At 42.9% G+C, this 71,509-nt stretch overlaps 4 protein-coding genes across 6 annotated transcripts; 2 read left to right on the top strand and 2 right to left on the bottom strand.

The window, feature by feature from the left end:
* Positions 1-5,182: 5,182 nt before the first annotated feature.
* Positions 5,183-18,694, bottom strand: LOC109899676 (synaptopodin 2-like protein). Its single transcript, XM_020495110.2, has 4 exons — positions 18,331-18,694; positions 15,431-15,582; positions 13,442-14,184; positions 5,183-11,485 (listed from the first exon to the last, which is right to left on the bottom strand). The coding sequence occupies exons 1-4, from the start codon at positions 18,430-18,432 to the stop codon at positions 8,796-8,798; spliced, it is 3,687 nt and encodes a 1,228-aa protein (XP_020350699.1). The 5' UTR covers positions 18,433-18,694; the 3' UTR covers positions 5,183-8,795.
* Positions 18,695-32,003: 13,309 nt separating this feature from the next.
* Positions 32,004-35,865, top strand: zgc:153169 (N(4)-(beta-N-acetylglucosaminyl)-L-asparaginase). Of its 3 annotated transcripts, none has more exons than XM_020494138.2 (11): positions 32,004-32,170; positions 33,006-33,144; positions 33,237-33,375; positions 33,493-33,649; positions 33,751-33,796; positions 34,264-34,302; positions 34,490-34,578; positions 35,024-35,039; positions 35,122-35,189; positions 35,401-35,505; positions 35,646-35,865. In XM_020494138.2, exons 2-11 carry the CDS (start codon positions 33,036-33,038, stop codon positions 35,787-35,789), a joined length of 912 nt encoding a protein of 303 aa, XP_020349727.1. In that variant the 5' UTR covers positions 32,004-32,170; positions 33,006-33,035; the 3' UTR covers positions 35,790-35,865. The 3 variants fall into 3 exon arrangements, with proteins under 3 accessions (XP_020349727.1, XP_020349730.1, XP_031691659.1); XM_020494141.2 differs by having other exon boundaries at positions 35,627-35,807; XM_031835799.1 differs by lacking the exon at positions 32,004-32,170 and having other exon boundaries at positions 32,181-33,144.
* Positions 35,866-36,187: 322 nt separating this feature from the next.
* Positions 36,188-54,285, top strand: LOC109899677 (ras-related protein ORAB-1-like). Its single transcript, XM_020495111.2, has 6 exons — positions 36,188-36,620; positions 44,566-44,638; positions 45,026-45,121; positions 45,514-45,609; positions 46,210-46,341; positions 53,075-54,285. Exons 1-6 carry the CDS (start codon positions 36,607-36,609, stop codon positions 53,270-53,272), a joined length of 609 nt encoding a protein of 202 aa, XP_020350700.1. The 5' UTR covers positions 36,188-36,606; the 3' UTR covers positions 53,273-54,285.
* A 2,870-nt stretch (positions 54,286-57,155) lies between these two features.
* Positions 57,156-63,026, bottom strand: LOC109898842 (centrosomal protein of 68 kDa-like). Its single transcript, XM_031835154.1, has 6 exons — positions 62,654-63,026; positions 61,094-62,438; positions 60,782-60,978; positions 59,298-59,420; positions 58,898-58,994; positions 57,156-58,082 (listed from the first exon to the last, which is right to left on the bottom strand). The coding sequence occupies exons 1-6, from the start codon at positions 62,966-62,968 to the stop codon at positions 57,898-57,900; spliced, it is 2,262 nt and encodes a 753-aa protein (XP_031691014.1). The 5' UTR covers positions 62,969-63,026; the 3' UTR covers positions 57,156-57,897.
* Between the last annotated feature and the right edge of the window lie 8,483 nt (positions 63,027-71,509).

Here is a 71,509-nt window from a genome sequence, read left to right as displayed (position 1 = left end):
CGGAACGATATCAGTTTGTCTCTTTGGATGGTTTGTCTTCTGACAAATCAACTGTAAATGTCGGTGTTCCTCAAGGTTCCGTTTTAGAACCACCATTGTTTTCACTATACATTTACCTCTTGGTGATGTCATTCAGAAAGATAATGTTAACTTTCACTGCTATGCGGGCGATACACAGCTGTACATTTCAATGAAACATGGTGAAGCCCCAAAATTGCCTTCCCTGCAAGCCTGTGTTTCAGACATAAGGAAGTGGATGGCATCAAATGTTTACTTTTAAACTCGGACAAAACACAGATGCCAGTTCTAGGTCCCAAGAAACAAAGAGATCTTCTGTTGGATCTGACAATTAATCTTACAGTCATCTCAAATACAACTGTGAAGGACCTCCGCGTTACTCTGGACCCTGATCTCTCTTTTGACGAACATATCAAGAATATTTAAAGGACAGCTTTTTTCCTTATTCGTAACATTGCAAAAATCAGTAACCTGCTGTCCAAAAATGATGCAGAAATATTAATCCAAGCTTTTTTCAACTTCTAGATTAGACTACTGCAATGCTCTACTTTCCGGCTACCTGGATAAAGCACTAAATAAACTTCAGTTAGTGCTAAACACGGCTGCTAAAATCTTGACTAGAACCAACATTTTTTATCTTATTACTCCATTGCTAGCCTCTCTACACTGGCTTCCTGTTAAGGCTAGAGCTGATTTCAAGGTTTTACTCCTAACATACAAAGCATTACATGGCCTTGCTCCTACCTATCTTTGTAATTTGGTCCGTACATACCTGGCGTACATACCTGCACATACGCTACAGTCACAACACGCAGGCCTCCTTACTGTCCCTAGAATTTCTAAGCAAACAGCTGGAGGCAGGGCTAAATGTTTATGTAATGGTCTGCCTATCCATGTGAGAGATGCAGACTCGGTCTCAATCTTTAAGTCTTTATTGAAGACTCATCTCTTCAGTAGGTCCTATGATTGAGTGTAGTCTGGCCCAGGGGTGTGAAGGTGAACGGAAAGGCACTGGAGCAACGAACCGCCCTTGCAGTCTCTGCCTGGCCAGTTCCCCTCTCTCCACTGGGATTCTCTGCCTCTAACCCTATTACAGGGGCTGAGTCACTGGCTTACTGGTGCTCTTCCATGCCGTTCCTAGGAGGGGTGCGTCACTTGAGTGGGTTAACCTTTTGTAACTAGGGGGCAGTATTTTCATTTTTGGATAAAAAACGTTCCCGTTTTAAACAAGATATTTTGTCACAAAAAGATGCTCGACTATGCATATAATTGACAGCTTTGGATAGAAAACACTCTGACGTTTCCAAAACTGCAAAGACATTGTCTGTGAGTGCAACAGAACTGATGTTACAGGCGAAACCCAGATAAAAATCCAATCAGGAAGTGCCGCATTTTTTGAAACCACCTCATGCCAATGACTCCTTATATGGCTGTGAATGAGGTACGAATGAGCTTACGTTTTCTACGTATTCCCCAAGGTGTCTACAGCATTGTGACTTCGTTTTACGCATTTATGTTGAAGAATAGCCGTAAAGGGACCACATTTAGCAAGTGGTCACATGATGGCTCCCGCAGAAAATCTTGCGTAAAGTACACAAGTAGCCATTTTTCCAATCGCTTCTTATGAGAAACCAATTGTCCCGACGGATATATTTTCGAATTGTTATGTGAAAAACACCTTGAGGATTGATTCTAAACAACGTTTGTCATGTTTCTGTCGATATTATGGAGCTAATTTGGAAAAAAGTTCGCCGTTGTAGTGACAGCATTTTCCCGTCGATTTCTCAGCCAAACGTGACGAACAAACGGGAGCTATTTCGCCTACAGAAATAATATTTTTGGAAAAAATGAACATTTGCTATCTAACTGGGAGTCTCCTGAGTGAAAACATCCGAAGTTCTTCAAAGGTAAATGATTTAATTTCATTGCTTTTCTTATTTTCGTGAAAATGTTGCCTGCTGCCAGCAGAGCCTAGCATAGCATTATGCCATGATAAACTAATACAAATGCATGTCTAGCGTTGGCTGTAAAGCATATTTTGAAAATCTGAGATGACAGTGTGATTAACAAAAGGCTAAGCTGTGTCTCAATATATTTCATTTGTGATTTTCATGAATAGGAACATTTTCTAGGGATATTTATGTCCGCTGCGTTACGCTAATTAGTTTCAAGCGATGATTACGCTCCGGGATGGGTAGTATCAAGAGGTTTTAAGTCACTGACGTGATCTTCCTGTCCGGGTTGGCGCCCCTCCCCCCGGGTTCGTGCCGTGGGGGAGATCTTTGTGGGCTATACTCGGCCTTGTCTCAGGGTAGTAGGTTGGTGGTTGAAGATATCCCTCTAGTGGTGTGGGGGCTATGCTTTGGCAAAGTGGGTGGGGTTAGATCCTGTCTGTTTGGCCCTGTCCGGGGGTATCGTCGAACAGGGCCACAGTGTCCCCCGACCCCTCCTGTCTCAGCCTCCAGTATTTATGCTGCAATAATTTGTGTCGGGGGCTAGGTTCAGTCTGTTATGTCTGGAGTATTTCTCCTGTCTTATCCGGTGTCCTGTGTGAATTTAAGTATGCTCCCTCTAATTCTCTCTCATTTTCTCTCTTTCTCCTTCTCTCTCTCTTTCTCTCTCTCTTCTCTTGGAGGACCTGAGCCCCAGGACCATGCCTCAGGACTACCTGGCCTGATGACTCCTTGCTGTCCCCAGTCCACCTGGTCATGCTGCTGCTCCAGTTTCAACTGTTCTGCCTGCGGCTACAGAACCCTGACCTGTTCACTGGACGTGCCACCTGTCCTGGACCTGCTGTTTTGGACTCTCTCTCTCTCTACCGCACCTGCTGTGTCTAACTCTGAATGATCGGCTATGAAAAGCCAACTGACATTTACTCCTGAGGTGCTGACCTGTTGCACCCTCTACAACCACTGTGATTATTAATATCGGACTCTGCTGGTCATCTATGAACGTTTGAATATCTTGTCCATGTTCTGTTATAATCTCCACCCGGTACAGTCAGAAGAGGACTGGCCACCCCTCAGAGCCTGGTTCCTCTCTAGGTTTCTTCCTAGGTTCCGGCCTTACTAGGGAGTTTTTCCTAGCTACCGTGCTTCTACATCTGCATTGCTTGCTGTTTGCGGTTTTAGACTTTGTGACATCGGCTGATGTAAAAAGGGCTTTATAAATACATTTGATAGATTGATTCAACCTATTCCGCTCCAGCCAGTAGCACGAGCCCATCCTTCCCAATTAAGGTGCCACAATTCTCCTGTGGAGGGAACATACTGTTCCCCCCCCATGCCTGCTCACCTCCCCCGATTGAAGAACTGCTACTATTGTTTCACCAATATGGTATAAGAATAACACAATTATTCAAATGTAATGAATAATTTGGCCTTCTACTCATCAAGAAACAGTACATACAAACAACAGTACCTTTTCTCTTCCATATTGAAATCAAGAAGAAAAATGCAATCAAGTAGAAATAAACCAGTTCACTACTGTGCAATTTCACATGCACCCATATCACTGAAGACTATTGTAGATTTTCTCAAGTTGGATCGGCAAGTATTCAAAGGGTGATTATAAGGTTGCATAAACATGAGTAGTGCTATCCCCCCACCATTTTCAAATTTGTTTTCTGAATATATAAATAAGGAAGATTAGCTGCTGCTACAGGACAAAGATCGAATCGTACTACACCGGCTCCGACGCTCGTCGGATGTGGCAGGGCTTGCAAACTATTACAGACTACAAAGGGAAACACAGAGGCGACTCTGGGATGCTGGCCTTTTAGGCAGAGTTGCAAATAAAAAGCCATATCTCAGATTGGCCAATTAAAAGAAAATATTAAGATGGGCAAAATAACACAGACAGTGGAAAGAGGAACTCTGCCTAGAAGGCCAGCATCCCGGAGTCGCCTCTGTACTGTTGACGTTGAGACTGGTGTTTTAAGGGTACTATTTAATGAAGCTGCTAATTGAGGACTTGTGAGGCGTGTGTTTCTCAAACTAGACACTCTAATGTACTTGTCCTCTTGTTCAGTTGTGCATTGGGGCCTCCCACTCCTCAATCAATCACATTTATCATGGTATATTATTATTATATGTCTGGTATATTATTATTATATGTCTGGTATATTATTATTATATGTCTGGTATATTATTATTATATGTCTGGTATATTATTATTATATGTCTGGTATATTATTATTATATGTCTGGTATATTATTATTATATGTCTGGTATATTATTATTATATGTCTGGTATATTATTATTATATGTCTGGTATATTATTATTATATGTCTGGTATATTATTATTATATGTCTGGTATATTATTATTATATGTCTGGTATATTATTATTATATGTCTGGTATATTATTATTATATGTCTGGTATATTATTATTATATGTCTGGTATATTATTATATGTCTGGTATATTATTATTATATGTCTGGTATATTATTATTATATGTCTCTAATATGTCTCTAATATTGGGGGGGGGGGGGGGGGGGGTCATGACCTATTCAAATGTAAGTTACATGCTTACCTATATTTTGTATTTTCTAATAGATTCAATATAATAGCGAAGTCGGGGGTAGCCCCAACCAGGATTTGAACCCAGGTCCAGCGAATTCTCAACCCAACACCTTAAACGTTATGCAAAGAGGTCCAACCCTCTTGTTGAGGTTGCTAGGTGTTGGAGTAAGGTCGCTATTTTAACCCCTTCCTTTGGGAGACCGTGTCCCCACACTTCTCTATACCAAGTCCCTGTTTTTCAAGGAAAAGTCTGATTTTGTACTGGCTTCTTGGAACTGATATTCATTTGAACTCTTATCTTAATTCTATTCAGTTGGTAGGTAGCATGTACCTTTTACAATTTAAAGACACATTTCTGGCTGTAGAATCTGTGTTATAATTGGGTTTACTGTAAATGTTTTGAATAGCACATGGGCATTCTCTAAAACAGACAGACAGACGATAGATACTCCGATGGTGTAATTGAATTGGATAAAAATGTGTTGTTTTGGGGAAACAAGGCATTGTGTTTGCATGTCGATTTCTACCCTGTTCTAGACTGGTTTTCTGTCGTACCTTAATATTGTGTATCTGGTAATTGCAGTGTCACACAGTGAACGACAGGGAGCAGTGTGGAATCAAATGATTCAGACAATTGGAGACATGTCTATGTTTTATTCCTCTAAAAATGGCTCATCTCTCAGGCAGTGAAAAGCTCTTACTGCAGCTTCATTATTAACAGACATTTTCACACTCAAATTATAAGTCTATTATTGTATTTTTACACATATGCACAACATATTGCATACTTTAAAACCCATAATGACATAAACACAACACAACCCTGTTGGGTTCAATTAGATTTATAAATTTGAAAAACAACTAAAAATAACAACCATTTACCACCATAAGAAAGGTAGTCATGAACCCTGTCAGTGAATGGGGGTCGTATCCATATCCAAAAGCCTGTATGTATTTGCAGTTAATTGCCATCAGCTGTTTTCAGGGTTAGAATAATATGAACGGTTATGGTCCCATTCATGATTGGGTTCATTCTCTGTCAACTCTCCCATTTTATACACTACCTGATCACCTCCATGTTTCAGAGGCACCAATGTGGTTGTCCCTCTTCTCTCTCTATCCTCCTCCCTCACTAGGCCTCAGAACCCAGGCTTTCCTAGTCACTTTCTTGTCATTTCTAACGGCTGTGGGAAATCCTTGACAAATCCAAACTAAAGATTCTCTCATTTCACACTTTGACATATCTCCCCTCCTCTAAATGCCAGTGAGGACCTTGACTCTGGGTTTATAACCAAACCCCTTTAAAACATTTGGCAGGGACCATATGTCCCTGCTGCTTCCATATCCACAGCCCCTCTCATGTTTTTAACACTTCAGTCACAATAAATAAAAAAAATACACATCCATCATTAGTGTCATTTGTTTTAATGCAACTTGAGCGGTGGCATGGACACCAGACATCCAGAAAGGGCACACTAGTCTGGGAAGTGCTAGGTTAATGTGTTCATCCAGTTCGGTTCGCTGTCTGATCAGCTCTGCAAATAGGCAGTGACAGGATAGCAAGACACCTGTTGACTACGAGCCCAGCCAAAACAGATAGCGTTTCTCGCTGACCACTGGGAGCCAGGGATCTGACCACCAACACAAACACTCAGAATGCAAAGAGGTCTAACAGAACTTCTCCCTCCTCTCATCTTCCAAGGAGGGCTTAAGCGGACTGGAAGGGAGCCCCAGCCCTAGATCCATTAAATATTAGACCTAGCCATTGCCCAATGAAAAATTAGCAATGACCTCTTTTGGAGAGGTCCAAATGTCAGTGGTTTCCTCTGAGTGAAGCATCATGGTGCTTGGCACTCGTCTGATGGTGCTCACATTGAATCAGCGCTGCTCTGACCCCCCCTGTTTTCACCACTCTCTGTGTTAGCCTCACCTCTTCCTCCTCTGTCCTCTCATCAGAGAGGGAAGACACAGGAACTCAGCAATCCTCCTGTGATATTTCTTAAAATAAATCCTACATGTCAACATTTCAAGTTTCAAAGAATAATTCAGTACAGACTTTCTCACTACCATGGCCCTTTAAACAGTATTTAGCTGACTGTGTAGAAAGATAAGCCTTACACAACCTCCTCCAGGACAGGCATACAGTGGGTAGACGACTGTGTATGTGTGACGTGACTGAACCAAATTCCTCTATTCAAATGTCCTGATAGACAATGATTCAACAGACAAACCAGATAAACACACGTCAGCAACAGCCTGTGCGACAAGCAAGCTCATTTGTGACTGCAATCACATGGATGGCTATGATTTAAAGTCTATCATAGTGCTTAGTTTACCTCATGCAAACCATCCTGGTGATTCGTAGGATTCGTAGGATGGTTCGTATGAGGCTAGTTTTAGTGACGTTTTGATAGCCAATTACCTGCACAAACCAAAGGGTTGAAAATAATCAAATGAATGGAAACACATTTCTGAGTTTCAGCAATCAACCATTCATTTAGTGTGGGTTTCAAATGATTACAATCCAACACACTTAATACAGTGGCTTGCGAAAGTATTCACCCCACTTGGCATTTTTCCTTTTGTTGCCTTACAACCTGGAATTAAAATAGATTTTTGGGAGGTTTGTATCATTTGATTTACACAACATGCCTACCACTTTGAAGATGCAAAATCTTTTTTAATTGTGAAACAAACAAGAAATAAGACAAAAAAACTGAAAACTTGAGTGTGCATAACTATTCACCCCCCAAAGTTGATACTTTGTAGAGCCACCTTTTGCAGAAATTACAGCTGCAAGTTTCTTGGGATATGTCTCTATAAGATGTTTGCCCATTCTTCAAGTCAAAACTGGTCCAGCTTCTTCAAGTTGGATGGGTTCTGCTGGTGTACAGCAATCTTTAAATCATACCACAGATTCTCAATTTGATTGAGGTCTGTTCTCAATTTGATTGAGTTTTGGGCTTTGACTAGGCCATTCCAAGACATTTAAATGTTTCCCCTTAAACCACTCAAGTGTTGCTTTAGCAGTATGCTTAGGGTCATTGTCCTGCTGGAAGGTGAACCTCCATCCCAGTCTCAAATCTCTGGAAGCCTAAAACAGGTTTCCCTCAAGAATTTCCCTGTATTTAGCACCATCCACCATTCCTTCAATTCTGACCAGTTTCCCAGTCCCTGCCGATGGAAAACATGCCCACAGCATGATGCTGCCACCACCATGCTTAATTGTGGGGATGGTATTCTCAGGGTGATGAGAGGTGTTGGGTTTGTGCCAGACATAGCGTTTTCCAAAAAGCTAAATTTTAGTCTCATCTGACCAGAGTACCTTCTCCCATGTGTTTTGGGAGTCTCCCACATGCCTTTTGGCGACCACCAAACGTGTTTGCTTATTTTTCCTTTAAGCAATGGCTTTTCTTCTGGCCACTCTTCTGTAAAACCCACCTCTGTGGAGTGTATGGCTTAAAGTGATCCTATGGACAGATACTCCAATCTCCGCTGTGGAGCTTTACAGCTCCTTCAGGGTTATCTTTGGTCTCTTTGTTGCCTCTCTGATTAATGCCCTCCTTGCCTGGTCTGTGAGTTTTGGTGGGCGGTCCTCTCTTAGTAGGTTTGTTGTGGTACCATATTCTTTCAATTTTTTAATAATGGATTTAATGGTCCTCCGTGGGATGATCAAAGTTTCCATTTATTTTATAACCCAACCCTGATCTGTACTTCTCCACAACTTTGTCCCTAACCTGTTTGGAGAGCTCCTTGGTCTTCATGGTGCCACTTGCTTGGTGGTGCCCCTTGCTTAGTGGTGTTGCAGACTATGGGGCCTTTCAGAACAGGTGTATATATACTGAGATCATGTGACAGATCTGTGACAATTAGATTTCACACAGGTGGACTTTATTTAACTAATTATGTGACTTCTGAAGGTAATTGGTTGCACCAGATCTTATTTAGGGGCTTCATAGCAAAGGGAGGGAATACATATGCATGCAACACTTTTCCGTTTGTAGTTATTTTTTTTTCATTTCACTTCACAATCAATTCAAATTACAGGTTGTAATGCAACAAAATAGGAAAAATGGGGGGATGAATACTTTTGCAAGGCACTCGTAAAAACATTTTTGTTAGGTACTGAACAAGCTCATTGATCAGTATTTGACCACCTTATTACTTTATTGTTTTGCAGATATTTGTTTTATGGCTGAGATGTGTCCAGTTCTTAGTGACAGACAAGGTCTCCCACTCCCACCTGATCACATGGCACCTGGTCTCCACACACACGGCTGGACACCCACCTTGGTGGCGATGAAGCGGGGTTTTGGCGCCTGCATGGCATTCGCCCTTAGGGGAGTGGGAAGGTTAGCAAGGAAACTAAGCTCAGGGGCACTCTGAAACTGCTTGGCTCCTTGGAGCCCACTGTAGGACACTCCAGGATAGGGTGCTGGGATGGGGATGGGGTTGCGGACAGGGGTAACATTGATTCTGGGCAGTCTAGGCAGGCCCCCTGAATAGGTAGGAGCAAGGACGGAAGGTGAGGCAGAGACAGGAGCTGGGGCAAAGAAAGGGGCAGGGGGTGGGGAGAGAGGAGCAGGGGTTGGGGAGAACATATCGGAGCGGGTCAGGCGCTCTCCCAGCGTTGTGGCTGAGCGAGGAGCGATCACGGTGGGGGCCAGGCTCGGGGCTGACATGGGCGTGGGTGTGGAGAAGCGTTTGATCTCATACACACGGGCCGCTTTGACTGGGATCTGTCTGGGAGGGGTCATGGTGCTGCCCACCATAGTAGTGTACCCTCCCTGCTGCTGCCTCTGGTCCTGGTAGGAGGGAATCGCCGACAGCTTGGCAACACTACCCCCGAACATAGCTGAGTTGAGCTGGTAAGGCTGCCTTCTCATGAAATCCAGAGCTTTGATTCCCTCCCTCTGAAAGGCGATCCCTCCTTTGCCTCCTTTTCCCCCCCTGTCAGACCTGCTGGTGTCTCTCTGTGGCCCCACAGGACAGGAAGGGGCCAGCAGAGGGTTGTAGCCAATAGGCGGGGGGGCGCGGATGTTGGGGGATAACTTCCACTGTGAGTTGATATTGGGGTTGGGAGCATCCTGGGGCCCGACCCCTGGGTGGGAGACCTCATGCCGGTAGGCGGTCTCCTGTGGAGTGTCTACCACATACCGGTCCATGCGGCTCTGCCTGCGGGCAAACAGCTGAGCCCCCTTGCCCTCTTCCTGGGGGATCTGAGGGGCCTCGTGGATGACCCTAGGTTTGGGGGCCACCAGTGGAGGCATCCTTCCCTGGCAGACTTCAGAACCCTGGTCTTCTTCTGCACCAGACTCAAAGCCCATCACACTCTCTGAGTAGCTTCTGTAGTGGGGCCTGTCATCCAGGTTCTGCACCATGTTCAGCAGGTCAGGGTTGGGAGAGTTCTTCTTCTCAGCAGGTACTCGAAACATGGGCCTCCTGCCGCTGCGCCGACGAGCCTCCAGGAGGATGCCGGTACGACCACCAGGGGCAGGTGGGACCTTGGACATGGGGGATCTGTGTATAGGTGTTGGAGTTGTGGGGTTTGGGAGTGGGACAACTGATACAGAAGCTTGTGGCATCTGGGCAACAGAAACTTGAGGTTGGTGTATGGGGTTAAAAGACACTGGAGCTGGGGCTGATTGAGCCACTGAGACTGGGGCTTGGGGTATGGGTGCACCTGAGAATGGTGATGAGGGTGGAATTGAGGGTACATTGGCAAATGATCCTGGAGGTGAGGGTATGGGGCCACCTGAGAATTGTGCTGGGGGTGGAGGTATGGCTGTGAAGGAAGCCTGTGGAACAGAGGGCATGGGTGGTTCTGCCAGGTTCTCCACAGAGAAGGCAGGACGAGGATGAGTCGCCAGTGCTGAGGCTGAGGTGGAGAAGGGTCCTCTGGACACAGAGGACGGGGGAGAGAAGAAGGCGGGATTACCACTTGGAGGCGGCTCTGATGAGGTGGAGAAGGGAGGTCCTACAATAGACACCGAGGTCGCCGGGCGCTGGGCGCTTTTGGTGATGACGGGGCGGAACACAACAGGAGCGGTGGCAGCTCGGTTGGTCACGAACCCTGGGTTGAAGGGGCGGGCTGTTCTGTTGAGAACAGAGCTGGAGGAGAGTTCTGGCAGCGGTGTTTGGGGTGGAGGTATGTGAGTGGTTAAGATCGACACTTGGGTGGTGATTGGGTTGGGTGCCACAGTCAAGGGTGACATCATCACGCCAGCCGTGCTCACTGGAGAGTAGGCGACGTCTCCATTAGCCATGCTGTAGGCAGTAGGAGCAGCTGGGGCCGGTGCCATAGGCCCCTCTGCCACAGACCGAGCCTCCTCCTGGAAGGCTACAGGGGACGGTGGTGCCATAGGCTGCTGAGGCTGGTACATCTGTGGTTGTGTTTTTGGCTGGGGCTGGCTCTGTGCATATGGCTGAGGCTGCTCCTGGATCTGTAATTGGTTTGGTGATTGGGTCCTTATCTGAGGTTGGGCGGCAGCCACCTTCTTGGCGTGCTCGGCCGCCCTCTTCCTCTGCTGCTCAAACAGCTGGGCGCCCTTCCCAGAGATGTCACTCAGGCCGGGACTTGGGGCATCTTCTGCCCCGTCCCCTCGCTCTCCACCTGCGGTCGCCCTCTTCTCCAGCGCATCCAGGTAGTCACTGTCCCAGGTGGTGTCGGGGGCGGCCGAGAAGCCATCCTCATCAAACTCCGACTCGCTTCCTGGGAAGAGACCATCTTCCTCTGGGGAATTGTGCTGCATGTCCTCGTCCACGCTGCCGAAGCTGGTCAACGTGTACTTCTTGGAGCGCTGCCTGCGCTTCTTGAACATCAACACGCCCTTGGAGTTGGGGTTGGGGGCGTCTGTCAGAAGGGAGGCGATAGAGCGGCACTTGGTTCTGGCCTCCTTCACCTTTTTGTCTTGAACCGTGTCACCCCGGTTCAGTTCTGTAGGGGTCAGAGAGCATGTTTTAGGGTGGGCATTTCTGTAGAAATGCCATTACTGTTTCTATGTCATCTTGGTTAGGGTCATTTCTGGTTTCAGTCCAGTCGCTACATTTTTTAAAAAGCTCTGGATGAAATGTATTTTCAATTCTTTAATAGGAGTTATAATTCATCTGAACTGATTAATAACTTAAATTGGAACTGAATCTAACATAATATACACAAAAAGACCACAGGATAGTCTTTTATAGGGTGGACTTTGATGCATTGACGACAGTAAAGGGGGATTTTTTTTTACTAGTGATGAATGACCAGATGTAACCTTTAAATGGAGAACTCAGCATGACACCAGGTTCTAAAAACAACAGGGAGAGTCTTTAACAAGCATCCATCTTCTAAGATGCTACCAGAGCACATTTGGTCAAATGACTAGCAAGCCACAGGCTTTTCACATTAATCAAGGTAATGGAAAAATCCCTAGTTCCCAGCTACTAACTTCATCAAATATCAAAAAGTGTTAACAGAAAGTCCCATCATCTAGGCAGAGGTTGTACATTTCAATTAATTTGTTATGGTTTTAATTAGCGTAGGTAGGCTAAATCTATGATCCCAATGTGCCCAACCATGTAAGGATTTGTTATTTAATTTGTCACCGGCAGTGTCCCTGAACAGGACATGTGAATGTGAACCTGTAATTAGGGACACCTAGGGATTAATGGCATTTTATTTCAATAACTTCTTAAAAAAGCAACTTCTTCGAATAGTCTCAGCCCTCCCTGTCCTGAAGTTGACGACTGACAGGTGGACATGTTGTAATGATTTTCCATTTATGTACTTTGTCAGGAGTTTATTTATTGGCATAAAGTATGAAATGATCACATACTCTACAGTAGATAACAGAGATTCTCTGTTATTGTAACAAAGCATTTTTATATATGGAATTTCCCTTTAATTTATGGAATTTCCCTTTAATTTATGGAATTTCCCTTTAATCTGCCATTTAGTCCATCTGTCCAGGGATCGTCTTTGCTTGACAAACTCAAATGACTCCAGCTACTTATGTGATCCTGCTTTAGGTGGCTTTTCAAAATGAGTTTTAGTGGCTGATGTGTTTTCTCACGCCGACATAATTGATTCATTTTACTGATCCGTTCTTGGCCTTATCTGAAAACCATACATTTCTGTGTTCCTTTGGACTAAGTGTAGCGTTTGAAACATCTGTGACGAAACGTCATCCCATAGCAAACCTCTTAAACTCTGATACACAAACATGAATTCTTCAGCTGTTAGCCCAGGTCACTGGTCCATACATCAGCTGCCTGACAGACTGATCAGAGCAGAGGGCAACCCCGCCTCACTATTATTAGCTATTGGTGTATCGGTGCCTAACCATCCGGCCAAAGACACCACGTGTGTGTATTTTGTATATTCATATGTGTATGAATGGAATGTGATCATATTTTGTTTACTCACTTTTACACGTGTCTTACTTATACATGTAAATATGTATGTTTTTCTTAAACCTACCCTTGTTTTTTATTTCAGTCTTAGCGAGATGTAGCCAGACATGAACAATGGAGGGGAATATAGTGGAGGAGAAGGACAGAAGTGATATATAAAAGTGGTCAAAGAGGGAAAGTGAGACAGGGGAGAAGGACTCTGCTATTTGATACCAGATAGCAGCTGCATGGAAATGCTTTTCCCAGTTCATACATGCAGTGCTCAGGTTACCGGGCAACTGAACCAGGGGACAAATATAGCCCCTGTTCTACATAGAAGGGACCGCCTCAAAATGGCCCCTTGCAGACTAATGCTGCCTCATGGGGAACACTCTGCCTTTACCTGAGAGGACAATGTCATTTGTTATGCAGTGACAACCTCAACTAGCCATTACATTACAAATGATTTGTACAGTAACAAATCCCGTATCACCCCATGGGTCATGATTTGTTTACTCACTGGCTTGCTTGGCCTTGTCCATGTAGGTGACACTGAGCTCCTCGTCCAGAGGGGTGTCTATAGGCCCCACCATGGGCACCATCTGCCTACGGGAGCTCAGCTGCATGACCTCCTTTGCCCTCTCGGGTGACACTAGTGGGACAACGTTGGATGGCTCCTGGAAGGTTCTGTCCTCCTCCATCACTCTGTCCTGCCCTGAGACCTGGTCCTCAACCGAGGAGATGATGGAGGATGTCTCTGTGGAGGTCTGGGAGGACCACATCCCTGGAGGGGGCTGGAAGATCACCTCCCTGCGGGCCACCCCTGGCAGGCCCTCCCCCTCTCCTCTGCCATCCAGTAACCCGTGGCCCAGGAGCCCTGGGTAAACCCGGGCATCTGGGGCACTGTCATAGCCGCTAAACTCTGAGGTCTCCCCTCCCTCCGGGGAGGCTCTACCGAAGGCTTTTCCGGGTAAGTTGCTGGGATTTCTGTGCTTCTGCCTCCTCTGCCTCTCGTTGGCCGCCACTTCTGCGTCACTGTCTGTCTCCCCGTAGTAGGCCTCGCTGCCTGGGGGCGAGGTGAGGCATCTGCGCACCATGGGGGATAGGAGGGAGGACCTGCCATGGGGGACCTCCATGACAGTGGCTGTGTGGTGCAGTCTGGAGGAGGGGGACATGGCGCGCAGGGTGGCTCGGTACTCTTTGTCGATACGGGGTGATGGGGCACGGGTCAATAGCAACACGGACTGGAAGCCTGCCGGCGCCCTGTAGGAGCAAATTCACGGTTACTTAACTATTGTTGGTCATACTGTTCTGGCTTATCCAGGTTACTAGTCCAACGCTCTAACCACTAGGCTACCCGGGGCGGCAGGGTAGCCTAGTGGTTAGAGCGTTGGACTAGTAACCGAAAGGTTGTAAGTTCATATCCCGAGCTGACAAGGTACTGTCGTTCTGCCCCTGAACAGGCAGTTAACCCACTGTTCCTAGGCCGTCATTGAAAATAAGAATTTGTTCTTAACTGACTTGCCTAGTTAAATAATTAATGATGGTTTAGCACTTAATGATGGAGTAAAACTTAATGATGGAGTAAAACTTAATGTTTGATTAAAACTTAATGATTGAGTAAAACTTAATGTTTGATTAAAACTTAATGTTTGATTAAAACTTAATGATTGAGTAAAACGTAATGATGGAGTAAAAGTTAATGATTGATTAAAATGTAATGAGTTAAGTAAAACTTAAAACCGCTTAAGGATCAGACCCTTTTTTTTTCAATTTTCGCATACCCATACCCAAATCTAACTGCCTGTAGCTCAGGCCCTGAAGTAAGGATATGCATATTCTTGGTACCATTTGAAAGGAAACTCTTTTAAGTGTGTGTAAATGTGAAAGGAATGTAGGATAATATAACACAATAGATATGGTAAAAGATAATACAACCTTTCTTTCGTCATCTTTCAAATGCAAGAGAAAGTCCATAATGTATTATTCCAGCCCAGTTGCAATTTCGATTTTGGCCACGAGATGGCAGCAGTGTATCTGCAAAGTTTTAGACTGATCCAATGAACCATTGAATTTCTGTTAAAAAATGTGTATCAAGACTGCCCAAATGTGCCTAATTTGTTTATTAATACGTTTTCATGTTCAAAGCTGTGCACTCCTCAAACAATAGCATGATATTATTTCACTGTAATAGCTACTGTAAATTGGACAGTGCAGTTAGATTAACAAGAATTTAAGCTTTCTGCCAATATCAGATATGTCTATGTCCTGGGAAATGTTCTTGTTACTTACAACCTCATGCTAATCGCATTAGCCTACGTTAGCGCAACCATTCCGTAGGGGACCCACTAATCCTGAAGTTAATGATGAAGTAGCCCTTCACGATGGAGTAAAACTTTATGATGGAGTAGCACTTTATGCTAATATAGTATGTAAAACAATGTGTTAGCAGCAGGGTTATCTGACAGACAGGTGTACCCATCAATGGTGATTGTAACTGCTCTCTGACCTCTTGACTTGGATGTGTAGTATTCCTGGGGAGCTGTCGATTATGGTCATGGCCTGGGCGTGGGACAGACCTCTACATGGCTGGTCGTTGATGGACACCAGCTCATCACCCTCCCGCAGTCCTGCTCTGCACGCCTTACTGCGCTTACGCACCTACACCAGCAGAGATGCAAAATATCACACACAGTATTCAATATGAGACTGCCAACAGCACCCATTACGATACTCTCTCTTCATTACGATCTCTTTATCTAACGATCACTCTCCCTCTCTAACTATTTATCTCTGTCATCTCTCCTATTATATGAAAAGTGATACTGCATGGAGAGCATGACAAAGCCCCTCTTGATGTCTAGTCTTGATGACTTGCTCTGACAGCTTGGACGTGCTACAGACATTGCCCACAACCTGTGGCAGAAGTGAAACCCTCTTACCCACTTTATCAGGGAAATGCTAGCCAGCACCTCTACTCCCCCATGTACTCTCCCTCTATTTGTGTACAGGGTCAACCGATAGGCAGCAGCTTACCAGTCCTATGCTATTATACTGTGTACATGTAAGTTGAGTAGTACCTAGTATATTGCAGAGGAATTTATTTATCCTAGACCCCTAGAGGGTACTCTAGGATATGATACTGAAAACATCTGCATATTGAATAGGTTAGGGCTACAAATACTGTGCATGTGTTCATTGTTTGGATCTGAGGCCGGGTATACAGGGTTCAACCCAATTCATCACTATAAGAATATTCAGGGCTGACATTGTTGACCCGTAATTATATCACAGGTCCCAGTTAGCTAAACTATCAAAGTGGCCCTGACTTTGTGTTGCTACTTGAGCAAGGGGACATTGATAAGTCAATCAGTCACCTTGTGGTCTTAGCTCCTGGCTGCTGCCCCTGTATCAAAACACACGCACGTGCAGATTCACATGTGCACACACACACACACACACACATAACATGATTATTCCACCTCCATTTCTGAGGTCAGGGGTCATACGCTTTTAGATTGGCCACCACAGACACAGCTGTCTGTTCAGATAAGGTGAGCTGACATCCTAAGCTCCTGTGCAACTCACCTCCATGTTGGATTATGATCTACAATTTTTGAGGAACCATTATTCTAAGGGCTCTAATAATAATATTGTTCTCTATTATGCAATTCAGGAAGTAGGGTACGGCCGTCATGTTGATGCAACCAATGAGATCTCAAGAGCATGTGCATGTTGAAGCTACATGACCTAGAACCCTCAAACACAACTCTGGACCTCTGAGCCAGTTCCACTGCATTTTTACATTGTTCCCCTCTAGCCAGGGACTGCTTTAGACCTGGGACACCAGGTGTGTGCAATTATCAGGTAGAAGAGAAAACCAGCAGGCTCCGGGCCTCGTAGGGTAAGATTTGAATACCCCTGACCTATAAGAACCTTTTACTCTGGTAGAAACTGGATACATCAGTGATTACATTGATGTGTGTGAAGATAGAGTATTTTGTCTTTATTTTGGAGCACTGGCAAAGAATACAGCCTTCACTAGGCTGAAACACACACCTTAGTGAGTCACCCCTCAACCCAGAATATCCAGGTTGAAAAGCAAACTATTCTCAGTTAACACTCAGTAAATGTGGTTTCTGTGTGTGTGTGTGTGTGTGTGTGTGTGTGTGTGTGTGTGTGTGTGTGTGTGTGTGTGTGTGTGTGTGTGTGTGTGTGTGTGTGTGTGTGTGTGTGTGTGTGTACACTATGCACTAAAATAACCTATCTAGAAAAAGGACTTCTATTCAGATGGGCAGAGAATAGATCCAACAGAAATACTTTGATGTAAATCCTTCCTGAACTGTGAACTGATATGCTGTATGTATAGTATCTATGACAACTTTGATGAGCTGAATAACCTCTTGTGAATGTGTGTAGTGACTGACTGAGAACCAGCCACTCAGAAACAAGTGCCAATGATGACCTTCTGCAAATGATGACCCTGATCTGTCCCACATCGGCGTAATCATGCACCAAAAGCTTTATGGAAAACAGTACTTCATGTGTATTTTACAGCTAGATATTTTTTTCCCCATGTCATTAGGGCTTCATGATCAAAATCCACATAGCACTAAATGATATGTCTGCATAGAAACACACTATTTCTTACACACACAAGATCTATGACTACTGATATGAAAGGTGATTAAAGAAAAAAACATACCACATGGGAGGTTGAGAGGGGTTTTGCTACATACCCACATGAAAAAAATACTACAGTTGACTATAGAATACTACAGTACTTACTATAGAATTCTGTAGTAAACTGTAGAATACCATACTACACACTGTAGTATCCCTCGATCATGTGTATTACTTACTATAGAATGTTGTCGTATACTGGAGAAGACTATAGTAAATACTACAGTATAATCTGCTAAAAACTCTGCAAAAACACCACTTTTTTAAACTATAGTAAATATTACAGTATTTAATTTGCATATACCCTGCCTATTCCCTCCCCCATATCCCAACACTACATTCAAAACTACAGTATATAAATATAGTAATACTAAAGTATTTAGACCAGAGTAATATAGATTTTTTTTTTAATGGGTACATTCCAAGCAGTAGAACTTTAAAGTTCAACAGCTCTATCAATCACTCCAATGTCTACACATGAGACCCATTCCAGAACAGACACATGAGTCATCCTCAGGCCTTTCGGTCCCTGCCCATGGTGGCAGCCAATATTCCATCCAAACCACATTCACAACCCTTCATATCCCACTAATTCCAGACTCCATAGAGTATATCATAGAATGTACTGTCATCGTAAAAAACCAACCCCCACCATTTATTTCTGCAATTATTCAGAATGTATCCTTTGTAACAGTTTTACCATCCTATCTTTCACTGAAGCCATACCTTGGCCACCTGAAGTGGTTTCTGATGCTCCACGCCCCCCTGGAGACGAAAGCCCCATGGTGCTCCACCGGACAAGGTGATTACAACCTCTTCTGACACCATTATTGTGTGATACCTTCCCCTTTTTTGTGTTTCTGTCCGTTTGTCTGTTTTTTGTCTTTCTGGGGCGGGGGGGCCCTCAATGCGTTTGCTCCATAGTTGTCAGGGCCCCCTCAGAGGGCTCTGTCCACTCTCCTTCAGCTATAATATCCTGGAGCTGATTTCTCTCAGCCCGTACTCTGGCACCTGGGCACACATACACACACTCTCCCCATTGACACCCACACATGCCCACCCACACTCTGAGTATGAGCAATGCTGATAGGGTTGCAGGCTGGAGGAGCTGAAATAAAGAGAGAGGGGGGAGAGAGAGCGGGGGAGAGGGAGAGGGAGGGAGAGAGAAAGAAAGAGAGAGAGGGGGGAGAGGGGGAGAGAGAGAGAGAGAGGGGGGGTTGGGAGGGAGGGAGGGAGGGAGGGAGGGAGAGAGAGAGAGAGAGAGAGAAAAAGAGAGGGGAGAGAGCGAGAGAGGGGGTTGGGAGGGAGGGAGAGAGAGAGAGAGAGAAGGTGGGAAAGGAGAAGATAGGATGGGGTGAGAGACCTGTGTCTGCTGACACAGAGGAATGCTGGCCTGAGTGAGTGAGGAGGGGTTCTAACTGCACACTTGTCCTGTCACTAAGACAGCAGAGATACATTTTCTTTCTATTTAACCTACATTTTATCAAGGAGTCATACTGAGACCAAGGTCGCTTTCACAGATTAGCCCTGAATTACAAAAATGACAGAAATACACACTTCAAAATATAAATACAAATAGCACAAAGAACACATGGTCATAAAAACCAACACATTCATCAGTAATAAGGTCCTCAATCAGCTTTCTGAATTGCCCTAGAGCCCTTAAACTCAACTCTGGACCTCAAAGCCAGTTCCACTGCATTTTTACATTGTTCCCCTCTAATCAGGGACTGATTTGGGTGAATAAAAAATAAAAAGGGGAACAATGTATATATAAACTTTATTTAACCAGGGAGGCCAGTTGAGAACAAGTTCTCATTTACAACTGCGACCTGGCCAAGATAAAGCAAAGCAGTGCGACAAACACAGAGTTACACATGGAATAAACAAACGTACAGTCAATAACACAATAGAAAAAAAGTCTATATATAGTGTGCACAAATGGTGTGAGGAGGTAAGGCAATACATAGGCCATAGTAGCAAAGTAATGACAATTTAGCAAATGAACACAAATTAACATGCAGAGGATGATGTGCAAGTAGAAATACTGGTGTGCAAAAGAGCAAAAAAGTAAATAAGGTAGAACAGAAGACCAGTAGGCTCCGGACCTGGTAGGGTAAGAGTTGAATAACCCTGCCCTAGAGGCTCCAAAACATCAAATTTAAGAACATATTGAAGATTGTTCCACAAACAAGGTGCAAGGTGCTAAAAGCTGATTTACGTAACTCAGTAGAGACCAAAGGATTTCCCAGAGTTATCCATCCTTGAAACTGGGTGTGGTAACTGATACAGTATGTCTAAAGGTTGGTAATGATGTCAGGTACAGTGGGAGTTTTTGTAAAAGGGCCTCGTAAATTAAAACATAGCAATATATCAACATACGAGTTTCTGGTAGAGAACGCAGTAATGATTACTAAAACTGTAACTCGTATTTAATGAAGTGGCAGCTGCATTTATATCAATGATATCGGTATAGTCTAGGACTGGTGTAAACGTCAACTGAATCATCTGCTTTCTACTATTTACTATTAGTTCTCATCGATATGATTTTTAAAAGACCGCTTTTTTGTCTTTTCAGATCCCCCAGATATTTGTAAGCAGAAGACCCAATCAATATGGGCACACAAAGTCCTTAAACTGTCTGAGTCATTTTTATGTGCTCCAGAGACAACATATACTTAGTTTTATCTGCATTTAATACACATTTCAGGTCAATAAATGTTTTCTGTAAAACAATCAAGGCAGACTGTAGTTCAGATAGAGCCTTGTCAACTGTGGTGGCAATAACATTCACAATAGTTTTTTTTTTTTTTACAGACAAGTCAATATTGTTAATGTAAACAGTAAAATATACAGGACCCAGAATCAACCCCTGCAGAACACCTTTCGTTATGTCCCAAAAACCTGATTTAAAGGATCACTCAGCGATATGACGTAGATGCAGAAAGTAAACAGCATAGTGGGTCAATTTCCTCAACAACTAAGAGCATTGAAGTGCAAGGCTCAACTTCTCCGCTAATTTGGTGCCCTGGCTACAACACTGTGAACAACAGGAAGCAAACCTGTAAAAATGCGCAGATACTGATTGTGTGAGACCAAAGTCCTGCATCTCGCTCATCTCAATATCTATGGTGCTACTCGTGACAACGTTATTCCGCTGAGTCTACCTTTAACACCATCAGTGGATACACATTGAGTTCCATCTGTCAAGTAACTATTACACCAGTTAGATGCAGCCTGAAATAGGCCAATTGAGGAAAACCTCTGAATTAGCAGTGAGTAATGAACAGTATCGAAGGTCTTTGACAGGTCAATGAAAGGGCAGCACAATGTTGCCTTTTATACATACAGTTAACCACATCATGTATAACTAGAGATGTAACAGAGATAGTGCTACGACCTGGTCTAAAACCTGACGGATGTGCATTTAGATTTACATTTCATAGATAAATGAAGAGGTTGTCAAGGGGTTGTTGATGGATTGTGTATGTGTGCCATTCAGAGGGTGATTGGGCAAAACAAATCATTCAAGTACCTTTGAATGGGGTATGGTAGTAGGTGCCAGGTGCACCAGTTTGTGTCAAGAACTGAAAAGCTGCTGTTTTTTTTTTTTTTTACACTCAACAGTTTCCTGTGTGTATTAAGAATGGTCCACCACCCAAAGGATATCCAGCCAATTTAACACAACAGTGGGAAGCATAGGAGGTAACATAAGCCAGCATCCCCATGGAACGAGGGGGATAAAAGTGTCTGCTAAGTATGCCATGTAGAAGACGCTTTTATCCGAAGCGACTTATAGTTATGTGTGCATACATTTTATGCACGGATGGTCCCGGGAATCAAACACACTATCCGCGGGCGGGAGCCCGAAGTGCAACACAATGGCGAGGCAGCCCTGCTCAACAATGTTCTGACTTATGTATTATGGTCAAGGATGTGAAAGTGAGTGTGTGTTGATACTGTGCATGTCCATATAGCACAAAGCAGCAGAGGCCTTTATCAAATAGGAGAGAGTGAGGTAAATTGAGCCAAAGGGGTAAGTTGAGCAGCGCTTGTTTCCAGTGGTGACCCGTCATTCAGGGCAGGTGAGGCTCTGCACAGCATCAACACACACTCACATTCACATCCTTTTTGCAATTCATGTTTTTAAAATAAATAAATATGTATATATGTACTGTATATATTTATTGATTTGGGGGGGGGGGGGGGCTTGCCTGTTCTGCATGCTATTTTGGCATTAATACGTGTCACATATCAGTTTGCAAACAATGTAAAAAATATACATATATATCATTGAGTTAATAAATCCGCATACAAACAGGCAGCTCCAAAATGCAGGTGTTTCAGCCTAGCTCAGTGCTTCTGTGGTGGTGGGGCAGGCCAGCAGAAAATAGGAACATTGCACCGTGATTGGCTCAGCACTACACCATGATTGGCTCAGTGTTCTGTCATTCATGGGGACACTACATCACTGCCTATAGTAAGGGTAGACATCAAGAATGTGAGCCCTTTGGGTCCTGTCATAGACTTAGATTAGAAGTGCCCTTCCAAGAAGGCTCAAGGTCATTGGCCACAGATAAAATGATGTCAAATCACATTATATGTACAGTAGCTTTGATCGGACTGATCATGTCAACATCTTACTTTCAAAGTCTTAGCTAGCAGTCATCATCATTTGTCATCAAGTCGACAATCTACTAGCAAATCCTTTTTAATCCCTGTCAAAAATGAAGAGAAATTATAGCTAAAACGTATCGGTTCTCATCGGCCATTGGACATAAAGATTACACAACAATTTGGAAATCGCAAATTCAACAAGGAGTCATTTGGAAGGAATCAGTGGCTAACTGCAAGCATTGCAAAGAAACCACTAACCGCCTGCTATTCAATGGAGTGGCTGTGTTTTTTCCCCCCGAATTCCCACCATAAATCCAGAGAATGCCAGACTTTGGTAACAAAGTTTGATGTCAAAATATGCCTGCAAAAGACCGCTGCGCCACCTTCACAAGGTGAGTCCAAAAACGTTTTGTATGCTGCTGCATATATTATGTAATATGCAAGGGAGAAATGTATACTGTAGATAAGAAAGTAATATTAAATGTATGTTGTGTAGTAAGCTGTTAGTAGCCCCTGTGCTTCATCCTAATAATTTTCACCAATGTGGTATTGTAAATACATCTAGTAGTTAGAGCGTTGGGCCAGTAACCGAAAGGTTGCTGGATCGAATCCCCGAGCTGACAACGTACAAATCTGTCATTCTGCCCCTGAGCAAAGCAGTTAACCCACTGTTCCCTGGTTGTCGAAGACGTGGATGTCGATTAAGACAGCCCCCCCCCCCCGCACCTCTCTGATTCAGAGGGGTTGGGTTAAATGCAGAAGACACATTTCAGTTGAAGGCATTCAGTTGTACAACTGAGTGGCCCGGTGTGTGCTTGTTTGGCTAGTGTTTAAATAAGCTTTTAATTTGTCACGTCAAATAACACAATTCTATTATAGAATTGTGTTATTTGACGTGACAAATTAAAAGCTTATTTAATGCATCAAATACTGTTATATGACATGTATCTTTTTTGACACGCAAAGACCCAAACAGCATTCAATAATTTGGTATATTTTCACCTCTTAATTTCGCCTACTTGTTCTAACTTGGTGGTGCACATATAGCCTATTACCTGTTTTAGAGAAATGTAATCATCAAATATTGCAAGAGCTTTCATTGTCTGTTTATATGCCCCCTTTATTTATCCTACGGTTCTGACTTGTACAGAGAATGCACAGTAAGAACGGCCCATGTTCTGAATTCTGTCACTGTACATTTAAAAAGTGCTGAACAAATAGTTATATTGACTACGTCCGTCGTAGCTTGCTCATTAATGTCTTAATCGAAATTACGGATAGCCTCTTATCCGCTTGTCGTCCCCATAGTTTGTACATCTCAATTGTCAGCAGAAAGCACATTTGATTAAGCAAGTCTGCCATATCAGCTATGTTTTTTTTAAGGCAGTAAAGGAGGCTAAATGAACTGTTTCGCCGCCAGACAAAACTCTGCTTAAAGCCAGGTGTAGCCATGGTAAGGTGTTGGGACTCTGCTGTTGGGACTGCTTTATCTAGGCCCTAACAGATTGTGGGATTTGACCAAATATTTAGGAAGAGGTCATCATTTCATGGAGTCTGTGAAGGAAGAAACCACATGGAAAACGTGGTAAGCAAGCTGGGTAAAAAACAAACAGATTTTCACCAAGTCAAAGATTTCATGACGCTTTTTTCAGTTAGGGTCATCAGTTAGGGTCTATACAAGCTTCAATGTGAGGTCCTAAACCTAGCATGAAAGTGCATTCTTGTAGCTGTGCAGGCTAATAGAGTAAAAATGTTTACCTTGGGTTAAATTGAGTCAATGGTCAATGGGTTAGTTGAAGCAATGGTTGAGCCAATGGCCAGTTGAGCAAATGTAAGTGTTTTCTTCCCAGGAGTAATGCAAAGCATTATCGCTGAGATATGAAGTAACAACGGGGCCTATGTTAAAGGAGTTTTAAAAAGTACTGTGTTTTTTTGGTCTTTAGCCTGTGTAAAAATATGTTTTAAAATTATTCAAAGACAAAAAACATGATTGTGATTGTTGATTTGTGTTTGGGAAATAAAGATAGACATGGTTCTAAAAAGATAGTGGTAATATTTCATTCAGTACAGAAATGTGTAGGCGGCTTAATTTACCCTGTCCCGTGGTTCGACTTACCCCCTAGTTTGTTTGTGCCAAGAGACCATTTTTGGGGGAATAGCTATATTTTCAAAACTGTAATGTTTATATGAATACTGATTATTTCCAGGGATACACAACATCCTAAAATATATGTCTATACAATATCTTTGTTTAAAAAATACTATATTTCCTTTGACATAGTGATGCTGAATGTAAAAAATGGCTCAACTTACCCCACTCTCCACTACCTGGTCTAGTGTAAAGTAAAGCTTTTAAGTCCTATTGATGTGGATTGAATTATCTTTATCCCCCACAGTAGCTCCTATCTATTCAAAGCTGAAATTCATCAACAGTGCTGTGTTTGTGATGATAGCTTATTCTTTGGCTGTTGTTTTCAGCAGCTGTCTCCATTGCTCAGATCACTAACTGGAGCCTGGCAGAGAGCAGGCCTTATCTAATGTTGAATGCATATCACACCCTCTGCTGATTGGGGTTGGGATTACAGTCTCATGTGTTCAGTTGTGACTCCCTGTTCCCTAATGTCCTCCTGTTCCATATGCTTTCTATTGGAAGAACTATGGTTGTTATGATTTTTGTCTCCTGTTATTTTATTTTATATTTTGTACAGATTGGTCTATGAGCATTTAGTGTGTCATATGGAAGTGTCAGATAGAGTGGGAGTAGGAGAAAAGGGGACAGCATTTTTTTGTCATCAAGGGATCTGTAAGGGGTGTGAGGGGGTATGTGGGGTAGCAGAGGAAAGATGAGGTCATTTTGACCAGGATGAGATTGGGGCACTGTGGGTTTACATTTTATATTTGAGTCATTTAGCAGATGCTCCAGAGCGACATACATTTAGTGCATTCATCTTAAGTAGGCCTAGGTCTAAGCCCTTAGATCTCAATATCTACTGAGCAAAATTGTGGAATTGTTTAAAGACGGTCATAAAATTGATCATTAAGCCATTTGATTTAGAATTTTAGGAACCCTGAAGGTATATAAAATTATTTTATGAAAGGAAAAGACAAGTGCAAGCATTATTTATTAATTTCATTTTGGGGGGGATAATAAGACTGACATGTCTTATTTAAGATACTCTTTGAAGAGGTAGGGTTTCAGACAGTTTCAGAAGATGGGCAGTGGCTCTGCTGTCCTAGCTTCAGGGGGAAGCTCGTTTCTACCATGGGGTGACAGGACAGAGAAGAGCTTTGACTGTGCTGGGCGGGAGCTGTAGGGATGGGAGGCCACGAGACCAGGGCCCGGTTTCCCAATAGCGATGGAATTTAGGCTTACAAGTGTTTTAAAGATACATATTCGGTCGTGGTAGTAAAGATGTCCAAAACACCATGCAAAGAGAACAGTCGCTAAGTGTGTCATTGGAGCATGTGTGTCACGCCCTGGCCATAGAGAGGCTTTTATTCTCTATTTTGGTTAGGCCAGGGTGTGACTAGGGTGGGCATTCTAGTTTCTTTATTTCTATGTTTTCTATTTATGTGTGTTTGGCCGGGTGTGGTTCTCAATCAGAGGCAGCTGTCTATAGTTGTCTCTGATTGAGAATCATACTTAGGCAGCTTTGTGTTTTGTGGGTAGTTAGGCACCTGTGTTTTGTGGGTAGTTGTTTTCTGTTTGCACCAGATAGAACTGTTTCATTTTGTTCCACTTCGTTTCAGTTTGAATAAATAATCATGAACACGTACCACGCTGCACTTTGGTCCCCTTCTTCAGACGAGCGTTACAATATGTTGATAGTGTCAAAAAAAAGGGAGCACTGCTCTCAGATTAGCTTTCTCCATTCAAATCTTAATTTAACATAATTATTTCACAATAGTGACTACGGATCAGCTCCTATTACAACCTAGTGCAGCAAATATTGAGGTGGCTTTTTCTAATGTAATGCTTATCCAATAAAAATGCACTAAATCACCGATTTGGCACATCATTGTGCACGTTATGCTACAATGAAAGAAAAGAGAAACCTGCACACTGTTCTTGCTAGTATCACTGTTCTTTATTAAGCTTACGTATTGGCCTCAAGGCGTTCGTCAAAGCTTTGTAAGTGTTTTTAATCTGCAACCTTATGTAGACATTGCTCCACCCACATCCGTTCAGTGCATCAAATGTTGCTGTCAAGATAAAAATAAACATGTGTTATCAAATATAACAATTTCATAAATATTCATACAAAGTACATACTTTATCATGTACCTGCAACAAAGATACTATAGCTCAGATGTGAGAGTGCCTTTTGAATTTTGAGGCTACACATCATGAAATAAATTGAGACAAATTACAGAAAGTAGTAAAATATAACTAAATTGATTGAACATGAATATGATTGAAATAGGCATATCCGGTTTTCATTTTGTCATGCAGAGCAGAACAGGTGAACCCAAGAGCAGACTGGGATGAGGTAACTAAGGTATTTATTGAAACACAGGTGGAGGATGGGGTGCAGGTTGGGCGGGTTGCTGGAAGCCAAGTGCAGAGGCTGAGGCTGGAGAGAGGCGAGTTGGGACTGGGTAAGCAGGTCCGGAGAGCAATCCAAGGACGCAGTGGATTGGTGGGTTCAGGACAGAGTAACAGGACTGACAAGATGTGGGACTGGAGACAGGGCCAGAGCGGGCAGAACTGTAGCAGAGAGGAAAACAGCATCAGGCAAGGGAAAACAGGCATAACACAAAAACAGGCTCTAATCAGGAACAAACGGCTAAAACCGCAGACTGACTAAGCAGAGGTTACGATCTGGCAGTGTGGAAGTGGCAGAGCTGAGTATTTGTAGAGGTCTTGATTATGGAACAGGTTGCAGCTGGTGTAGATCTGCTCTGCCTCCAGCACACCTGGCTCCGCCCACACACACACACACAGAGAGGAAGAGGGAGAGAGCACTGGGAGAGTGGCGGGCAGGTTAGCAAGACACGGGATGAGAAGTAGAGGGCATGGCAGGAGCAGATGTAACACGTTTGAAGCATATTTTTATACGTTATTTGTTTGTATAAATTGCAAAGACAATGGCAACTTTGTACTTGTAGTCAACTTTGTTCTGAAGAAAATCAATTAGCAGAATAATAAAAAATCCCCATAAAACCAGCTAGAAATATCTGTTTTTTTGCATGGGCTACGTCTCAATCAACCACATCCGCCGATGTCGGCCACCCGCATCTGTGGGGAGAGGTGGAAGAGCTACAGCGGTGTTAGTCAGACCATGAGACTTCCCGAAAATTGACCTTCTCACGAAAATGTCTGTAGTGTCTGAACGGTTGGCCTAGAAACTATTAGGACCCCTCTATGGAAAGATGAGACTCTTATGAACATGATCGTGTCTGAAGTCGGTACCACAGATATGCCAACTTCTGTCTGAAGTGTCCAAACAGTTTGGGCTACACATTAATATGACCCCACTATTGAAAGTTGAGAACACATAGCCCTGTACCAGTTTTAAAAAATGATGGAAGTATATTTAGAAGTAGTTTAGTGCCTAAAAACAGGTATTAAATATGTGTCAATTAAAAAAAAAATCTGATCTTTCTTATATGTCTCAGATATAGGACAAACACTTCAAAACAAACTTCCTTTAGATTTGTGTTTTTTTTTACTATCTGTTTTTCAATGTATGAATCTGTTATTTAATGCTTTTCCATAGGCTAATAGCGGTAAGGTCAAATTCAATGTTTCATCAAATAATTTAGAAAACATTTTTTGATACCGAAATTATTCCTAAAATTCAAATATGACCATCTTTAAACAATTCCATGTGTTAGCTTAGACTCTAGGGCAGGGGTGGGCAACTCCAGTTGTCTTGACGCGACTTGCAAAAATGTGATGACTGTTATTTATTAAATCAATTAACTATGTTTAATTGTTACTCGATTAAATTAACCATGTAACAATTAACTCATTAGGCATTTGGGGCACCACAGGAAAAGTTGTTTAACGAGTTACCATCTCCCAAATTAAACTCTTGGAAGATATGTATCTCAATAACAGTCACTGATTAATCATTACCTCGTCAGTCTCATTCTGAATGTCACATACTCCTTGATATCTGAAGGAACATTAACTGTATTGATGAATCAGCAATACACAAATTGGCGTAATTATTTATTTACTAACTAACTAAATAATAACACAGAATACATAAACACACACACACACAGTATAGGTTATTGATTACTAATGTAATACAATGAAAACAGGTCCCTAGTGGACTAACAAAAGCATAACCGTTTGGTTATAAAATATGGAATGATGGAAAGAGAGGGAAAGGGAAAGTCAACTATCGTTGTTACATTTGGAAGCTACGCTCACGGAAATATGAATAATTAGCACCCTAACTACCGCTCATTCAGATTAGAAATGCAATATATATTTACGTGGAGCTGTCCTTGATTGTCGTCCATCTCTGTTGAACTTGATGGGTCCTATGGTGAAGTTGTCGAGGGATATAAGACTCTGGTTTGTCCACGAGAGGTCACAATGTCCTTTGCAGAGCTTCTCTGGTAGTGGAGTGGTTGTTAGAACAGTTACTTGAGATTTACAAATGGTTGTCTGAGAGGGATCTGTTCTTCACCCTTGTGTCTTTGGTGAAATGTCCTAGACTACTTTACATGCCAGCTGCCGACTGGTAAATGCTACGGTCTAGTGAGTTTCTTCTTCTTCTGTAGGGATTGAGAGTCAGAGTTTCAACATTTCAAACGTATGGACTACTGTCTCACGTTTTCTGGTCTGTAGAGTTTAAACCATTTGTCATGAAATTTAGTTACAAAGGCTTTTATAAAAAGGGGGCGTTCCATCACACGAACACAATGCCTGTGCTCACTTGGGCAAAACAATTATCTAATCTAAAATCACATTGCTATCTTCCCAAAAGTATTATCATACATAATCATATATTTTATACAACATTTAGATGCAAACCTGACAACTAGAATGTGTACACCCTCAGGGATACAGTTATTTAGTTATACCATCCTTAATGACATCACAAAATAATAAACAATATGACATGTTTATTCTTTACATCCCCACCAACCATTCCAAACATTTGAATTTCAGAAATAATATTTTGATGTAATAGTTTTTAGGTGGGCCACACTCTCTGTAACAAAGAGGTTTCAGTCTTCCAATACTGCAGGGAAAGGAAGAGAATGTTCTCTCTAAATATACAACCCAGTGTTAAGGTGTCAAGACCGGCAGAGCCAGCCCCCCCCCCTTCCCCTCTTCTGTGGGAGAGAGGGGGTCTGGCTAACCCCAAGCATTTGCCTAGCTGATGGGTCCTTTGATCCACTGTATGGAGAGTCATGACAGTCCACGGGGGCCTGATTGGTGTCACATTTTCCCCCCAGCCCCAGCTAAAACACCTGACTCCATCAATCAACTAATCATGAATGCAATTTATTTAATCAGCTGTGCAATGCTAGGGATGGGGAAAAAGTGTGACACCACTCCAGCTCCCGGGGACTGTCAGGACTGTCAAGCCATTCTTAAGGGTTTGATGAGCGTAGCACTGAGTGGGTTCAGGAGAGGGATGTCTGCCATGGATGCCCTGGTGACAGTTAGTACAGAGATAGGAGAGGCCCTGAAAATAAAAGAGGTGATGAGTGCTGTGTATTTTTTTATGGAAGAGAGGTGGGAATGTGAAATATGTGATGAGGAAGATGCAAGTGAGAGTTGTGGAAGATTGGTCTCTAACATGGGGGTTTAGGATGTCTATGGCCAAGTCCTGCTTTATGGTGTATTCTAGGAGGAAGGTTGAAGATGTTAGGCTGCAAATATATGGACAGGATATAGGTTGGGTGTATTTAGGTATGTGGTTTGATGAGAGGCTTACGTTGGAGGAGATGTTGAGCATAATCAAGTTAAGTGTAGGAAGGTGCGTGAGACGGTGTGTGGAGAGATATATAGATAATCCGTTTTTATTAATTTTAAGGATATATTCAGATGATTCAAAAGATCCAGTCAGTGTTACGGTGGGGGCAGGAGTGTACATCCCATATTTCAATCTTAGAGTATGTAAGCGGTCAACTGATTATGTGTCAGTGTATGCAGCCGAGTTGGCTAGGTTTGAGATGGGTGGAGGAGGTGAAACCACTCAGAGTGCTCTGATTCGACGGCAGTGTTGAGTAATGTGAAGATGGGCAGGTCGGATATGACAGACTTGTTTGTGAAGATGATGGTGCTGTTATTGGGATTGGAGAGGATGGGAGTGGTGGTAAGATTTTTCTCGGTTCCCGTCCATGTGGGTCAGGAGGGTAATGAGAAGGACGATGTGGTGGCTAAGAGTGCTGTGAGGAGAGAAGGAGTAGATATTCAGCTCTCGCTGAGCCAGAGAGAAGTCAAGTTCTTGATCCGGGCAAAAGGGCTTGATCTTTGGCAAAGGGAGTGGGATGCTAGTAGTAAGATGAGGCAATTTTATTGTAATGCACCGGTCAGGAAAGGAAGAGGTGGGGACTATGGGATGTCGACAGGGTTGGGTAAATTACTTTCTAAATGTAATCCATTACAGTTACCTGTCCAAAACTGTAATCAGTAATGTAACTTTTGGATTACCCAAACTCAGTAACGTAATCTGATTACATTCCGTTACATTTAGATTACTTTCCCCTTAAGAAGCATTAGAAGAAGACAAAAATGTATGTTACCAATTGAACGGCATCTATTGCAGGATAAATCAATGTTAAGGTATACATAGCTAGTTATATTTTACTTTATGGCTTGGTTATGTAGGCTTCTTCTAACCCTTCGCTTTCTACTACATATAATAATACGATTAAATTATATCTTTACATTAAAAAACAAAGTTTATTAGAATTTCAGTCATTCCAATAAATGTTATACCCCTTGATCTTCAAGAATAGAATTTGGAAATATGGAAGTATAGATTAGCCAAATTGTTTAACCTGAGCATGACCCCAAAACTAAGTACTTACTAAACAGCTCTACTCTGTTTTTCAGGATTTTGTTGTCATGGGGGACTGATTGGGCTCATTGATTCGAGTTGAAAAATAAATGCTGCGCACATGGAATGGCACGATTTGAGCACTACTGAAAAGGGCTATTTACATGTGAAAAATAAAAGCCATATGCTGCATTTGCTACAGGCCTATTGTTTACATTTTTGTTAGTGACACTGATATCTTGAGCTGTTTAAAGGGCAAATCCACAGATGAAACAATGACAAAAAGGTTGCCCCACCTCTGTTTTGGAAAAAAAAACACTCTCAGATTAATAGACAGAGTTATGGATGCAAGGACTGACCATCCATGATATCAAATGATCCATGATCCTGAGAGCAGTGGTGTGCGTAGTAGAGCTGTACCAGTACAGAGAAATAAGCCAACAAGTGATATAGCAATGATTATCAACTGTACTGCAGGGATGGAACGTAAATTGCAGAAAATTGAGGTTATGGTGGTAGCTGCAGAGAGGTATTTAGGTGCGCGAGACTTGACGTCAGAAGAGTTACAGGGTGTGTTAAGTGGTGATATTCCATCCTTTCAGGCTGTTGGCCTGAAGTAGGACTAAATATATTTATTAAATAATGGAGTAGGGTGGTTTTATTTATTAATATATATTTTTTATTTGTGAGTGTAGTGTCAGATGGTAGGCTATAAAAAATGTTTTGTAAACAATGTATTAAGAGAGTTCAACTCCAGTCTAGTAGGTGGCGGTAATGCAACAGTGGATGCCAACCACAGTTTTCTTCATCGAAGAAGAAAATCACTTTCGTTGGCAAGTGGTAGACAACATTATACAGTGGTTCTATTTTTCTTGTTCTGTTTTTTAAAATATATTGGCAGCTTCGTTTAACATAAATAAGCATAAATAATATATGTGAGTTGTACTGTACAGGGAAGCTGAAAGAGAACGAAGGTAGGCGATGTATAGCCTTTGGACCCAGTCTCTAGCTGCTTTTAGCAACGCGGGTGTATTTACAATGCATACACTAGCTTTGAGGCCAATTGTATTGGGTTGCACAAAAACAGTGCGCAGGAAGCGAGTTAAATACAATTCCATTTCGACTTACTGTGATGGTCGGTTGGTCACTATGACGGGGAATATAAATAAATAATAGTTATGCACATGCGTCATGTGGTCAAAAAATGGAACAACTTGTGGGGGGACTTTTATTTTGACATGAGGTAAGCAGAGAAGTAATGGGTCTATAACAGACCCACGTTTGGAAGGTCTCTAATTCCCTGTTTTTGTGCAACCCAATACAGTTGGGAGCAACGCTAGTGTATGTAAATACACCCCCGTTGATAAAAGCAGCTACCCTCTTCCAAGTACTGATGTAAACAAACATGCAATAATCATTACAAGCATGGCAGTTGCATAACTTAAACCAAGGATCCTCTCAGAATCTAATGATGATTTGTAGCCTATTTGTTGTATCCAGAGTCGTATAGAGATGCCAACCTATACTGGTTGTGGTGAAATCAGTGGGTTTAATCCTTGGTCATGTCCATATTCTACAACCCCTTTTATTTTGCCCAGTAAATGCATAGATAGGGATCTCTTGCTTCCATCAATCCAGCATTTCCAATGGTGATGACTCATGAAGGAAAGAAGAAGATGAGAGGAAAGTGCTAGTAGTGAATCATTAATCCATTTGTTTATTTACTCATTTGTTTATCCCAGGCCTTGGATGTGGGGACTTGAATTAGTATATGGATTGGGACTATATCCCTGTGTTTTGTCCTCCTAGACCCAGTAGAGTTCTTCAGACAGCGGAACCATGGCAGCTGTGGGGACATGGGGTTTCTCTCAGCCTTCCGTGGAGAGAATACGGTCCCTGATTACTGCTGGAGGACACGCCACAGATGCTGTAGAGGAGGCCATGGCAGGTTGGCATGAGTTGGCGTGGGTGACTCATCTACTACAGTTCCGCAGTGCAGCATGTCTTATGTCCATTGTGAAACTCTTGAATTTCTTCCAGATGTTGAAGATGATCCAAAGACTGGGCTTCACATTGTGGGGAGGGGAGGATTCCCTAACAGTGGGGGAGTGTTGGAGTGTGATGCTGCCATCATGGAGGGCATCACTGGCAGGTTCGGGGCAGTCGCAGCACTACGGGGGTGAGAGAACCACCTGCTAAAACCACTGCCATGGCATGGGAAAGAGATGTCTGTGAAAATGAATAGTCATAGGGAAGTCCATTAATAAATGTAACAGTATGAAACTATGGTTTCCAGGGTTGGGGCTCCGGTGCGGGTGGCTCGTAGGGTGATGGACAGAAGCCCCCACAGTCTGCTTGTTGGGGAGGGAGCAGTAGCTTTTGCCAGAGAGCAGGGCTTTACTATAGAGCCCAATGACAACATGCTGAGTGCACACTCAGCCAAGGCTTACCAGGTACCAATACTCCCTGGGGGAAAATGGCATGGCTAACCATTTTAAATATAAATGACAGATGTTGGAAAACTACAAATTATAAATCTTGTTCATTCTTGCAGGAATTTCTGGAACAGAAGCAAAGTGTCAGTGGACATGACACACTTGGTGAGAACTGAAACTTTATTTTTTTAAATGTTGATTTATCATGATCTTCCTGCTCATTGTAGAGCATTGAGTGACAGTAGAACATCTACTGTAACAACTGAAAATGACTGATAAATGTGACTGAGACTTGTGCATTAAATTGTTTGGTCCTCTAGGGGGAGTCCTAATCCAAATAATCACATTAGTCTTAGTTGTATATTACATTATTTATGGATCCCTAACCTGGCACCTACTGTTTTGAATCTGGAATCTCTTTACAATAGTCTCGATTCCCCCCATCTACAATATCAAAGTTTCTCATCTAGGTTAAATAACCCCACTTTCTCTTTTTTTAATATATTTTTAAAATTATTATTACTGACCATTCCTGCAAGACAAGTTGGTACAAAACATCTGTGGAAGCAGGTCTAAAAGTGCAGGTTACATATTTAGTATCAGATCTAACAACTTCTTCCCTTTCTCAACAGGACTTATAGCGTTAGACAACATGGGGAACATAACTGTTGGTGAGGAAGTTGGTGTCTTCTGTTTTTTCTCTTGCTCTTTCTTATTTATTATGTAAAAGACATATTGCAAGCTCCAGTAGTTGAGTATTTATTTTCAGAGTCTAGAGATACTTCCATCGTAGCTACAGTATGAGGTTAGGTTGTAGTAATATGATTCAGCTGATTTAGCTCATGTCCTGTTTTTCAGGAGTTTCTACTTCAGGGGCCCCCTTCAAATCACCAGGGAGGGTGGGAGACTCACCCCTACCTGGATGTGGCCTATACGCTGAACACATGGCAAGTTTACAGCTACCAAAATCAACTCAGTCAAAGAACTGCACACACTGATGAACTTCTTTCCCTCTGTGTTTTAGTAGCCTTTTCTGGATAATTGTGTTGTGACACACTACACAATGAATCCATTTTACTGCATGTTTGTTAATCCTACAAAGATTGCAGGTTTATGTAAAGTTTTAATACACTATTGTTATGTTAATGTATCGGTTTCAGTACGCTTAAAGGGAATCTCATTCATAGCAAATTCACCACAGTTTAACATCCTTATGATCAATTATCCTTATGATCAAAAAACACTAGAGCAAGGGAAACACATGTTGAATTGAAAGTGGTTTAAAATATTCCAACTGAAGTAACAGTCAGATTGCAGGTTCACACCAAGTGTAACAGGCACATTTTTCTATGACTGTCATCTCTCATTGTATAACCCTGCTCACTTTTTCAGGTGGGAGCTGCAGCTGGTATGTGAACTATTTGGATGATCTTTTCTTTGAATGCTCAAATATATTTTTTATTATATTTTCTAAAGACTTCTCTTATCAGCCACAGGTGATGGTGATAAAATAATGTGTCATTGCCCAAGCTTCCACGCTGTTCAACTGATGAAACAGGTAGTGTTATGAGATTATCAAGTCATAAATCATTTTACTTTGTCAACCTTATACTGAGTCAGGTGTAGGTTTGATGTGCCCTGTGGTTGAGATGTTTGAGCAGCCACACTGTCCCATGAAATCTAACTAGCCAGCTATTATTCACATAGCATTAGCCTGCCTGGAACTTTTGGCCACCCTTACCTCAACTGACTTTCTGTCTCTCCCCCAGGGGTCATCACCCAACATGGCCTGTTACACTGTCCTGGATGACATCATCAGGAGGACTGCCCCGGACAAGTGCTTTGAGATTGGACTCATCGCCCTGAACGTGAAGGTATCTTTTCTACTCTTAGTACTATATTATAGAGATACAGAGTAGTCATTGTTATATAAATAAATTAAGTTGCACAAAAAACAGATTGGGTCTTTCTGTCTTCTCGACTCCCTAACACTAGATTGAAACCTATCATCTAGGGTGAAGTAGGGGCTGCCTCTTCAGTGGAGTTTCCCTACACATTCTGGATCCAGGGGAAGGACTATGTGGAAACAAGTACTCAGCTTCCAAATTCCACAGAAATGGAGGGCACAGAAAAATTTGACACATGTACAGTAAAATAAAGGGTGTGTCATTGTTAACAGTGATGTCTTGAATTGTATTGATAGTAATTGATAATAAACTATTTTATGTTTACTATAAGGGTCTAATAGTGCTGTCTGAAATAATATTTTAAAGTAGGCCTACACACAGGTATGAAAATAATGTTATAATGGTATGTAGCATACTTATTTCCCCCAATCTGTGGAAAGGAAGTTTCTATCTTTAGCCTACTTGTGAAATTTTTAACGCCTTTAAACTGTGCATGTTATGGGCTGACTGACTCATACCTGTGCAGGTCCTGACAGGTGACCATCCTAGGCTGACATGATGTCACTCACACTAACTATGACTCAACAATTCAGAGGGGGGGGTCATGTAATTGATTTCCCCAGACCAGAGTGATTCACGCCAAAATTTTGCCACGTTTCACTAGTAATGACGTAGGCTTTGACAGCAAGCGCAAGGGGCAAACGAAACATCGACCAGCCTAGTTTCCTAGCTACATTGTCATTAGGGTAGTGTAGTCATATTCGGCACGGCAGAACATACTCAATATAAGACGAGCCTTTAGGAACAAACTACGATTTCTGAGAATCGCTGATCTTGCTTCTAGGGCTTCTCTGTTCAGTGTTTGAGTTGCTATTTCCTGGTTGATATTAGCAGCCATTTTGGTTTCACGACAACTAGCCTGGGTTTGGATGAATACCTTGCCAGCTAGTTAGTTACTTTTATTTTTCCTCCAAAGGAATTAGCTAGCTAACTATTTATTTAAAAAATTTCAGAGCGAAAGGGAGTGCCGTTTTATAAGGAAAGGGGATTTACTGTGACGAATCCAAGATGAATCCCGAATAGTAAGTACAGTAGCTAACTGAACGTTAGCTAACCTAGCTGTTCTGCTAGCTACACAGCTAACATTATCTGACCTGTTTGTGTTCTGTCCATCTAAAAAGTGCAAACTAGTTAGTTAGCTAGCTACCATTAGTCACTGTGTTGTTTGTTGAGGTCATATTAACGTTTCACACAAGTTAGTCAATGTCAAATGTGTTTACAGTCAGCTAGTTAACTTAGTTGCTAACTAGCACCGGCATAGTTATTAAAAATTAATTAGTTAACTGCTAGGGCAGAGTAGTTAAGTTTAGTTGGTAACGTAGTACTAACTAATGTAAGTTACTTAGCTAGTTACCTTTTTATTCTAGTAGCCTGGCAAAGCACACGTCAACTAGCTAACGTTACTGTACATGTCATTAGATATGTTGTGATTATCGCTATCTAACTAGTTAACATTAGCCAGTCAAGTCAATATCCCAATGTGTAACGTTACATTACTGCAGCCTTTTGTGCACTTGGTCAATAATGGTGGGGGTCAATAATTAATGCTAGCTAGCTAGTTATATCTATAACGATTTCATCTGTGGCTATACTACACAGTGGTAACTTAACTCCTTGCTAGTTAGGCAATGTAGCTAGCTAGTACACTGGTTGATGCTAGTTAACTACATTGACAATAAACCAAATTAGTGAATTAAGCATTGTGATTGATTCTCTAACGTTACATCCATGTTATTCTGTGAATTTGGCCCTCAAGTGGAAAGCAACTAAGCAATCTGACAGGATAGGAGTCAGTGGCACCCACCCACTCTCTACATCCTGAGTCAGTCATGTGTAGGTCACATGCAATATGACATGCCTCTTTCAACACACTCATTGGGTTGTTGGGCAAGCCACGGGTTTGTCTACCATCCCTCTAAACATGTTGGCAATTACCGGAATCCTGTGGTTTAGACATATAGGTTGGTGTTTTATGATACATATTTAGTATGTATTTTAGCTCAGTCCCACTGCATGGCATGGCATGGCAGTGAACATCTCATTTGAAATGTTCTTCAGAATCTATTCTGATTACACAAGATCATGAATATGCCTTTGCATTGCAAGGGTAGCCATTTCCTTTTTTGACAGGCACACTAGGCTGTTACCCCCATTTAGAGACAGGATAACATTTGATTTGAGACAGGTTTAATGGGTTCGCACTCAGATGTTGCATAAAGCTTACTTCATTATTCAATGTTTATACATTTTTTACTGCATCAAGGATAGTGTACAGATGTTTCGGCTTTACAGCCTTCAGTGTGTAGGTACAATTCTTTCAATCAAAGTATTTCAAAAGAACAACAGATGAGAAGCAGGTGCTTCTAATCAGGGTTGCCACTCATCTGCCAATCATTGGCCCCTCTGGTGTACCTGTATACAAATTTGTCACAAAAATAAACAGAATTACAGGGTATGGGGGCGGGGGCGGGCACGAAGGGCAACTCTCAAATCAACTGCCCCAGGTGTCTGCTCACCTAAATACATCACATCAATTCATGAGCCAGCCCACCGCGAAGGACATCAGGCAAAGCCGTTCATAAATGTGTGGGGCCAACTCATAAACGATATGCAAAATCTGCTAAGAACATTGTTCTTGTACAGTCTAAATGTGGCTTATAGGAACAAGGTGAAATCTAATTCTTAGTTTAAATCATGTGGAAATACAGAATTTAATTGATATATCCAGCCCTTGCTTCTGGGAGAGAGCGGTGGTTCTCTTTTGATCAGTTATTTCTTTGAGACCTCAAGGGGTATATTATTCATAAGTTGTTATACTTTTAAAGGCCAAGTGCAGTCCAAAATGGTATTTTCCTGTGTTATACATATCTACACTATGCAGTTGGAGTAATACTGTGAAATTGATGACCTTTTAGTGTAAGAGCTATTTGAAAAGAGTGCCTGAAATTTCAACCTGTTTGGTGGGATGGAATTTTGGCCTCCCATGGTGACATCGCCATGCGGTATATTAGTTAATAAACCAATGAGAGAGAGTTCCAGAACTCTTTGCCAATAACTACACATTTTTCCCCTCCCAACTCAGACCTATCCTAAACAGTCCTAGCTAAATTCTTGCTTGAGAAATTTACCTTTGCTAAGAAGCTATTGTTTATTTTTGACCATTTTTATTGAAAACAATCACGGGAAAGTACTTATTTGTTACCCATAAATGATTTGGTATTGAGATAATGGGTTGCGAAATGGGCTTTCTATCAGCAGACTGCGCTCTTGACTGCTGTGTAGCTACTTTCTCTGGTACTTTTCTCGGTGTAGCCTACTTTTATTCAATTAAAATTCAAGATTATCTTCAAGCAAAACATTTAGGAAATGTAGCTGGCAGCATTCTTTCTATGATAAACGTTAGAAATATGATGGCTATGCATCGTTTTTACCGAAAAGACCTTGCTTTTTCATTGTACGCTCATTTACTAGTGTGGCTGCTTGCCAAATAGCTTTGCACATCTGAAAATGAAGCTATTTTCTGCTGAATGTGTTGCACTTATGTATTTTCTGTGAAGGACAATTAGTTGTATGCCCCTTATCACCCTTGAAGCAAAAAAAAAAAACATTTTTCTAGTAGATCATAAAAATAAATAAACCATATAACAGTTTTGGACTCATTCAGCAGTTTTTACCTAACGTTTAATTAAGTAGAATACTATTGGAAATGAATGTGAAAAGTTCATTTATATTCCTGAAACATAAGTTGAAATTAATGCCGTCGCTGCTTCCCGTTGTCTGTTAAATAAATATATATATATTTACATTTTAAGTCAATAGAGCGAGGGCAAACGTTTGGGGTGTATGCACTATTTAAACTAACACTATTCAAAGGCCACACAGAATCTGAGAATACTTTTTATATCACTGGTTAGAAGAGAATTTGCTGAAGACCTTCATCCAGAATGTCGGATGGAAGTTTTGCGAGGCTGCCGAAACAGGGAAGGAAACAAATCAGTTGCTTTGTTATTCAACTTAAATAAATCACCACCCGCTGTAGTATATCAACAGTGACTAGGGTTGGTTTCTATTTGAGTGATAGTTTGACTCGCAGATCCATGTATTGGTGTGAGATCAGCTACTTTTATACGGAGAGCGTCTTGAATTTTCCCTGGCGTTTGAGTTTGAGACGGCCAGCGGGTATGACAGAATCAACTGTACAAAACCAATGATATTTATCTATTTTAAATTGGATTTTGTCATTGTTTTTACTATAAGCTTGTATACTAACATCACTAATCGGAGGTAGAAAGGATGTGTAGTTACCCTCATTCGATGTAGTCAATGTGAGGTTGTGTAATGTAGTAACACATACTGTCCACGTACAGGAAATTGCCACATCTTAAATGACCATGTTTTCATGACATATCATTTTGAAGCCCATTCAAAAACCGTACGGGACTAGATTTATTAGGATCCCCGTTAGACTCCGACGTCGACAGTTAAATATCGCAATATTATTTGGGATGCAAACTCAATATTAGGAAGGTGTTCGTAATGGTTGTACACTTAGTGTATAGTCAGCAATATGTTTGGAATATTAAATCGCAATACATATAATCGTGAGAATCACAATAGATACCGTATTGGCACTTAAGTATCGTGATAATATTGTCTCATCAGATCCCAGGCAAATGCCAGTCCTAGTGTGTATTTTTGCAGAGCACTTGCTTTCATTATCTTTGCCTTGCTCTCTAGCCCATCTTTTGTCTGCCGGAGCTGAGCAGCTGATGTGGAAGTCGAATAATGGTGGGCGGTTTGGTGTGTCTGTCTTTGAAGCATACACAGTATCATCCAATCCCACTTAAAATGCTGACTGTGATAGTGGGGTAGACAGATTTTTGCTGTAGGCTATTTCCCCCTCTCTTGCAAGACTAGTCAGCGGTACTACTAGCCTTTCACAAGGCCTGTCATTGTTGTCCTCAACCATCTGCTTAACGAAGACTGCATGACTGTAATTCATAACAATGGGCGAGGGGGGAAAATGACAGGGAGGCAGGAAACAGGGCTGCCTCAGAGTTTCTAGAACGTCGCCCAGGTTCATCCGAGCCTGCCTGCCTTCCTTTGACGACTGGAGAGAGTGGAGGAGGGTCCGATCTGAAGTCCAGCTGAATTCCCCTCTATTGTGGAATGCTTAATCAGCTTACTGGAGTTTCCGTACCTTTCTGTGTGTAGCCTAGTTGTATGGCACATTGCGTAGCACATGCCCCTGTTAAATAAATGCAGCATACCGAGTGGAGGGGGTTGAGAGAACTGTGTGTGTGCGCGCTTTGGTTAGAACTGAACATGAGTGGACAATAGCTGTATAGTTTCTAGATGTTTGTCTTTTGCTGGTCTGACCTAATTTTATAGGCTTTGCTGATGATGCTTCCCTAATTCACACGGTTGGGAGTGGGACAGGATGTATGGACTGGAAATGCTCAGCATTTTGTTGTCGTCATGGGTCCATCCTACTGGGGTTTCAGCTCATATACAGTTGAAGTCAGAAGTTTACATGCACTTAGGTTGGAGTGTATGTAAATTAAAACATGTTTTTCAACCACTCCACAAATGTCTTGTCCTAACCAACTTGCCAAAACTATAGTTTGTTAACATCTACTTTGCATGACACAAGTAATCTTTCCAACAATTGTTTACAGATTATTTCATTTATAATTCACTGTATCACTATTAGAGGTCGACCGATTATTGTTATTCATAACAATCGGAAATCTGTATTTTTGGGTGCAGATTTATTTATTTTTACACCTTTTTATTTAATCTTTATTTAACGAGGCAAGTCAGTTAAGAACACATTCTATTTTCAATGACGGCCTAGGAACGGTGGGTTAACTGCCTCGTTCAGGGGCAGAACGACAGATTTTCACCTTGTCAGCTCGGGGGATCAATCTTTCAACCTTACAGTTAACTAGTCCAACGCAATTACGACCTGCCTCTCTCTCGTTGCACTCCACAAGGAGACTGCCTGTTACGCGAATGCAGTAAGCCAAGGTAAGTTGCTAGCTAGCATTAAACTTATCTTATAAAAAACATTCAATCAATAATGAACTGAAACGAACTGAAACGTTAGCCTTCTTACATAGCACATATTGCACTTTTATGTTCTTCTTCAACACTTTGTTTTTGCATTATTTAAACCAAATTGAACATGTTTCATTATCTACTTGAGTCTAAATTGATTTTATTGATGTATTATATTAAGTTAAAATAAGTGTTAATTCAGTATTGTTGTAATTGTCATTATTACAAATACATTTTTTAAATTTAATCGGTATTGGCTTTTTTGGTCCTCAATAATCGGTATTGGCGTTGAAAAATCGGTCGACCTCTACTCTGGACGGTTCTGACTTAGAATATGTGGACAACTACAAATACCTAGGTGTCTGGCTAGACTAAACTCTCCTTCCAGACTCATAGTAAACATCTCCAATCCAAAATTAAATGTAGAATCGCCTTCCTATTTCGCAACAAAGCCTCCTTCACTCACACCGCCAAACATACCCGTGTAAAACTGACTATCCTACCGATCCTCAACTTCGGCGATGTAATTTACAAAATAGCCTCCAACACTCTACTCAGCAAACTGGATGCAGTCTATCACAGTGCTATCCATTTTGTCACCAAAGCCCTATATACCACCCACACTGCGACTTGTATGCTCTCGTCGGCTGGCGCTCGCTACATATTCGTCTCAGACCCACTGGCTCCAGGTCATCTATAAGTCTTTGCTAGGTAAAGTTCCGCCTTCTCAGCTCACTGGTTACGATAACAACACCCACCCGTAGCATGCGCTTCAGCAGGTATATCTCACTGGTCATCCCCAAAGCCAACACCTACTTTGGCCGCCTTTCCTTCCAGTTCTCTGCTGCCAATGACTGGAACGAATTGCAAAAATCGCTGATGTTGGAGACATATTTCCCTCACTAACTTTAAGCATCAGCTATCTGAGCAGCTAATCGATCACTGCAGCTGTACACAGCCCATCTGTAAATAGCCCATACAATCTACCTACCTCGTCCCCATATTGTTTTTATTTACTTTTCTGCTCACCATTATTTCAACTTTCACATCATCTTCTACACATCTATCACTCCAGTGTTAATTTGCTAATTTGTCATTACTTTGCTACTATGGCCTATTTATTGCCTTACCTCCTCCCACCATTTGCACAAACACTATATATAGACTTTTTTTCTATTGTGTTACTGACTATGTTTGTTTATTCAATGTGTAACTCTCTGTTTGTCGCACTGCTTTGCTTTATCTTGGCCAGGTCGCAGTTGTAAATGAGGACTTGTTCTCAACTGGCCTACATGGTTAAATAAAGGTGAAATAAAAAATAAATTGGTGATCCTAACTGACCTAAGACGGGATTAAATGTCAGGATTTGTGAAACTGAGTTTAATTGTATTTGGCTAAATCAAATCAAAATCAAATCAAATTTATTTATATAGCCCTTCGTACATCAGCTGATATCTCAAAGTGCTGTACAGAAACCCAGCCTAAAACCCCAAACAGCAAGCAATGCAGGTGTAGAAGCATAAAGTGTATGTAACCTTCTGACTTCAACTGTAAATGAGCATAGCCTGAATTGGTGTATTTTAGCAAGCATCAGTGGGCCAAGGAATGGTGTTTTAGTGTTTTACCGATCGTTTGAAGATCAGTGTTTGGCAAGCTCATACCCGTTTGCTACACTGTTACGCTGTGAAAGCCAGTTTGATAAGATGTCCCATTTTGAATCTAAGAACATCATCATTAAGGCTACCGCTGTCTGTCACACGTTGATATTGGTGACCATCACCAGAGCTCACAGCCCCATGTCAACCCAGTCTTAAGTTCACACCTCAGCCCTCACCTCTTCCTCCTCACTGTGAGTTGCTGCGCAGGTCCCCCAGCCTCGTTTCACCCAGTGTGCATGTACCTGCGTGTGTCTGACTGTCTGTTGTGTGCGTTTTTATGTAGGCTATTTTTGTGCAAGTGTTTTTCTGTGTGGTGTCTCTCACACCGGATCAAGGTTAGCAGCACTCTGAAACCTGAGCTGATGAACTACAGAGAGCTTTGGCAAATTTGACAGCAGCTCTGTTTGTAACAAATCATTAAACATGCATCAGGCTGATATGACATGAGCTTAATTAAAGAAGGCTTCTTAGTGAAGTTGAGCAAAGGCCTACTGAGTTTCTACTGTATTCCATTTAACATACTATGTTGTCGGCAGTCACAGTGCAGTCTTCATCCTTTTTAAAATGCCATTGAGTGTGTATCACATGAACACTGAAACGTTGATCTCCCCCACTGATATTTCGTTTTGCTGATCGTGCACAGATCTGTATGGTCCTAGCAGCGTGAGGTTTCATTTGCCTGCCAAACCCGATGTTTCACTGTCTGCTGAAATTGCAGACAATCGATGTCTGTTGAAATGTCTACTTTTCTGCACCAAAAAGGTATGCAGGATTGCATCTCTTTGTGTTTGGACTCAGGCTTGAATTAGCCTGGTTTCAACTTTGGTGTGATAGTCTATAAAGAGGTCTGCGTGAAAGACCTTTCTAGGCGTTAGGCAAGCATTATAACACATCAGACTCATACACTCTGATTGTCTGGTGGTGTGACCAAAGTAGTTATGCTGAGAGTTAACCCAACACAGTATCTTGCCCAAGACATTGAAAGCAATATAACCGCAATGGCGTCTTTTGAATCGTCTGACGCAACACCACAATGAAATCTCTCCTTGAGAGACGGTGAAGCGAGAAGAAACTGTTCTGTCTGAGGAAACCATCAGAGCTAATGCTGTCTACAGAGTTTAGAGGCAAGCTTCCAATGGTTTCTGACAAGGCTAGCGTAATTTTAATTTGATTTTTTTTTATAGCTACTTTTGTTGAAACTGTGGGGAAACCTGGAATCCTGTTTTTAAAACATCTCTACTCTCCACAGTGACTATTTATTCAAGCTGCTCCTGATCGGTGACTCTGGTGTCGGAAAGTCTTGTCTTCTCCTCCGATTTGCAGTAAGTGTTCTGTTCATCCGTCCATGTCTCATAGCCATTCATAAGGTGCTCGTCGTCACTCATTAGTTGTTCAAAGGCTGACCTAGTCATATTAACAATAATAATTATAGTCCTCTTAATAATATTGGACTAAATTCACAAGAACTGGATGCCCTGTAATGTGAAAAGGGCAAATCGATCACAGAAATAGTATTTATATTATAGTATTAATACTGTGTTAAATCAACATTTTCTGGTTTGCTCTCCTACTGCGGCGAATGATCCTACTTTTGGATTCCTTTTTTTTTCTTCTCTAGACTGAGAATGTATGAAAGGTTAAGGATTTGTACTTTGAGCAGGATGTCTGCATGTTCCCACACCGACTCCTCCCCTTTCCTTTCTCCCCAGGATGACACATACACAGAAAGCTACATTAGCACAATCGGAGTGGACTTCAAAATACGAACTATAGAATTAGACGGAAAGACTATTAAACTTCAAATCGTAAGTGCTTCTCCCCCCCGACCACATCTCTATTGTCCTCTACTGTGTAAAGGGGAAGCTCCACGTTACACTAACAAGTATGTATTTCAGGATCTGGCCACATTTGGACCAAAAAATGCCATTGTAGGCATTTTAGAACCTAACTCTAGACTGTTCACCAAATATCCAAAGGCAGAGGCCTCCTACATTATTAAGACTATCACGGTTGACTACAAAATGGTGAATTATCAGTTAGAAATACCCTTCTCTCATTTGTGTGTTTTGGTCTTATTTGTCACAGTTGAATGTGCTATGAAGCAGCATCTATTTGGCAGAGGTGTGTGTGTGTGTGTTTGGCCTTCCCGTATTTGTGACGGTGACTGAGTGTCTCTGCTGTGTGTTGACACTGACAGTGGGACACGGCGGGGCAGGAGAGGTTTCGCACAATCACATCCAGCTACTATAGAGGAGCCCACGGTATCATCGTAGTCTATGATGTCACAGACCAGGTCAGTCCACCTTTACCTTTTCACTGTGTTTGAGTGTTCTAGATTATTTTCCACTATTAGTTGTTTTTAATTGAAATTCCGGAGTGCAGGTTAACTAGTATTTTGAAAGACTACGGCCTAGATTCAATCAGAGCAAGCATTAACCGGTGATCGCCGAAAATCGCATAGCTGATGTTTTCGTGGTGTCAAAGGTATAGCTGCGTTGGCGCTGTCAAATCGGTGAGCAGTTCAGAATGAGAAAGTGTAGGTTATAGAGAAATAATGATGCTCAAATAGAAAATCATTAAACAAAATAATGAGGATTTCTGTCAGTCAAATCGAGGTCTTGATTACATCACATGTTCCATTGTTTGAATTTGTAAACATGGCTGCATGGGGTTTCTCATAATGCGACTCTATGCAGCCAATGGCAACGTCTGCTTTAGGTTTAATGCCAGGTGCCGATTGTGGATTTGAAAGCTCTTAACGCATTTCCACCTCCGACACCGCCAAAACAACCACTATGCGGATGTCTGCTAAAGCGGATCTGATTGAATAGATCCCTTTACAAATATCTTGCCTACCCTTTCATGCTGGTTGTGATTCTCTTTCTTCTTCTAGGAGTCCTTCAATAATGTCAAGCAGTGGCTACAGGAAATCGACCGTTACGCCAGTGAAAACGTCAACAAGCTGTTGGTAGGGAACAAGTGTGACCTGACAACAAAGAAAGTGGTGGATTACACAACAGCAAAGGTAAGGGCTTCCATCAAAGTCAATGGGTTATCAGATGGTGCAGGAGTAATGCATTTTTCTATTTACAGTGCCTTGCGAAAGTATTCGGCCCCCTTGAACTTTGCGACCTTTTGCCACATTTCAGGCTTCAAACATAAAGATATAAAACTGTATTTTTTTGTGAAGAATCAACAACAAGTGGGACACAATCATGAAGTGGAACCACATTTATTGAATATTTCAAACTTTTTTAACAAATCAAAAACTGAAAAATTGGGCGTGCAAAATTATTCAGCCCCTTTACTTTCAGTGCAGCAAACTCTCTCCAGAAGTTCAGTGAGGATCTCTGAATGATCCAATGTTGACCTAAATGACTAATGATGATAAATACAATCCACCTGTGTGTAATCAAGTCTCCGTATAAATGCACCTGCACTGTGATAGTCTCAGAGGTCCGTTAAAAGCGCAGAGAGCATCATGAAGAACAAGGAACACACCAGGCAGGTCCGAGATACTGTTGTGAAGAAGTCTAATGCCGGATTTGGATACAAAAAGATTTCCCAAGCTTTAAACATCCCAAGGAGCACTGTGCAAGCGATAATATTGAAATGGAAGGAGTATCAGACCACTGCAAATCTACCAAGACCTGGCCGTCCCTCTAAACTTTCAGCTCATACAAGGAGAAGACTGATCAGAGATGCAGCCAAGAGGCCCATGATCACTCTGGATGAACTGCAGAGATCTACGGAGACTCTGTCCATAGGACAACAATCAGTCGTATATTGCACAAACCTGGCCTTTATGGAAGAGTGGCAAGAAGAAAGCCATTTCTTAAAGATATCCATAAAAAGTGTTGTTTAAAGTTTGCCACAAGCCACCTGGGAGACACACCAAACATGTGGAAGAAGGTGCTCTGGTCAGATGAAACCAAAATTGAACTTTTTGGCAACAATGCAAAACGTTATGTTTGGCGTAAAAGCAACACAGCTCATCACCCTGAACACACCCTATCCCCACTGTCAAACATGGTGGTGGCAGCATCATGGTTTGGGCCTGCTTTTCTTCAGCAGGGACAGGGAAGATGGTTAAAATTGATGGGAAGATGGATGGAGCCAAATACAGGACCATTCTGGAAGAAAACGTGATGGAGTCTGCAAAAGACCTGAGACTGGGACGGAGATTTGTCTTCCAACAAGACAATGATCCAAAACATAAAGCAAAATCTACAATGGAATGGTTCAAAAATAAACATATCCAGGTGTTAGAATGGCCAAGTCAAAGTCCAGACCTGAATCCAATCGAGAATCTGTGGAAAGAACTGAAAACTGCTGTTCACAAATGCTCTCCATCCAACCTCACTGAGCTCGAGCTGTTTTGCAAGGAGGAATGGGAAAAAATGTCAGTCTCTCGATGTGCAAAATAGATAGACATACCCCAAGCGACTTACAGCTGAGCCCAAGATGGCGTAGCAGTAGGTCGTCCTGTCCTGTCGTGTCCCTGTATATATCGTTTCTTTTTCGTTTTTTACATATTTTCTCCACATATCTCTTTGAAAACATTTTGCTAAACCCTAAGCTTCCAAATACTCTCCTGCAACCCGACTCACCCAATGTAGCTATTTTTCCTAAAGTATTTATATTTACTTCGGGACCCCTCAACTGAAGCTAGCCAGCTAACCAGCGGGTATGCTAGCGGTCTTCAGCTAACCGGTCATCAGCTAACCTGTAGTTCGGAAAGCTCTCGCCTGTTCGTACAACGCGACTTTAACCAGAGCATAACGGACCTATTTATTTTTCATCCCCGGATTCCCACCGCAAACGGAACATCTTTCAGCTGGATTTTTCAGCAACTAGCTATCTAGCTAAACCGCAACCCCGGATTACTCCTGGCTAGCGTTTCCACCCACTTAGCTTGAAGCTAGCCCGGCCGTAGCACCTGTGCTACCACCGTAGCATACTCCTGAGCTACAATACCGGGCCCACGACCGGTCTACCGATGTCATCGCATGAAGAGGAATAAACAGACTCACCCCATCGCGACGTCCCCCAAAGGCTAACTCTCTAGCCCTCGCTATCTCCCTGCTTGCTAATTCAGCCTGCTAACTGCTAGCTTGTCCAGCTCCGGTCCGCTAACTGCTACCTTGTCTATCCCGGGCCTACAAACTGTTAGCTTGTTAGCACAGGCCTGCTAACCGCCTGAATCGCCGCGTCCCAAACGCTCACCGGACCCATATTTACTTTCTATCTCTTTTGACTTTTAATTTGTTTATACCTTCCGGAAACCTGCCTCACCCAATGTGATACGGAATCGCTATTATTTTTTTTATTTTTAGAACGCACTCAAGAACCTCCAGAAGCTAACTAGCTACAAGCTATTTAGTCATTGTTATTTTTTTTTTACCTGGATAACACTCGCCAGTCCGGCTTCCCTGCCCCATCCACCGCTGCCCCCTGGACACTGATCTCTTGGCTACATAGCTGATGCACGCTGGACTGTCCATTAATCACGGTACTCCATTCTGCTTGTTTGTTTTATCTGTTGGCCCCGTTGCCTAGTCTACGCCATTTTACCTGCTGTTGTTGTGCTAGCTGATTAGCTGTTGTCTCACCTACTGTTTTAGCTAGCTTTCCCAATTCAACACCTGTGATTACTGTATGCCTCGCTGTATGTCTCTCTCAAATGTCAATATGCCTTGTATACTGTTGTTCAGGTTAGTTATCATTGTTTTAGTTCACAATGGAGCCCCTAGTTCCACTCTTCATGCCCCTGATAACTCCTTTGTCCCACCTCCCACACATGCGGTGACCTCACCCATTACTACCAGCATGTCCAGAGATACAACCTCTCTCATCATCACCCAGTGCCTGGGCTTACCTCCGCTGTACCCGCACCCCACCATACCCCTGTCTGCGCATTATGCCCTGAATATATTCTACCATGCCCAGAAACCTGCTCCTCTTATTCTCTGTCCCCAACGCTCTAGGCGACCAGTTTTGATAGCCTTTAGCCGCACCCTCATACTACTCCTTCTCTGTTCCGCGGGTGATGTGGAGGTAAACCCAGGCCCTGCATGTCCCCAGGCACCCTCATTTGTTGACTTCTGTGATCGAAAAAGCCTTGGTTTCATGCATGTCAACATCAGAAGCCTCCTCCCTAAGTTTGTTTTACTCACTGCTTTAGCACACTCTGCTAACCCTGATGTCCTTGCTGTGTCTGAATCCTGGCTCAGGAAGGCCACCAAAAATTCAGAGATTTCCATACCCAACTATAACATCTTCCGTCAAGATAGAACTGCCAAAGGGGGAGGAGTTGCAGTTTACTGCAGAGAGAGCCTGCAAAGTAATGTCATACTTTCCAGGTCCATACCCAAACAGTTCGAACTACTAATTTTGAAAATTACTCTCTCCAGAAATAAGTCTCTCACGGTTGCCGCCTGCTACCGACCCCCCTCAGCTCCCAGCTGTGCCCTGGACACCATTTGTGAATTGATCGCCCCCCATCTAGCTTCAGAGTTTGTTCTGTTAGGTGACCTAAACTGGGATATGCTTAACACCCCGCCAGTCCTACAATCTAAGCTAGATGCCCTCAATCTCACACAAATCATCAAGGAACCCACCAGGTACAACCCTAACTCTGTAAACAAGGGCACCCTCATAGACGTCATCCTGACCAACTGGCCCTCCAAATACACCTCCGCTGTCTTCAACCAGGATCTCAGCGATCACTGCCTCATTGCCTGTATCCGCTACGGAGCCGCAGTCAAACGACCACCCCTCATCACTGTCAAACGCTCCCTAAAACACTTCTGTGAGCAGGCCTTTCTAATCGACCTGGCCCGGGTATCCTGGAAGGACATTGACCTCATCCCGTCAGTTGAGGATGCCTGGTCATTCTTTAAAAGTAACTTCCTCACCATTTTAGATAAGCATGCTCCGTTCAAAAAATGCAGAACTAAGAACAGATACAGCCCTTGGTTCACCCCAGACCTGACTGCCCTCGACCAGCACAAAAACATCCTGTGGCGGACTGCAATAGCATCGAATAGTCCCCGTGATATGCAACTGTTCAGGGAAGTCCGGAACCAATACACGCAGTCAGTCAGGAAAGCTAAGGCCAGCTTCTTCAGGCAGAAGTTTGCATCCTGTAGCTCCAACTCCAAAAAGTTCTGGGACACCGTGAAGTCCATGGAGAACAAGAGCACCTCCTCCCAGCTGCCCACTGCACTGAGGCTAGGTAACACGGTCACCACTGATAAATCCATGATTATCAAAAACTTCAATAAGCATTTCTCAACGGCTGGCCATGCCTTCCGCCTGGCTACTTCAACCTCGGCCAACAGCTCCGCCCCCCCCGCAGCTCCTCGCCCAAGCCTCTCCAGGTTCTCCTTTAACCAAATCCAGATAGCAGATGTTCTGAAAGAGCTGCAAAACCTGGACCCGTACAAATCAGCTGGGCTTGACAATCTGGACCCTCTATTTCTGAAACTATCTGCCACCATTGTCGCAACCCCTATTACCAGCCTGTTCAACCTCTCTTTCATATCGTCTGAGATCCCCAAGGATTGGAAAGCTGCCGCAGTCATCCCCCTCTTCAAAGGGGGAGACACCCTGGACCCAAACTGTTACAGACCTATATCGATCCTGCCCTGCCTATCTAAGGTCTTCGAAAGCCAAGTCAACAAACAGGTCACTGACCATCTCGAATCCCACCGCACCTTCTCCGCTGTGCAGTCTGGTTTCCGAGCCGGTCATGGGTGCACCTCAGCCACACTCAAGGTACTCAACGATATCATAACCGCCATCGATAAAAGACAGTACTGTGCAGCCGTCTTCATCGACCTTGCCAAGGCTTTCGACTCTGTCAATCACCATATTCTTATAGGCAGACTCAGGAGACTCGGTTTTTCGGATGACTGCCTTGCCTGGTTCACCAATTACTTTGCAGACAGAGTTCAGTGCGTCAAATCGGAGGGCATGCTGTATGGTCCTCTGGCAGTCTCTATGGGGGTGCCACAGGGTTCAATTCTCGGGCCGACTCTTTTCTCTGTGTATATCAATGATGTTGCTCTTACTGCGGGCGATTCCCTGATCCACCTCTACGCAGACGACACCATTCTATATACTTTCGGCCCGTCTTTGGACACTGTGCTATCTAACCTCCAAACAAGCTTCAATGCCATACAACACTCCTTCCGTGGCCTCCAACTGCTCTTAAACGCTAGTAAAACCAAATGCATGCTTTTCAACCGGTCGCTGCCTGCACCCGCATGCCCGACTAGCATCACCACCCTGGATGGTTCCGACCTAGAATATGTGGACGTCTATAAGTACCTAGGTGTCTGGCTAGACTGCAAACTCTCCTTCCAGACTCATATCAAACATCTCCAATCGAAAATCAAATCAAGAGTCGGCTTTCTATTCCGCAACAAAGCCTCCTTCACTCATGCCGCCAAGCTTACCCTAGTAAAACTGACTATCCTACCGATCCTCGACTTCGGCGATGTCATCTACAAAATGGCTTCCAACACTCTACTCAGCAAACTGGATGCAGTCTATCACAGTGCCATCCGTTTTGTCACTAAAGCACCTTATACCACCCACCACGGCTGGCCCTCGCTACATATTCGTCGCCAGACCCACTGGCTCCAGGTCATCTACAAGTCCATGCTAGGTAAAGCTCCGCCTTATCTCAGCTCACTGGTCACGATGGCAACACCCATCCGTAGCACGCGCTCCAGCAGGTGTATCTCACCGATCATCCCTAAAGCCAACACCTCATTTGGCCGCCTTTTGTTCCAGTACTCTGCTGCCTGTGACTGGAACGAATTGCAAAAATCGCTGAAGTTGGAGACTTTTATCTCCCTCACCAACTTCAAACATCAGCTATCTGAGCAGCTAACCGATCGCTGCAGCTGTACATAGTCTATTGGTAAATAGCCCACCCTTTTTCACCTACCTCATCCCCATACTGTTTTTATTTATTTACTTTTCTGCTCTTTTGCACACCAATATCTCTACCTGTACATGACCATCTGATCATTCATCACTCCAGTGTCAATCTGCAAAATTGTAATTATTTGCCTACCTCCTCATGCCTTTTGCACACATTGTATATAGACTCCCCCTTTGGTTTCTACTGTGTTATTGACTTGTTAATTGTTTACTCCATGTGTAACTCTTTGTTGTCTGCTCACACTTCTATGCTTTATCTTGGCCAGGTCGCAGTTGCAAATGAGAACTTGTTCTCAACTTGCCTACCTGGTTAAATAAAGGTGAAATAAAAAATATATAAAAAAATAAATAAAAATAAAAAGGTGGCGCTACAAAGTATTAACTTAAGGGGGCTGAATAATTTTGCACGCCCAATTTTTCAGTTTTTGATTTGTTAAAAAAGTTTGAAATATCCAATAAATGTCGTTCCACTTCATGATTGTGTCCCACTTGTTGTTGATTCTTCACAAAAAAATACAGTTTTATATCTTTATGTTATGTTTATGAAATGTGGCAAAAGGTCGCAAAGTTCAAGGGGGCCGAATACTTTCGCAAGGCACTGTAACTATTTGAAACAATAGTCTACAGCTGTGGTTTCCAAACTTTCAAATTTGATATTTTGTTGAGGCCCCCAAACAAACCAAATGTTTCTGGACACAATCGGTTCTTTGTCTGCAACCCAGTAGTAAAATAGTAATAGTGTACAGTACTGTCACGAATGCAGCAGCTCCTCTAACCCAGTCTCTCCATTCCATTCTTTGCAGGAGTTTGCAGACTCCCTGGGCATCCCGTTCTTGGAAACGAGTGCCAAGAATGCCACCAATGTGGAGCAGGCCTTCATGACCATGGCTGCTGAGATAAAGAAGAGGATGGGCCCTGGGGCTACGACCGGAGGCAACGAGAGGTCCAATGTCAAGATCGACAGTACGCCTGTCAAACCTGCCTCGGGGGGCTGCTGCTGAGAGGGAGAACCCCCACCAACACCTCTACCCTCACCTCCACCTGGCCCCCCTCCACCTGGCCCCATTCTCCACCATGCCTCACCCACCCAGCTTAACAGTAACTGAGCGAGAGTGTGAGAGCGAAAACAAAATTAAGTTGCCCTAATTTGTACTGTAGCTGTACTACCAACAAAAATGTATGGTTATCACCCTCCCTTTATGCCCTGGTAGTTGATGATTAGTAGTACTTTCCAGGCTGTCTGTTAGCAGTCAGATGGTCAGCCGCTCACTGGACCTCCCCTGGCCCCCTCCTGGAGTGGCTTTACCCCCCCCCCACCCTTACCCGAACCTCATCAGAAACAATGGATTTCATTTGAACCCCCACCCCCATCTGTGTGAAGGTTAATGAGAATAATGTGTGCGTGTCTATCTCACTGCATTCCTACTGCAGGGTTGGTCTATAGTCAAATTATGTTTTGTTCTTCTGTCCCCCTCCTTTTCTTTTCGGTTATTTTGCTGTTTGTATCAGCAAGTGTAGATCTCTGTCCCTTTCGAAGGCGTTTATTCGCCAATATGCGGTCAGCCAACTGCACAACAGTGTCTCACTGTCTTGCAAAAAAAGTATATTGAAAAATATGTACATATACATTGTGTGTGTATGTGTGTGTGTATATATGTAAGATCTGATTTGCTAGTTCTGTAGACTTCAATACATTATCGGAGTAGTCTTGACTTAATCTCTGCATTAAAATTTGTCTCAACATGTCACATTTAAACTGAAAAATAAATAAATGTTGTACTTCCAGACTGTATGATACGGAATAATCTGTTTGCGATTCTTGGTGGATATGTAGGAACATCTTGTTTTTAATAATTTATTCTACATTTATATGGCAAATATATTGTACCAGTAACTTAGACTGTGTATGCAAATTGTCCATTACCTGTGGGATATCTCAGTACAGAATTGCATATATAAAACACTATGTTCTTTTTTCATAATAAAGGCTACTGAATACAGTTTTAAAACTGTAGCACTGTTTCTCTAGCACTGTTTACCTAGTTTGACGTGTGTTCGCTATATGGATAGATGTGTCTAGCTAGATTTGTGCAATAGCACGGTGGTCTGTTGTATGTCAGATTGACTTTACCACAGAATGCTAACTACAGAAGGTCAGAACAAAATTCCCATGCATCCCATTCTCACGAGTTCTCCCCTGGAGTCCCCACAGTACACCAACTGCTAAATTCAGACACATTCTAGTTAATAACACTTGAGCTCTACACTGATTGTACATAAAAATCAAGTGGCCATACAGTATGAGGTTTACTCAGTAGGAACAAGTAGTGTAGTTTTCACCAGGTTTAATCTGTGAATGAGGATTCCAATCGTGGAAATTAAAGTTTTCCAGGGTGTTTAAAAGTTCTAATTCGAAGTGTACATTACCCTCATAACATTCACAATTGATTACTACAGTAACAAAGACACTTGTTAAAAACATGTTGCACATTAAAGGCTTTAGGTACAAGTACTGTATTTCTTAATGCACTTTTCATCCAGGATTTCCATGTTCTGGCCCAAAGTGCTAACTGCTAGGCTACCTGCAGCCCTAAGGCCACTGAATGGTCCAACATCCTACATTACAAATCTACAATGATGTGTAGTGCAGACCACATTCTAATTTGGAGTGATGAATAACGCTTCACCATCTGGTAGTCCGATGGATGAATCTGGCTTTGGTGGATGCCAGGAGAACACTACCTGCCCGAATGCATAGTGCCAACTGTAAAGTCTGGTGGAGGAGAAATAATAGTCTGGAGCTTTTTTTCATGATTTAGACTAGGTCCCTTAGTTCCAGTGAAGGGAAATCTTACGCTACAGCATACAATGATATTCCAGACGATTCTGTGCTTCCAACTTTGTGGCAACAGTTTGGAGAAGGCCCTTTGCTGTTTCAGCATGACAATGCCCCAGTGCTCAAAGCGAGGTCCATACAGAAATGATTTGTCGAGATCGGTGTGAAAGAACTTGACTGCCTGCACAAAGCCCTGAGCTCAACCCTTTTAGATGAATTGGCCCACCGATTGGGAACCAGGCCTAATTGCCCAACATCAAGTGTTCTACCTCACTAATGCTCTTGTGGCTGAATGGATGCAATTCCCTGCAGCAATGTTCTAACATCTAGTGAAAAGCCTTCCCAGAAGAATGGAGACTGTTATAGCAGCAAAGGAGGGAGCAACTCCATATTAATGCCCATGATTTTGGAATGAGAGGTTCAACGAGCAGGTGTCCCCACATACTTTTGGTCATGTTCTGTACCTTGATTAGATATGTATTATGCTGATTAAACAGCATGATAATTACACAGGTGCACCTTGTGCTGGGGACAAGGCCACTCTAAAATGTGCACTTTTGTCACACAACACAATGCCACAGATGTCTCAAGTTTTGAGGGAGCATGTAATTGGCATGCTGACTGCAGGAATGTCCACCAGAGTTGTTGCCAGAGCAGTGAATGTTAATTTCTCTACCATGAGCCATCTACAACATAGTTTTAGAGAATTTGGCAGAAAATCCAACTGGCCTCACAACCACAGACCGTGTGTGGCGTCGTGTGGGCAAGCAGTTTGCTGATGTCAACATTGTGAACAGAGTGCCCCATGGTGGCAGTGGGGTTATGGTATGGGCAGGCTTAAGCTACGGAAAACGAACACAATTGCATTTTTTTATAGACGGCAATTTGAATGCACATCAACTCAGCAAAAAAAGACATGTCCTCTCACTGTCAACTGCATTGATTTTCAGCAAACTTAACATGTGTAAATATTTGTATGAACATAAGATTCAACAACTGAGATATAAACTGAACAAGTTCCACAGACATGTGACTAACAAAAATGGAATAATGTGTCCCTGAACAAAGGCGGGGTCAAAATCAAACATCAGTACCTGGATGTGGCCACCAGCTGCATTAAGTACTGCAGTTCATCTCCTCATGGACCCTGGGCATTGTATTTGTTAAGCAAATCTTTACTCCTAAACTTATTTAGGCTTGTCATAACACAGAGGTTGAATACTTTTTCAGCTTTTATCCCCAATTTCATGATATCAAATTGGTAGTTACAGTCTTTTCCAGCGCTGCAACTCCAGCTGCACCAATGTGTCAGAGGAAACACCGTACAACTAACTGGCGACCGAAGTCAGTGTGAACACTAGAGCACATTGGGACAAGGACATCATGGCCAGCAAATCCCTCCCCTAACCCGGACAACGCTGGGCCAATTGTGTACCGCTTCATGGGTCTCCCGGTTGCGTCCGGCTGCGACACAACCGAACCCGGGTCTGTAGTGATGCCTCAAGCACTTCGATGCAGTGCCTTAGATCGCTGCGCCGCTTGGGAGGCCCTAGCTTTTCAGTTTTAATTCATCTGTAAAAATGTCTGAAAACATAATTTCACTTTCACATTGTGAGGTATCGTGTGTAGATCAGTGACACTGATCAATTTAAATGTCAATTTAATACATTTTCAAATCAGGCTGTAGCAACAAAATGTGGAAAAGTAGGGCCTCCCAGGTGGCGCAGTGGTTAAGGGCGCTATACTGCAGCGCCAGCTGTGCCATCAGAGTCCCTGGGTTCGCGCCCAGGCTCTGTCGTAACTGTCCGCGACCGGGAGGTCGCACAATTGGCAAAGCGTCGTCCGGGTTAGGGAGGGCTTGGCCGGTAGGGATGTCCTTGTCTCATCGCGCACCAGCGACTCCTGTGGCGTTCGTCTCTCCCGAGCACGTACGGGAGTTGTAGCGATGATACAAGATAGTAGCTACTACAACAATTGGGGAGAAAAAGGGGTAAAATTAAAATAAAAAAAGGTCAAGGGATGAGAATTCTTTCTGAAGGCACTGTAAATTTAAAAAGCACTTAACAAAATTATGAATCAATAGCATGACAACGGTCAAGCGGTCTCTTTTCAACACAGCAAGGATCGTTCCACAATTTTTTAACCAAATGTCTATTTGTGATATAAATTGCATGCATGAAGGGTACAGACATTTTTTGGGCGATTTCACTTGGTTTTGAGAAACTTAGACCACCCGCAATAGACTTCCTTATTGCATGCTCTGCAGTATGGGGGCTGTGGAAAAACACAAACAAAGGCTCCAAAAACACCCAAATACATTATTTTAGTGATACAGGTCATTAGATGTTGTACACATGAAATGATGTAATTCTGAACTTTATCTGAACCATTATATTATTCCAGTTTGTGCGACTCGAGCAGTATCCCCTACCAGCCTTTGTTAATGTTTTTCCATAGCCCCCACACTGCAGGACAAGCAATAAGGAAGTCTATTGCGAGTGGTCTAAGTTTCTCAAAACATACCATTGACATAAAAATGTTAACATTTGGTGAAAAAAAATGTGAACCAATCCTTTAAGGCAAGTCAAAGTGAAGAAGCTCCTCCCCCTCATCAAGCCTGCTCCACCAATCCACACTCATTCTTCATTACTGAAAGAGAATAGGAGAAAACTGACTTCTGATGATAAATAATAAACCTGATAACATGTCACTAGAGGGTGCTATAGAGTAATCATATCCCAATCTCTACATAACCGTAGAAACATACTATCCATGCCTCGAATGTAACCTTCACTGAGCGGTCCTCTGGACCGCCATCCCATCCGGGTCTCCTGCCTGGGTCTCCTCTCTCCCACTGGGTTCCCTGGGCTGGGGCAGTCTGTCCATGACCGAGATAATAGAGGAGAAGAGGTGCTCTGAGTGGGTCTCCAGCGCCTTGGACTGCCTCTCAATAAGACAGAGGGTCTCTTTCAGAACTGGGGGACATAAGAAGAGGAAGAGAGACAGGGGGGAGAGAGATGAGAGAGTGGTATAGAGATGAGTATAGAAAACAGAAGATAAATGGGAAACTGTAGTGGTACATTTCACATTCAACCCATTAAGATTCCTTCTTGTTTGCCTTTGACATGTAACAACTTGGAATAAGATAAAGAGAAGAAAACAGAGCCCCAAAACTCTTAGTCATGCATGGCCGCATTCTCCTCACACAGCGTTTCCTGCTTCTGTCAGAGGAGAGGACTGTGGGTATAGAATTACTCCTGACCACCAGAACAAATCTACAGTATGCCAGTGTTAGATGTTGAATTTAACTATATGGGACCTGAAACAAATAGTCAAGCTCACTACTGTTAGCAGACAATAAATTCTACCCTTTGATCAAGGTAGCCTTCACACAAACAAGTAAACTCATTTGTCATTTGTCATTTGGAGCCCTTTAAAACACAGGCAGCGCCCACTTCAATAGTCTCAGATGTTGTTGCTGTGTCATGCAATTCATTTTACGCTTCCGTTAGTAAAGGAGCACAAGTGTATTTCAGAATTCACAAAGGGAAATAGGTTAGGGTGGTGTGTTGGCCTCATCGTCTTTCGGTTAAACACTTCCACACCCTTTACTAAGAAGAAGTCTGATAGGCTGATCCGCTTGAGTTGAGAGCAGGATCATTCCTGTGTGAAGACAGACTCATTTCTAAACCTGTCCTAATTATCAGGTGGTGGGTGACACCTGAGATACAGTAGGTATAAATTAAATAGCTGCAGGCAAAGAGTAACTTGTCAGTGATGGAAGGGTCACCGGGAGAAGTGGAGGTCAAACAACCCAGGAGAAGCCCTCCAGTTTGCAGAATAGAGGTGGTCAGGGGCTGGTGGGCGTTCACTTCTGTCTGAAACCTCTGTGGAGGGAGAAAGCGAGGGGGAAGGAGAGAGTGAGATGGGGTGAAGAAGACAAAGGGAAAAACAGAGGTAGTGGGGAGAAAGAGGCATATAGAGATATTAAGAGAGAGAGAGAGAGAGAGAGAGAGAGAAAGAGAGAGAGAGAAAGAGAGAGAGAGAGAGAGAGGGAAAAGGGGGCAGAGTGGGTTGATTAATCCATTTTCCCAAGATATAAATCTTGGTGCATAGTGTACACCCGAAGAATTAAATATAGAATTGATTTATATGACAATTTAAAGTATCTGTGTATGTGCACCACTGACCTTATAATCCGCCAGGGATGACTTGACACTCTTGATTTCCACAGTGGGCGGCTCCAGCACCTCCATCCTCTCCACCACCGTGTACAGCCATTGGATGAGCTCCTCCAGGTTAGAACAGAAGGTCTGATGGGTAAACAGGTCGCAAGTCACAGAATTAATATCAAATTGCCCCACAACAGCTTGTTCGTGGATTTGCATTTAGTAGTATTTAAAGGTGCTACACATAGGATGTGTGTTATTGTTGAATTTGTGCATTGTAATTTCAGAAAATGTCCATAATATATTGGTCGTAATAGTGGAATGATAGTGTTTCACAGTATTACTTAACCGCCAGTGTTGTGATTGGCTGTGATATTCGCAGGTTGATTTCTCCCATCGAAGCGGCAGCTGTTCTGACTTTGTGGCTGTGCTTCAGTTTGTTTTAGTTTATGTGAGAAAACAAGTACTGGATAGTGTAGGGAATCATTGTACCATCTAAATCGCTGAGAAAAATATTTTCAGCCACCAAAAATATTGTTTTTACAGCCGTTTGAAGCTGGTGAACTAAAACCCGGAAGTAAGAATATTTTTTCTTATTGAAAATATGTTTCACAGTGATTTAGATGGTACAATGACTCCCTACACTACCCAGCGCTAGTTCTCACATAAAGGTAAACAGTGTAGAATTTTTGCAAATATCACAGCCAATCACATGAATACTGTGAAACACCATCATTCCACTATTAGCGCCATATACAGAGTGTACAAAACATTAGGAACACCTGCTCTTTCCATGATATAGACTGACCAGGTGAATCCAGGTGAAAGCCATAATCCTTTATTGACGGCACCTGTTAAATCCACTTCAATCAGTGTAGATGAAGGGGGAGAAGACGGGTTAAAAAATGAGTTTTAAGCCTTGGGGCAATTGAGACATAGATTGTGTATTGTGTGCCATTCAGAGGGTGAATGGGCAAGACAAAAGATTGAAGTGTCTTTGAACGGGGTATGGTAGTATGTGCCAGGCGCACCGGTTTGTGTCAAGAACTGTAACACTTCTGGGCTTTTCCCGTGTGTATCAAGAATGGTCCACCACCCAAAGGAAATCCAGCCAACTGTGGAATGCTTTCGACACCTTGTAGAGTCCATGCCCCGACAAATTGAGGCTGTTCTGGGAAATTTAACTCAATATTGAGGCGTTCCTGATGTTTTGTACACTCAATGTATTATGGACATTTTCTGAAATTACAAAATTGGCAATGAAACAAAAAAATATATATATCCTGTGTGTAGCACCTTTAAGATAGATGAGACCTATGTACTGTACATGTATTATGCAATATTCCATTATCAACACCTTGCATTGATTGTGTAATGTGTATTGTATTTCATTGTGCGGTGTATCATATTGCATTACGCTGCATTGTATTGGTGGAAGTGGCACATGCTTGTCATTATATTCCACAAAATACAGTGATCATCTTACAGTAGCTCTCTGTCCTAACCTGGATGTGCTGCATGAGGGACTCCCTTTGCTCCTGCTCCCCCTGGCTCCCCGTCTGGAACTCAGGCAGGGTTAGTCCACCCACCATGCCTGCCGCCTCCCTCAGACTGGCCATTCTCACTCCCCTGCTTACTACCCCAGCCTCCATCCTAAAACCAGGGCCTCTGGCTGCCTGGAAGGACTCCCCACAATTGCTCGCTTCAAAGGCGGAAAGTATTTGAAGTCAAACACGTGCTAAATTAAAAACTATTGCAAATACTATAAAATACCATAGAATAATAGAGCCTACTAAAATGCTGCCACCAACACATACCTTTATTGAAGTGTTGAAGTGCTTCAGAAATGGACTCTTCCTCTTTCTCCTTCTCTTCCTCCCTTTCTTCCTCCTTATTCTGCTCCTGTTCTTCTCTCTCCTCCTCTGCCTCCTGTTTCTCTGCCATGGTCATGCAGGACTGGACGGAGGTGTTCACCCTCTCCAGGGAGTCCCAATAGGCTGTGACAGACTGGCTGAGTTGGGCTGTCACCTCCCTGACCTGCTGGGACAAACCCTGGAGCTCCTCCAGCTGCTCCGGGAGAGGCCAGAACTCCTCGTCCCAATCCCACTCTCCGAGGTACCCTGGCCGGGGAAGGACACTGGTTCTGCGGATGAACGTGGTGGAAGAGGAGGAGGAGCTGCCATGTTGGCGGTAGTGACCTCCCCCGCTACAATGTGAATGGTTCAGACCACCACCACTTCCACTATAGTCCAGACTCTCTACTGATAGACCAATAGGGTCTGCTGAGAAGAAGGGGCTAGTGGAGAGGCGACCATCTGAGGACTTGGAGTGTGAGAACCCACGCAGCTCAGATGACCTCTGACCTATACCCAGCATCCCCATCTCCCTGGCCCTACTAGTGCCCACCCCTGCCGTGACACTTAGGGAAAAGTCCAAAGCTGATAGGCTGATGGAGCTGCAAAGACGGTCCAGTTCTATCCCCGAATCCAGGAGGCCTGGGTCTGTCTGAATGAGAGACCCACCCCCGAGCTCTGAGGTATCCCATCCACCCACCCCCTTACTTGGCCTCATGGGGTAGGTGTAGTCCAGGAGGGTCTGATACTCCTTATCAGGGTCCCAGCTCGAAGAGTGTCGGTCTGGGGAGTGGGGCAGGGAGCTGGAAATGGCATAGGGCCAGTAGTTGGCCTGGTGGGGGGACATGGTGTGGAGCGCAGGGTTGGAGCGACCCTTGGGGTCGCCCACTGAAGGGCCTACGTTTAGATACGTTTCCCCTCCCTCTTCACGTGATTGATAAACTTCACCTGCAACCATTCTCAGCTCTGTCCGTCTCTGTCTGGAGGGGCGCAAATGGGAGATGTAGGAAGGCGAGAGGGAGGATAGCAGAGTGGAGGTCCACTTGGGTCTGAGTGGAGTAGAGAAGCTATGGACCTCCAGGGGTCGGCTGGAGGGGCTGTGTCGGCCGGGCCTGCTGCCCAGGTATAATGACCTGAAGGTGGGTTCTTCGTGTGACAACCTGGTCCTGAGGTCTGACATCCCCAGGGAGGTGTTGAGGTCCTCTTTGGAAGCTGAGCAGGGCGAGATGTCAGCCTGAGAGGGGTTGAGGTTGTCTGGGGACTCCTGTTGATGGTCTGCTTCATTACTGCTACCTTCCCACTGTCGCTCCTATGGTGAGGTATAGAGTAGGAGTAGGTACAGCTAACATACACTGTAGTATTCATTGTTATTATTTGTATAGTAGAATTAGTAGAATTAGTTTCAAAGCAAAAAATATAAAACATCAGGTCACCTAAATTTAACGTGTTCTTTATACTTCTCAGAAGTCATACAATTGTAGCAGTCAATGCATTTGTTACAAAGCATATACACTCCCATCTCACGTGTTCTGGGTGCTCCTTGTTTAGGATGGAGGCCTGCTGCTGCTCCGTGGTGGTGGCCACCGGGGTCCTTATAGAGTACTGCCTCCTGTCACTCATATACCCGGAGGTGGGTGCCATGTCAGCATTCTTCCTGGGACCACCGCTGTCCCCTTTCCTCCTCTCCTCGCCTTTGTCTTTGGAATGTTGGGTTGTTGTGCTGCCTGTCCCACTCCTCTGGATAAACTCTGGAATCCGGTTCTTCTGTCGCCCACTGCAGCCCTTGGACTCCAGCGGAGAGACGTATGCTGGGAAGGCCCTGTCAACTCCCAGCTCCATGGTTACAAGGAAATGCCTAGAGATGCGTCATGTGTCCAAGGCAACCGCTGAAATTGACAGCAACAAAAAAAAATGTACATTTCAGTCTGTAAACAGTTGTTGCGATGTAAAACAAAGACTGGTTGCATGGTCAGGGTTGGCAGCACAGATACGTATGAGGGCGCTTATTGGATCCATGTGAGTGAAAGGATATCATATGTTTGCTCCTGGCTGCCTGACTCGCCTCACTGATCTCATTAAGTCTGCATGCTCAGGCTTGCCTTGCCAGTGTCCACTGGACCAGGAGAAAGGACACTGCCCTTTGTCCACTTCTGCAGTGTTCCTGCAGTAACGTAGCTACAACCAGACAGACCAACCATATAAAACACGCAAACATTTAGCATCCATCCAGCTAGAGCCGCCTGACAAGTCATGCTGATATGGCAATGTAAACCATCATATTAGGGCAACGTGTGGTAACAAGTGGTTTATTTATAGTAAGGCTCCCCTAATACACTAAAAGACTAAAAGTATGTGGACACCTGCTCATCGAACATCTCATTCCAAAATAATGGGCATTAATATGGAGTTGGTCACCCCTTTTAACAGCCTCCACTTTTCTGGGAAGGCTTTCCACTAGATGTTGGAACATTGCTGCATGGACTTGCTTCCATTCAGCCACAAAATAATTAGTGAGGTTGGGCACTGATGTTGGGCGATTAGGCCTGGCTCGCAGTCGGCATTCAAATTCATGCCACCGATCGCGACAAAACGTTTCTGTATGGACCTTGCTTTGTGCAAGGGGGCATTGTCATGCTGAAACAGGAAAGGGCCTTCCCCAAACTGTTGCCACAAAATTGGAAGCAAAGAATCTTCTAGAATGTCATTGTATGCTAAAAGTTTTAAGATTTCCCTTCACTGGAACTAAGGGGCCTAGCCTGAACCATGAAAAACAGACCCAGACCATTATTCCTTCTTCACCAAACTTTACAGTTGGCACTATGCATTCGAGCAGGTAGTGTTCCCCTGGCACCCGCCAAACCCAGATTCGTCCATCGGACTGCCATTCTTTGATGAACTGACTTGTTGGAAAAGTGGCATCCTATGACAGTGCCTCGTTGAAAGTCACTGAGCTCTTCAGTAAGGCCATTCTACTGCCAATGTTTGTCTATGAAGATTGCATGGCTGTGTGCTCGATTTTATAAACCTGCCAGTAACGGGTGTGGCTGAAATAGCCAAATCCATTCATTTGATTGGGTGTCCACATACTTTTGTATGTATGTACAGTGCATTTGGAAAGTATTCAGACCCCTTTACTTTTGACACATTTTGTTACGTTAGAGCCTTATTTTAAAATGGATTAAATAAATGTTTTTCCTCATGAATCTACACGCAATACCCATACTGACAATGTGAAACAAGTTTTTAAAAATCTTTACAAATGTATTAAATATAAAAAACAAATATTCATACCATTTGCTATGAGACTCGAAATTGAGCTCAGGTGCATCCTGTTTCCATGTATCATCCCTGATCATCCAATCAAGTTTCTACAACTTGATTGGAGTTCACCTGTGGTAAATTCAATTGATTGGACATGATATGGAAAGGCACACACCTGTCTATATAAGGTCCCAAAGTTTACAGTGCATGTCAGAGCAAAAATCAAGCCATGATTGTGTTGAGGCACAGATCTGGGGAAGGGTACCAAAAAATGTCTGCAGCATTGAAGGTCCCCAAGAACACAGAGGCCTCCATCATTCTTAAATGGATGAAGTTTGGAACCACCAAGACTCTTCCTAGAGCTGGCCACCGGCCAAAATTAGCAATCGGGGGAGAAGGGCCTTGGTCAGGAAACCGATGGTCACTCTGACAGAGCTCCAGAGTTCCTCTGTGGAGATGTGAGAACATTCCAGAAAGACAATCATCTCTGCAGCACGCCACCATTCATTGCATTGTTTGCCCTATAACCTGTTAGTTAATATGCCTTGCCACTGTGATATTTAGGCATAAGGCCAAGACAATAAGAAAACACAGAATAAATTCAGCCATAACCTTTGTTTCCTCACAAAACCGGAGAGCAACCTCTGTCCGGTGAAGTCCACAAAGCATATTGCATGTAACAAACAGTTACACAACCTACAACATGGTCAAGTAAGTTTAAAGTTTCCCAAATTTTTGGACTACTTAACAACTATTGATTTAGAACCACAAGTCGCAAAGAAAACAGGAGCTACTTCCACTATTCTAGCACCATTTCAACTTCAATATTTCAACATCATCAAATCACCTACTGTATGCTTAGACAAATACAGTGACAACTAAAAGACACCAAAAACAATTTAGTCCAATCAATGTAAGCTAAATATATTGTGGCTGTCCATGGTACGGATTTCTGTGTGTGCGTGTGTGTGTGCAAGTAGAAAACACATGTTGACTCACCCTACTCACACCAATGCCATCCTCCTCTCTTTCATGTTGAATAAACGTTCTATGACTGTAATAGAGTACACGCTTTTATTTTTTGTTGTCATAGGCTACCAGACGGCATCCCTAGCTGCATCCTACCAAACTACCTACCCTCCATGACAACTACAGCACCCGATGTCACAGGAAGGCCATAAAGATCATCAAGGACAACAACCACCCGAGCCACTGCCTGTTCACACCATTATCATCCAGAAGGCGAGGTCAGTACTGGTGTATCAAAGCTGGGATCGAGAGATTGAAAAACGGCTTCTATCTCAAGGCCATCAGACTGCTAAATAGCAATCACTAACTCAGAGAGGCCGCTGCCTACATGGAGACCCAATCACTGGGCACTTCAATGAATGGATCACTAGTCACTTTAAAAAATGCCACTTTAAATAATGTTTACATATCTTACATTACTCATATAACATGTATATACTGTATTTTATACCATCTATATTGCACCTTGCCTATGCCGCTTGGCCATTGCTTATCCATATACTTATATGGACATATTCTTCTATGGACATATTCTCATTCACCCCTAGATTTGTGTGTATTCGGTAGTTGTTGGGGAATTGTTAGATATTACTGCATTGTCGGAACTAGAAGTACAAGCATTTCGCTACACTCGAATTAACATCTGCTAACCATGTGTATGTAACCAATACAATTTGATTTTGATTTGATTTGATTTACTTAGCTAAAATGCTTGCTCACTATCCTACATCTAGCTACGTATTAAACTACATATTGAACTTCCATCCTCTCTGGCCAGGTGCACAATGTATGAATTTCTGGTTGTATCAAAATCATCGTTATAATCATTGGCCAGTACGGAGAATTAAGTCAAAACATAAGTCCAAATCCCTATCTCCACCCATGGCAAATTTAGGAAAGGGCCAATTTTAGCTAGCTAGCTAGGCATCGGTGGACAACACAACAAGAAGCAATAATTCAAGTTTTCTGTCAATTAAGTTTTGATTTTGATGTGATGTGATTGGTGTGAAGCCAAATCCAAACCAGTTTCACTTGACACTTTTCTTTTGGTGTGCCAGGAACATTCACAGTTGAGCTCACTCAGTTCAGCTCAACGCTGATTGGCTATTATTGTAGGGAGGCCAAATACTGTCTGGCTTTGCATTCTATGCTACGGCTGGCAACAATGTCATACTCTTTTTGATCAGACAGCATCAAATAGATGAGCTACACAGAGAGACAGAGCATACACTCAGATGCTTTCTCCAGCGAGAAACATTCAGCCTCTTGCCAATTATAGGAAAATGATTAAATACACATGAATACAGACCACTGTTGGTGACAAAGTGGTTTCCTTGAGAATTACCCTATCTATATTCATCAGGAAGTTGAATATCTCCGATAAGCTCCATTATATTTAATGACAGTAAGATTCCATTCTAGACTCACACATAGGAACACAAGATTTTTGTTGTAAATACAACAGCGCGTCACAGTCAGTTTTTCTTTAAACAGACAGCTAATGCTCATTGTGTCTGGGGTGTTGCACTCCCTCTAGCATCCTTCCTGCAGGTTGAAGTCTAATAAATCCATCTAATATATATAGCCCACACCATCACAATAAATCCATGATTTATTTCTAAAGAAACATGACATGAAGAAAATGTCTATTTCAGAAGTACAGAATAGCATACTCTGAGTTGCCCTTATGTTAGGCCCTGATCTGGCTAGGCCAAATTAATTTAACAGACAAGGTTTTCTTAGAATTCCGTGGAATTATTTTTAAATAATTTTATAGTATGAAGAATACAATTAAACAAAGCTGAATAAAATAGAAAGGATATTTTCTCCAAACAATTTTTAATACATTCTAAGGCTGCAACGTGCGACTCTAATGATGATTTGAAAAAAGTTACATGAAAGGCATGGGCTCTGCTGAGTTTTTTTGTGCAGGCTGTACACACTCCAATAGTCTCTCATTCACAATTTGACAAGCACTTGATAATGCCTCCAATTTACTGGCGGCATCCACTTTGTGTGGCCGTAATGCCCCCTAAAAAAATCCATGCCTTTTGTGGCCAGTGGCCATTGTGCCCTGAATATAATAATAATAATAATTTCCTTCTCCCATCTGCGTGCTCCGAAGCATATCTCACTCACATGGCTCTCTCAGGTAGCTCAATTCTTATTAGCCAATGCCCATTACATAATTAGGTTTCTCTCACAGGCTACAAGTGAAGACAGACACATCGGGGACGCAACTGCGTGCGTCCTTCTCCAATTCCGAGGCGCATATTGAAGATATTGAAAGAACTGTCCACATTAACTTTTTGTCAGCCAACAAGATGAGTAGGACTAACGAGCAGCAAAAGCATTAGCCTATGTCAATCTACTATCCCACATAGTACAAAAGTTTACCTATTCTATTTTTGCGATAAATAAATATTTCAAACCGTCTGGGACAGTTGTGGGATGCAATAAATTGCAAATTAATACAACTACTAGTATCAACATTTTCTTTAAGTAATGAGGCTGATGCAATCAATCAGAACATTTATCTTAAAATGTTAATAAACTATTGGGCTGTTTCTTCACATTATAAACGCATCATTGCGCATACGGCAGTAGACTGTAAACGCAAATGTTTCTAAATCAATTAGCGGGAAAACACCATTCTCAAAAATGACCGCGAATGTAATTATGCATGTAATGCTTTTATTATAAAAGGTGCATTTTTTATGGTGAAAATAATCTTCCCAAAATGTGAAACTCACACGCTGCTTATGTATGCCAGTTAGGCTCCACACCCGTTGAAAAGCGGATTCATGTGCTTAATTTTAAGAAGTTGTTTGGCCACTTTAGTTGTGATACAAACATATTAGCCTATGGGCTAGGCTACATGAGGTGTGCAACTATGATTGGAAAAAGCAATACTGCACAAAAGCTGGGCAGCATTCACAAGTGATAGGCTAATATTGTCAGCCATAAGACTATTCTTGATTTAATCTTGTCTTTACATATGCTAAATCATATGTGTGAAATTTGTTATGATTTAGAATGGACCATTATCATGCAACTGTCTCGAAACAGGGGCAGGGGGAAATAATACATGTCGTCTATGCACTTAAATAGCGAATGGAGGACACTTTTCCCGTGGTTAATTTTCATGCCAGCCTGGTATAAATAAATGTATAAATATAGTAGGCCTAGCCTATAGAAAGCTGATGGGATTCTCCTCTTTTTAAAAGAGGCCATCACTCTGTTTTCTCACGCAAATGCATAGCCTATAGAAATGTTGCGTAACATGAGCCGTAACATGAACCGGTGTGGCGGTAATACGGTCACCGTAACAGCCCTATGCTAGAGTGGGCATGAACCCTCTTATATTTCTCTCAAGGCCAGCCATGTTGGTCAGGGAGTTGGTCAAACATGGTTTGACGGTGCTGTGATAAGATGTTGTTTAAAACAAGGAATATGAAGAATTTTTCTGCATTTTCTGTGTGTTAGCTAACTAGCCAGACAGTTTTAGAGGAATGATTCCATACATTTTTATAATGAACTGCCAATATGCAAATATTCCATTCAAGCAATGCCGTCAATCCACAGCCGTACACTATTTCAAATCAGTTGATGGTAGGATTTAGACCATTTGTAAATGCAACAAGTACTGATATTGTATTAAATAATAGGACTCACATCTTTCCAAGAACATGTGTGGTCTGTTTACATAGAGGCTGTTTATACAGAAAGTGTATAAAACCTGTATAAAATGTATTTGTAATTATATGGCAATATCGTAGTTTGACTATAATTCCATTACAACATTTCTGATATACACGGAACAAAAATATAAACGCAACATGCAAAGTGTTGGTCCCATGTTTCATGAGCTGAAATAAAAGATCCCAGACATTTTACATATACACAAATAGCTTATTTATCTCACATTTTGTGCACACATGTGTTTACATCTGTTAGTGAGAATTTCTCCTTTGCCAACATAATCCATCCACCTGACAGGTGTTTCCATATCAACAAGCTGATTAAACAGCACGGCCATTACACAGGTGCACCTTGTGCTGGGGGACAATAAAAGGCCACTCTAAAATGTGCAGCTGTGTCTCACAACAAAATCCCACAGATGTCTCATGTTGAGGGAACGTGCAATTGGAATATTGACAGCAGAAATGTTCACCAGAGCTGTTGCCAGATAATTGAATGTTTATCTTTCTACCATACGGATAGGGGGCAGCATTTTCACTTTGGATCAATTGTGTGCCCATAGTTTACTGCCTCTTACTCTGTCCCAGATGCTAATATATGCATAGTATTATTACTATTGGATAGAAAACACTCTGAAGTTTCTAAAACTGTTTGAATTATGTCTGTGAGTATAACAGAACTCATAGGGCAGGCAAACTTCCAAACAGGAAGTGGAAATTCTGGGGCTGGTTGATTTCAACTCATCACCTATTCACATCCCAATAAGATGTGGAGCTGTTCACACTTCCTACGCCTTCCACTAGATGTCAACAGTCAGTAAAACGTGGAATGAAGCCCCTAGTGTGATGTGGGGCCGGATGGGAGGGGAATGAGTCACTGGTCTGGCAGAATGCCAGTTTCAGGTTATGCGCAGTACTCATTATATCGCCTTGCGTTCCATTACTCTGTAGACAAAAACGAATGCTCCGGTTGGAACGTTATTGGATATATACACTACTCAAAAAATAAAGGGAACACTAAAATAACACATCCTAGATCTGAATGAATGAAATATTCTTATTAAATACTTTTTTCTTTACATAGTTGAATGTGTGACAACAAAATCACACAAAAATTATCAATGGAAATCAAATTTATCAACCCATGGAGGTCTGGATTTGGAGTCACACTCAAAATTAAAGTGGAAAACCACACTACAGGCTGATCCAACTTTGATGTAATGTCCTTAAAACAAGTCAAAATGAGGCTCAGTAGTGTGTGTGGCCTCCACGTGCCTGTATGACCTCCCTACAACGCCTGGGCATGCTCCTGATGAGGTGGCGGATGGTCTCCTGAGGGATCTCCTCCCAGACCTGGACCAAAACATCCGCCAACTCCTGGACAGTCTGTGGTGCAAGAGCGAGATATGATGTCCCAGATGTGCTCAATTGGATTCAGGTCTGGGGAACGGGCGGGCCAATCCATAGCATCAATGCCTTCCTCTTGCAGGAACTGCAGACACACTCCAGCCACATGAGGTCTAGCATTGTCTTGCATTAGGAGGAACCCAGGGCCAACCGCACCAGCATATGGTCTCACAAGGGGTCTGAGGATCTCATCTCGGTACCTAATGGCCGTCAGGCTACCTCTTGCGAGCACATGGAGGGCTGTGCGGCCCCCCAGGGAAATGCCACCCCACACCATGACTGACCCACCGCCAAACTGGTCATGCTGGAGGATGTTGCAGGCAGCAGAACGTTCTCCACGGCGTCTCCAGACTGTCACGTCTGTCACATGTGCTCAGTGTGAACCTGCTTTCATCTGTGAAGAGTACAGGGCGCCAGTGGCGAATTTGCTAATCTTGGTGTTCCCTGGCAAATGCCAAACGTCCTGCACGGTGTTGGGCTGTAAGCACAACCCCCACCTGTGGACTTCGGGCCCTCATACCACCCTCATGGAGGCTGTTTCTGACCGTTTGAGCAGACACATGCACATTTGTGGCCTGCTGGAGGTCATTTTGCAGGGCTCTGGCAGTGCTCCTCCTGCTCCTCCTTAAACAAAGGCGGAGGTAGCGGTCCTGCTGCTGGGTTGTTGCCCTCCTACGGCCTCCCCCACGTCTCCTGATGTACTGGCCTGTCTCCTGGTAGCGCCTCCATGCTCTGGACACTACGCTGACAGACACAGCAAACCTTCTTGCCACAGCTCACATTGAATTGCCATCCTGGATGAGCTGCACTACCTGAGCCACTTGTGTGGGTTGTAGACTCCTTCTCATGCTACCACTAGAGTGAAAGCACCGCCAGCATAGGAACTGAGAAGTGGTCTGTGGTCCCCACCTGCAGAACCACTCCTTTATTGGGGGTGTCTTGCTAATTGCCTAAAATGTCCACCTGTTTTCTATTCCATTTG

The sequence above is a fragment of the Oncorhynchus kisutch genome, linkage group LG11 (genome assembly GCF_002021735.2).
Source record: "Oncorhynchus kisutch isolate 150728-3 linkage group LG11, Okis_V2, whole genome shotgun sequence".
NCBI classification, from domain to species: Eukaryota; Metazoa; Chordata; class Actinopteri; order Salmoniformes; family Salmonidae; genus Oncorhynchus; species Oncorhynchus kisutch.
Note: the sequence above shows the minus strand (reverse complement) of the source record. Positions and strands in the feature narration are given on the sequence as shown.

Bases quoted from the DNA above. Each gene is read 5' to 3' on its own strand.
- LOC109898842 (XM_031835154.1), bottom strand. From the start codon at position 62,968: ATGGAGCTGGGAGTTGACAGGGCCTTCCCAGCATACGTCTCTCCGCTG. The intron at 58,995-59,297 runs GTCAGTGGTGCA...CTCCCTCCACAG, and splicing joins CATCCCTGGCGGATTATAAG to AGGTTTCAGACAGAAGTGAA. The intron at 58,083-58,897 runs GTGACCCTTCCA...TATGTCCCCCAG, and splicing joins TTTGACCTCCACTTCTCCCG to TTCTGAAAGAGACCCTCTGT.
- LOC109899677 (XM_020495111.2), top strand. The intron at 44,639-45,025 runs GTAAGTGTTCTG...CTTTCTCCCCAG, and splicing joins GTCTTCTCCTCCGATTTGCA to GATGACACATACACAGAAAG. The intron at 45,122-45,513 runs GTAAGTGCTTCT...TGACACTGACAG, and splicing joins AGACTATTAAACTTCAAATC to TGGGACACGGCGGGGCAGGA.
- LOC109899676 (XM_020495110.2), bottom strand. From the start codon at position 18,432: ATGGTGTCAGAAGAGGTTGTAATCACCTTGTCCGGTGGAGCACCATGG. The intron at 15,583-18,330 runs GTATGGCTTCAG...CTGCTGGTGTAG, and splicing joins AACCACTTCAGGTGGCCAAG to GTGCGTAAGCGCAGTAAGGC. The intron at 14,185-15,430 runs GTCAGAGAGCAG...TTGCTCCTACAG, and splicing joins CTACACATCCAAGTCAAGAG to GGCGCCGGCAGGCTTCCAGT.
- zgc:153169 (XM_020494138.2), top strand. From the start codon at position 33,036: ATGGCAGCTGTGGGGACATGGGGTTTCTCTCAGCCTTCCGTGGAGAGA. The intron at 33,145-33,236 runs GTTGGCATGAGT...AATTTCTTCCAG, and splicing joins TGTAGAGGAGGCCATGGCAG to ATGTTGAAGATGATCCAAAG. The intron at 34,303-34,489 runs GTGAGGAAGTTG...CCTGTTTTTCAG, and splicing joins CATGGGGAACATAACTGTTG to GAGTTTCTACTTCAGGGGCC.